The 72,089-nt window shown below is 32.2% G+C and overlaps 1 protein-coding gene and 2 long non-coding RNA genes across 5 annotated transcripts in view; 1 reads left to right on the top strand and 2 right to left on the bottom strand.

The window, feature by feature from the left end:
• Positions 1-19,868: 19,868 nt before the first annotated feature.
• LOC143054210 (uncharacterized) lies at positions 19,869-35,145 on the bottom strand. The gene is made up of 3 exons (XR_012971601.1): positions 35,029-35,145; positions 22,786-22,912; positions 19,869-21,191 (listed from the first exon to the last, which is right to left on the bottom strand). It is a non-coding gene; the product is annotated as an uncharacterized LOC143054210 (long non-coding RNA).
• A 3-nt stretch (positions 35,146-35,148) lies between these two features.
• On the top strand, positions 35,149-52,323 carry LOC143054209 (uncharacterized). 3 transcript variants are annotated; one of them, XR_012971598.1, is made up of 4 exons: positions 35,149-35,235; positions 43,151-43,226; positions 47,553-47,968; positions 50,621-52,323. It is a non-coding gene; the product is annotated as an uncharacterized LOC143054209 (long non-coding RNA). The 3 variants fall into 3 exon arrangements; XR_012971599.1 differs by lacking the exon at positions 35,149-35,235 and adding an exon at positions 35,518-35,664; XR_012971600.1 differs by lacking the exon at positions 35,149-35,235 and adding an exon at positions 37,940-38,090.
• A 19,070-nt stretch (positions 52,324-71,393) lies between these two features.
• Positions 71,394-72,089, bottom strand: part of LOC143054207 (Golgi-associated plant pathogenesis-related protein 1-like) — a 12,005-nt gene continuing 11,309 nt past the window's right edge. The window contains exon 4 of the mRNA XM_076227133.1: positions 71,394-71,849. Coding sequence (XP_076083248.1) covers positions 71,695-71,849 — 155 coding nt within the window. The 3' untranslated portion in view covers positions 71,394-71,694. The remainder of the gene's footprint in view (positions 71,850-72,089) is intronic.

The raw sequence follows: 72,089 nt of genomic DNA, 5'->3' as shown, positions 1-72,089 counted from the left end.
TAAGGCTTGCTGCTAAGAATATTAAGATTTTTTTCTGGGATGCATAGGAAGTCGTCCCAGAAAAAAAGTAGTCTTGTCAGACTTCATAATAATTTGGACTAGCATGTCATTTGCTCTATTTTTTACTTATTTTATTAAATTTTCTCTATTCTTGTTCCTATAGTAATAATTCTCTAATTCTTTATACGTTTTAATAATCATAGTTCCCAGTAACAGATCCAGGGATAGGGTTCCAGGGATTGGAATCTCCCTTTTTGGGGATGATCAATGCATTTGAATGGGGACATATAGTTGGAACCCCCCTTTGTCCTGGGGTAGTTATTTTTTTCATATATTTTTATTTTGTTTGTTTTTTGTCACACTTTTTGGGTTCAAAAATAAAAATATTCACCTTTTTACTATTCGAGACAACCAAACAAATCAGCACATATGCATTACAAAACTGCAAAACTTTAATTAAAATTTAAATGCTAACATTGACCTGCCAAAATTGAAGTTTTATTCAAATTGAAGTCTCACGCTGGAAAAGGGGCGTTTATTTACATGTGGTCTACGGAAATTTACTGGATTTAAGAATCGAAAAGAGGCAAACATGTAGCCATAACCCGATCAGATCAATAAATTATGTTATGGATAGTATTAATATCTTTCTACTAACCATTAAAAGTAATAATACTAGCTATATATAGGATTTCGTGAGCTCAGAAACCTTAATCTGTTGAAAAATGGCGTCGATTTGTGTGCTCTCTTTTCGCAGCCTCAGTTACAATTTGACACGGAGTGATGGGTATTTATGCAAATATTTAGGGACTCCTATCATCATAGATACTATTTTTGGTCATTTTATATTTAAATAGCCAATAGGATGCAAATGTGTCAGTTATTTTCAGAAGGGGAAAACACCCGCCATATTTTTATCTCCCAAATTAACAACGTCACTTGCCACTTTCAGATGTTCGTTTCTTGTAAAATAAAATCTTTTAAGAAGAAAAAATAGCATGGTCACCTGTAAAACTTACCTATATAACTTATTGATGATGAAATGACACAAGTTTAATTGTCTTTAATGATAAATTTCTCGAAAAATCACACGTACACGATGTAAACAAATTGCCGCGATGGCGCGATACTGTCGCCCTCTATGAAAAATCGCGATTGTCGCCCTTGATTTTCTGGCCTTTACGTCATATGGAAGGAGGCGCAGAATCGATCCGTGGCTTTCCCACTGTTTAGTTTACCTGTCTAAGTTTGTAAACAATACACATATTTAGTGTACACGTGTCGAAGTACCTATATATTGACAAAGACAATCTGATTTACCCACATTATCATTCATACATAATAGTAATAATTACTGTACACACAAACTTCTGCGCTTACAGTCATTCTTGTTCATTGCCACATGATAAATTTAACATACAAACAAACCTTTCACACTTACTCACACCTTAGGCATAGCACTTACAAATTACTTGCATAGTACATTTATAATAAAGGAAGAAAAAAAAAAAAAACACACATGCAATCACACATAATCTAGATCTATAACATCTGGTTTTTTTTCTATACATGTACATGTAGCTTAAGTTAACTATAAAATGACTTCATTTTTATACTTCAAAATATTCAACACATTTGTAAATAAACTACTGATCTCTGTATTGGTCATACTATATAATTCTACAGTATTTTCTACCTCATATTCAAAAATTTTAAAGGTGTCTACTGCTTTGGTTTTTTTATTGGAAACATAATGTGATTTATAGACTGAAAAGAACATTAAGCTAAGCAAATGATTTAGCGCATAGTATACATTGTCATGAATTTTGTATCCTATAACCAACGAATGAAGACTTATCACATGTTCGCCTATGAAGACTTTTTTAAGTAAAACTTTCATTGATTTCCAGAATGTTTTATGATATGAACATGTAATGAAAAAATGATTATAATTATCTATTTCATTGCAATATGAACACAAATTGTTTTGTGAAATTTTCCACTGAAAAAGCAACACCTCATTTGGCAAAATAAAGTGCATTAGTTTCCACCTAAACATTTTTATTTTATTATCTTTAAGATATTCAAAATTAAATTTAATAGAGTCTTTAAATTCATTTATTAGTCTCCCTTTGCTTAAGACTCTTTCCCATTTCAAAAATCCTACTGGTATTTCTGTTTTTGACACACTTAATACTAAGTTGTATATGTTTTTAGCATTAATAGTTAGAACATCATTACAATCTCTAAGTTTAGTTTTTGTTCGGTTGAAATGGACTTTTGTTTTGATTGATTCTTCTGATTTTAATTTGTTGGTCCATTGCTTTGGTATGGATCTTTTTAGTTTTGAGAATTCAGAAATCCAATTCCTTTTATTTCTTAATTTTGAAATAATAATTTCTTCTGATATATTTCCTCTTTTATCTATTATGTCATTTATATATAGTATGTTACTATCAATCCAATTATCAAAGAACAGACATTTTCCTTGAAATTTTATGAATTTGTTTCCCCATATAACTTGTTTCCTTATTTCTAAATAATTATTGATTTGATCATGTTGATTGTTTTCACAATTATTTACATTTATCCATGTTTTTATCATCTCTTGATAGAAGGTTGGTGTACTGTTCCATATGTTTTTATCTAGCAATTTTGTGTTATTCACATTCATCTTAAAAATAAGAAGGTTTTTTCCAAATTTATTAAGGTATAGTTTTGATAATACAGACCAATTTGCACTTTCTGATTCTAATATTTTTATAATCCATTTTAAATGTATAGATTTTATATAGGATTCTATATCAATCATTTTTAACCCCCCTTCTGCGAAGTTTTTTGTTATTATTGACCTTTTTATTTTATCTTTTCCTCCGTTCCAAATGAATTTATATAAGATTTTATTTATATTTTGTAGATTTTCTTTAGTAATGATACTGTTAGTCGCAATGTAGGTTATATTTGGTAGAAGAAGAGCTTTTACTACTAATATTTTTCCAAGTATTGTTAACTTTCTTTTTGCCCATCTTTCTACAAGTTTCGTTAATTTGTCCAACACTTTTTCAATATTTAATGTTTGACACTCTTTTTTGTCATACCCAAAATATATTCCAAGGCTTTTGATTGGTTTGTCGGTCCAATTTATATTTTCATATTTATCTTTTGAACTTTTTAGTCGTCCTAACCATACCCCTTCAGTTTTATTTCTATTTAGCTTAAGCCCTGAAAAACTTCCAAATGTTTCAATTATACTGAGAGCTAAACTTATTTCTTTCCTTGACTGAAGAAAAAGTGTTGTATCATCAGCTAATTGACAAATTTTTAAATTACAAGATTTTCCATCTAATGTAATTTTTATACCTTTAAAATCTTTATTACTTCTAAGTCTTATTGCCATTAATTCTACTGTTATAACAAAAAGTAACGCTGAAATCGGACACCCTTGTCGTATCCCTCGAAATATTTTAAATGGACCTGAGACCCACCCATTATTTAAGATACATCCCTTAATGTCGTTATACATAGTTTCCACCCAATGAAATCAATTTAGTGACTGTATATACTTCTGTCTTCTGTTAATAAAAAACAAAAAAACAAACGTGCACTGAGTGTACAAACAGCTTGACGCTAAATCTCTGTCTTCCCTTTATTGTCTACATAAAAGAAAAACATCAGAAAATGAAAGTTTTAAAGATTCTTTACTCATGTTTTTAGTATCTAACTTGTTTTGGAAGTTAACGAACTTACAAAGAGCTGTTAATTTCTAAGTTAAAATGTATTTCAGGAACGAATGGTCATATGTGAACGCTACCTTATCATAGTGCAATGTTCATATGTACAGTTATGTATTACAACTCATTTTGATATACCTGTTTTACATCTGTTAATTGGTCTGCATAATACTTAAAGTAAAAAGTGAATTAGAACTTATTTTCAAAAATATTTATCTGTTTATAAATGACAAACATGACTGTGTATAACAACTGACCCATCAGTGAGATACGGTTATAAATAAGTTGACAGGAAAACAAGTTCAAAGTTGAAAAGCTTTGTATTCCCAAAGGCTTGGTACAAAATGTAAAAGCCTAGTATGTAATCTAACATTTCTAAGCACGAGTTAGAAAAACCTGAGTATTTAGAAACAATTAAGGTTTTGTAGACAGTTCGGAATATAGTTCGGAGTATAATTTGGAGTTAAGTATGCCGTCCATTATCACTGTACTAGTATATATGTTTTTAAGGGGCCAGCTGAATGACGTCTCCGGGTGCGGGTGTTTCTCGCTACATTAAAGACCCATTGGTGACCTTCGGCTGTTGTCTGCTCTATAATCGGGTTGTTGTCGCTTTGCACATTCCCCATTTCTTTTCTCAATTTTAGTTGTGTTACAGTATTGACCATATAATGACAATTCATACCATCACAAAAGTGCTGTCTACTGGGATAGGGATACCCTCGGAACGGGTAACACCAACAGCAGAGGCATCCACCGATTGGTATATAGTTATCTGTATACTGGGATGGGGATACCCTCGGAACGGGTAACACCACCAGCAGAGGCAACCACCGATTGGTATATAGTTATCTGTCTACTGGGATGGGGATACCCTCGGAACGGAAAACACCAACAGCAGAGGCATCCACCGATTGATATATAGTTATCTGTATAATGGGATGGGGATACCCTCAGAACGGAAAACATCAACGGCAGAGGCATCCACCGATTGGTATATAGTTATCTGTCTACTGGGATGGGGATACCCTCGGAACGGAAAACACCAACAGCAGAGGCATCCACCGATTGATATATAGTTATCTGTATGCTGGGATGGGGATACCCTCGGAACGGAAAAAACCAACAGCAGAGGCATCCACCGATTGGTATATAGTTATCTGTCTACTTGGATGGGGATACTCTCGGAACGGGTAACACCAACAGCAGAGGCATCCACCGATTGGTATATAGTTATCTGTCTACTGAAATGGGGATACCCTCGGAACGGAAAACACCAACAGCAGAAGCATCCCCCGATTGATATATAGTTATCTGTATACTGGGATGGGGATACCCTCGGAACGGAAAAAACCAACAGCAGAGGCATCCACCGATTGGTATATAGTTATCTGTCTACTCGGATGGGGATACCCTCGGGACGGAAAATACCAACAGCAGAGACATCCACCGATTGGTATATAGTTATCTGTCTACTGGGATGGGGAGACCCTCGGAACGGAAAGCACCAACGGCAGAGGCATCCACCGATTTGTATATAGTTATCTGGTTTTGTCATAATGTTGATAAGCTGTTTATAGTTGCTTAACCAAATATAAGGCCATGAGTAAAATACACCAAGTCATTTGTCTTTCTTTAGATATATAAACCAACTTCCTATCGTTTAATTTCGCAATGACATAATTTCATAAATGTATTGATATTAGAGGAGATCGAAGGTTTACATGTACTCGACGATTTATACTCGCGATAGTCGCAAAAATGAATTGCGACAAATCGAGAAAATTGGTTTATGTGTAGTATATAAAAACAGTAATTTACTTATCATATACCTTATATCATATACCTTATGGCTGCAATGACAAAATTGATGGTATAGGTATTCTATCTAGTCCTTCGTGTAACTCGGTGAATGTGATGAATATTTTCCACTCGACTCCTCGACGTATACGCAGTCATGGTCATCGTCATTATACATCACCTTCTCTGCATGATGTCTCTATTAATGACTTGCTGCCATTCATACAAAAGCCGTTAGGTATTCATCACATTCGCACGAAACTTTATTCATTACTCCTTTCAAAACTTCATTCTCTGTTCAATTTATGTTTGGAATCCACTGTTACAAACCCTCATTCAAACCAATACAAACTTGAAGCTATAATTTCGGATATTGCAAGTCACAGACTTTTCAAGCCAGTTCGCATTGGAAAAGATGAAAAAGAGAAAAGATCTTTTCTTAATCTTTCCTTTGCCAACAAAGGTCTCGATGGCGTCAACCTAGGCAATATCCTTCATCATAAATTAGTGCAATCGAAAATACCTCCTTATTTCAAAGACCAGTCTGTACCAATAATTTCTTATACCTATACCAAACCTATTGCAACTAAAATTTTCAATTACAAACGCGTTTTGCAGGATCTCGATATTGACGACTTCAAGTTTAAACCTCCTGATTGCACTTGTGCTAGTTCCAAATTCACATATAATCCTGCTGGCCACGTTATTACCGGTGACCTTAACATTGTTAATAACACTTCTCTACGAAATGTGTTATCGAAAGGTCCCAAATATCGTGAGCCTAAATCCATCAATTGGAAATACAACTTTAAAATTTTGATGGATTCAGTCGAGGATTATGCCAGGCAATGGGCTAAGCGCGAGAAGGAAGACGTAGAAACTCTTTCCGAATGGATTAAGGCAGTGAGGTCGTTGATACAAATCAGAATTAAGAAACTGAATGGGTCCATCAATGCCCATGCTACGTCAATCTTTAAAGACCCAAATGTTGCAAAACACCTATCCGACCTTCATGACAAATATGTTGTTGTCCCCGCAGATAAAGCCCCAAAATAACATCGTTTTTGTGTGTAAAAGTCACTACATCAACTGCTTGATAAACGAATTAGGTATTGACAATTCACTTGGAAACTCAACATATACCCTCACGACACTTACCAAAGAGGAAATCCTGGATAATCATAGGTCTGTTCTATGTTCCTTTGGAATTTCAACCAAAGATGAAGAACTGGATCTTCCATCACTGTATTGGATACCAAAACTACATAAGTGTCCTTACAAACAACGGTATATTGCTGGGTCTTCCAAATGCTCCACGAAACCTCTTTCTAAATAAATAACATCTATTTTATCAGCAATCAAAGACGGGCTTCAAAGTTATTGTGAAACTGCCTATTCTAGAGGTGGCGTGAATCAGATGTGGATACTTAAAAATTCAAAAGATCTTTTAGAGTACATACAATCTAACTCTCTTTCATCTTGTAACAGAATTAAATCATTTGACTTTTCTACACTGTACACAAGTATTCCACATTCCAAACTAAAAGACAAATTGAAAGAGTTGATATTACTTTGCTTCATAAAAAAGAATGGCCAACGTAGATACAAGTATCTTGTCTTAGGGAGGGATAAATCCTACTTTGTAAAGAATCACTCTGATTCAAACAAAAAATTCTCTGAAACTGATATTATCAAGATGCTTGATTTCTTGATTGACAACATATTTGTTACGTTCGGAGGACGTGTTTTTCAACAGACTGTCGGCATTCCAATGGGAACAAACTGTGCCCCTCTACTCGCCGACTTGTTTCTTTATTATTATCAGGCTGACTTCATGCAGGAACTTCTTAGGAAGAAAGATAAGAAGTTAGCTATATCCTTTAACTCTACTTTCCGCTATAAAGATGATGTTCTTTCACTAAACAATTCAAAATTTGGTGACTATGTGGAACGCATCTATCCAATCGAACTAGAGATAAAGGATACTACAGATACAGTTAAGTCGGCTTCATATCTTGACTTACATCTAGAAATTGACAATGAGGGCCGGTTGAAAACAAAACTTTACGACAAAAGAGATGATTTCAGCTTTCCAATTGTGAACTTTCCATTTCTAAGTAGCAACATTCCAGCAGCACCTGCATACGAGGTATATATCTCCCAATTGATACGATATTCCCGTGCTTGCATTTCCTATCATGATTTTCTTGATAGAGGTTTGCTGCTCACAAGGAAGCTATTAAACCAAGAGTTCCAAATGGTGAAGTTGAAATCATCCCTTCGTAAATTTTACGGACGCCATCACGAGTTGGTTGACCGTTATGGAATAACCGTTTCACAAATGATATCGGATATGTTCCTTACGTCGTAACTACAATCCCCTTCCCTTTCATGAATATGACCTACCGAATTAGACTATTTACCGGATTTGTAATCACATAAACAACACGACGGGTGCCACATGTGGAGCAGGATCTGCTTACCCTTCCGGAGCACCTGTGATCACCCCTAGTTTTTGATGGGGTTCGTGCTGTTTATTCTTTAGTTTTCTATGTTGTGTCGTGTGTACTATTGTTTTTCTGTTTGTCTTTTTTATTTTTAGCCATGGCGTTGTTAGTTTGTTTTAGATTTATGAGTTTGACTGTCCCTTTGGTATCTTTCGTCCCTCTTTTAAGGAAACTATCCTGACATTCTGTCGATTGTTATTCTGCTTTTCCTTTGTTCTCTTCTGTATACCAAAGATACTCGAAGTTGACCAAATAATCTTTAATGCCTTTAATGATGAATAGATAACATGGATTAAAGTATTTTTTTGTTATTTTCCTTATAAATCTATTTTAATTAGACTTAAATTTACACTGACCGAGATAAAAACGTTCAATGAATATAACCCAAATTCATTGATTTAATACAGAACGCCTACATGATATTTCAGATTGTCTTCATTGAACAAATTTGTTATGGAAATGACATTTAAATAGTCAATACCAAATGAATGCTGACACAATTAAGGTGTTAATGAAATAAAACAAGTTACTTTTTATTTAGAAATTGTCACCTCCGATCTTATATAAGAGCTACATTTGAATTACATAATATATATATGGTTTTTTTTTCTTTCTCTTTCAAGTAAAAATAGATAGAATTAGCTTGTTCTGGTATAAAGAAGGTTACTATCGGTCTTAACTGATATTGTTGTATTTAGGGTACTTCCCCATGAAAGATGTGATATAATTGCTCCTTAGGCGTACGGTTTACTTAATGCATCTTCCGATTTACATGTATCGCGGTCATACATCACCAAACCTAATGCACAAAGCTTTACCATGTACCATGTAAATGTCGAGCAAGGGCATAAGGTAAGGAACGCAGAGAAAAACAAACATCTGCTTTGTTTGGTATAAGAGTTATATTACCATACAATTTATTTTTATAAGCAAGGACCTCAAATTTCAATACTTTAGGTTACTATCACTATTATGCATGTGTTATAATTAGTGTTGTCAAATCGTACACTTTTGCCTAACCGGCTACTCGGATAATCGTTCGACCGATTAACCGGTTTACCGGTATTTAAAGTTGATGGTTAAAGGCTTAATCTTTAGTAACCTACAAATATATATATACAAGAAGATGTGGTATGAGTGTCAATATCATGTGAAAACCTCCCAACAAAGTCATTAAGTTACGTTTTTATAATACAATGAATTTAAGAAAGTCATTCGGTATTATAAGGCTTGCTTTTGTCTTTGAGGTTTCCCGTCGAAGTTTGATTTTTGAAAATCAAATACAATGTATCAACTATGGCGTTTGTACTAACTTCAGATTGAAAATTAAAAAAAAAAACTTCTTAATTTCGTACAATTGAATATGTCTGAAACCGATGATTGTTTTATTTTGTTTTGTAGTCTCCGAAAATAATGTTGACTGTTTCAATTTGAACTGATTAAGAATGTTACTCGTACTATAAAGAATACATTGAGTACATTAACATTTGTTTGAATTTTGCAATTTTTGAGTTAGCATTTCGTTTGAAGTATGACAAAGCCATGCATGAAGGAGATTACACATTCAGATGTAGGTCTCCATAGTATTAGATACAAATTAAATAATGAAGTACATCGTAAAATTTAATCTTATTACTGATTTAAAGTTACTGTTAAAAAAACATGTATACTAATTATGTTTCCTTAAGATCTTGCCCCGAGCTGATAGACAAGTTTTAACCGGAAGGATTATACGAGTTACCGATTAGGCAAAAGTGTACGATTTGACAACACAATTTTTTTCATTAACAATAGCAATCAAATTAATTACCACGACGATATTTTTTAGATAAAACATAACTATTTAATGATTTTAATACAAATTTATATCAAATCTATTTAAAAATTTTTAAAATCCGATTAACCGGTTAACCGTTTAAAGTGGATGGTTAAAGGCCTAATCTTTAGTAACCTACAAATATATATATATAAGAAGATGTGGTATGAGTGTCAATATCATGTGACAACCTCCCAACAAAGTCATAAAGTTACATTTTTATAATACGATGAGGTTTCCCGTCGAAGTTTGATTTTTGATAATCAAATACAACATATCAACTATGGCGTTTGTACTAACTTCAGATTGAAAAATAAAAAAAAACTTCTTAATTTCGTACAATTGAATATGTTTGAAACCCGATGATTGTTTCATTTTTTTTTTGTAGTCTCCGAAAATAATGTTGAGTGTTTCAACTTGAACTGATTAAGAATGTTACTCGTACTATAAAGAATACATTGAGTACATTAACATTTGTTTGAATTTTGCAATTTTTGAGTTAGCATTTTGTTTGAAGTATGACAAAGCCATGCATGACGGAGGTTACACATTCAGATGTAGGTCTACACAGTATTAGCTGCGGAACCGTAGCTCTTAGGTCCTTATGTTATTTTTTGACTATTTGCGGACCATTAAGCTACGGATTTTTCCTATTTCAAACCGTTCGGAATTGCGACCCAGGTTCAGGTCGCACTTATTTCCCCAAAATATATTATTTATAATCCATGCAAAGCTTGGCAATATATATAGTTCGTTTCGTTAGATATTTTTCTAGGATATGACGTACCTATTTATGTTTGAATATTCATTTCCTTAACACTATTATCTAATTATTTCCATTTGTATACATTCTCCGCCTATTTTGTTCGGCCATATTGAATCTCGTCGTGACGTCACGAAAATCAAGAAAAGATAACTCTTATAGGAAAACACGTGTTGGGTTGTTTACGTTGTCTTTTATTTAATTTCATGACTTTTTGAATGAAAGTACGTTTAATTAAAGTGAAATACTAACGGAAATAATAATTCTTTCACGTTAATAAAATATTTCGTATGAATTAATGTTGTAAAGTCTAAAAAACACTCGATTCTCGCTTAGAAATAAGTAAACAAACCAACACGTGTTTTTATAAGAGTTATCTGTTCTTGTTTTTCGTAGTCGTTCCTTTCCTCCAACATAGGAGATCGAGGATATTTGAGTTATCTTTTTTTGATTTTCGTGACGTCACGACGAGATTCAATATGGCCGAACAAAATAGGCGGAGAATGTATACAAATGGAAATAATTAGATAATAGTGTTAAGGAAATGAATATTCAAACATAAATAGGTACGTCATATCCTAGAAAAATATCTAACGAAACGAACTATATATATTGCCAAGCTTTGCATGGATTATAAATAATATATTTTGGGGAAATAAGTGCGACCTGAACCTGGGTCGCAATTCCGAACGTTTTGAAATAGGAAAAATCCGTAGCTCTATGGTCCGCAAATAGTCAAAAAATAACATAAGGACCTAAGAGCTACGGTTCCGCAGCTAACACAGTATTAGATACAAATTAAATAATGAAGTACATCGTAAAATTTAATCTTATTACTGATTAAAAGTTACTGTTAAAAAACATGTATACTAATTATGTTTCCTTAAGATCTTGCCCGGAGCTGATAGACAAGTTCTAACCGGAAGGATTATACGAGTAACCGGTTAGGCAAAAGTGTACGATTTGACAACACTATTTTTTTTTATTAACAATAGCAATCAAATTAATTACCACGACGATATTTTTTAGATAAAACATAACTCTTTAATGATTTTAATACAAATGTATATCACATCTATTAAAATTTTTAAAAAATCCGGTTAACCGGTTAACGTTTTGGTATTCGGTAGTTCGAACGGTTAACCGGTTAACCGTTGACAAAACTAGTTATAATGATATTTTACTTATGTCAAATACAGAAGGAAACACAGGCATTAAGTCTTTGTATCGTGTCGGTCAAAACAGAACCTCCTGTGATCAACACATATTAATTTTGTCTACAAAAAAATATTGTTTCTATTCACATTTGTTTGAATTACGGAAAAATGTACTTTATTATTTATAAGTTGACACTGATTTTAAAAAATATGATTCTAAATACTATAACATCACAGTTTGCAAAACATGGTTGCTTCCGGTTTATTTATGGTCAATGTGGTAGACATTTTCGAGTTCATATTAAGTCCTACTCATTCATAAACAGATTATGGCTTTATCATGTATCGTTATGAAATTATAACAAATATTTGAAATCTAGAACCTTAAACTAAGGTCATAAGGCAATGATCTCAAATCAAAATACAGTATCTCCTTACAACATGTACGGATAGTATATGAGATATATCCCAATGCAGCTAATTTCAAAAATGAGATTGGGAAAATTCATTTTAAAAGGTATCGGACCCTTCAACCAAAATCTTTATGTTACAAATGTTGCACCTATACGTTTTAATTAACATCATTGTCAATATCTTAATAAACGATTTCTGAAGTGTAGCGATAATGAAGAAAAGTAGAAACTAAACACATGATCTTGACCTTTAACCTTGACTATACTTATAATAGATTCTGCGTACTGACGTTGTTTACCATCTTAACAACGTGTTATATTGTTCTTTTATTTGCCTTTATTAATATTACTTTAACTGTGTAGTCTGTGTTTGGTGATATCAATTTGACGTTGCTTGGTACTTATGCATCCCGTCAATATGTTGTTTGTATTATCTTTCATGTTTGCTAGTGTGCTTTGTCCGTGTGACTTTTTTGTGTTTTGTTTTATGCATATGACGTGGCCATGTAATTTTAAACATCCCGCCATTATGTTATTGTTCTATTATAATTTATATATAATTTAACAACAAAAATATGTTATATATCTACCTGTGTGATATTTATATTCTATCGTCTGTTAATGCTGCGTAAAGCAAACAACAATCAATCAATCAATATTATATCGTCAATCACGCGATTCTACACCAGCGTTAATGTTAATCTAGCCGTTCGATTACAGGACTTAAAATATTTCAATCCTTTATGGGTTGATTTCACATAGATAAATATAATACAAAAATAATTACTTAATGAACGTGGTTGCTAAATTTGATATATGCTTTTTTGTGTTTCTTTGTTAAATATTTGTTTGTTTTTGTTCTGATTGAGATTGTGACATGGTGATGACTGCTGTATCTCTATTTTGACAATTTTACCTATTATATCTGTTTTATCCGCTCATCAGTGTCAATATAATGGAACTTGATACTACTGTCATACATGTACACGTGAGAGGTTAATCGCTTTAAAACCAGATTCAATCCACCATTTTCTACATAATAAAATGTCTGTACCAAGTCAGGAATATGACAATTGTTGTCAATTGGTTTGATGTGTTTTATCTATTAATTTTGCCATTTGATTAGAGACTTTCTGTTTTGAATTTACCTCGGAGTTCAGTATGTTTGTTATTTTTTTCCCTTTTGCTGAAACATGGACATAACAAAAAAGTCCCCTTAGTTTACAGTTCAGGAGGTACATCTATATATCACTTATGTCAAAAACATATTATTAAGTGGAAAATAAATCTCATATGGTGTCTCCGTATTTCCGTTTGGTTTCTCCTTTGAAACTCTTAATTAATATACTATGAGGTAATTCAGTATGTTTGCCAGTGAAACAACTAGTCACCAGAGACCAAAATGGCGTAGAAGTTAGCACATACAGGTCATCCCAGTGTCTTCAACAATGCGCAAAACCCTGACTTTGCACAAACATTTGTAAATGAACTAAATTGTAACTTTTTTGGAACCAGACATTCAACTTGTATGACAATAGTTGTCAATAAACTGTAACCAAACAAGGTGTGTTTAAAACATAGTGTTCTTTAAAACACAACTATTACAATCAGATGATTCAAATTACAATTTTAATAAACTAAAAAATCATATCTTAAGTATCTATTTTTATTGAATTTATTAGTAAAAGTAGTTCGACAACAGTCATTATTTGTGTTATTGTCTTTACTTATATATATATAAGTCCTTTACTTATGATACAGGCATCAATCACTTCCACTTTCAATTGTCTATAACATTTTGTCATCTTGTAACATACTACTCTGTTTTCCCTTTATTTCGTTTGTTCTTCTTCATATTCTCAAACATTTTGAATGTTTATTTGAAGGTATCTGTGTTGCTCTCATTTGTTCCCATACAGAAGCTATCATTATCGTTGCATACAATACCATTGCATATATGTTTGCTTCCTTGAATATATGATACCAGTTTAGATCCTGGAAATCTGTCGTGTTCAACCTGTTGATTCATTACTTCTTCTTTTGCTAAACTGTTTCCAAAGGTATGAATGGATGGCAAAACAAGAGACATTATAGCTGAATTGAACAACTTAGCTTGAAAATAATCAAATGGGTTTTTGATTCACTTCAGAAACAACAGCTTTATATAGGAAAATTTCTCAAAAGGTGATAATTGGGTTTTTTTTTGTGGGTTTCCGTTTTCGTGTATGACGTCAATTGTGACATTTGAATAATTTTCCAATCTTATCAACAGATTAAAAAGATTATCCATTTTCTCGAATAAATTTTAAAGGCACATAACCAAGTCACAAACACAGACATTAAAACCAGGTTTACAAGGAGTTAAGTACAGTAATTGATTGAGACTAAGTATTGAATAATGGCGCGTGGTTCTAATTATGATTAAACTATTTTGTGTCAAATTTAGTTAAGAACACATACTGTCCATGTCATACTTTTATGGGTTTGTAGCAGAAGCATTTCCAATTTTTTTGAAAATTATTTTGTCCTTAACAAATTATTTTAATAGTTAGGGGGTTAGATTGTTCTGTCCTCCGCTGTTGAATATGATACATGTATGTTAGTGTATAACTCATGTGCATTGATCTTGATTTATTTTACTCTTCTCAACACTATTTTGACAAGACATTTAAAAACGTAAAGGTTAAAATAAACATTGCAGTATGACTTCTCATATGATTTGAGTACAGTGTAACACAATCTGAAAAAAGTTGATATACATATATATTGCAAATCTATGATGTATGAACAGAATAATGCGGTATGTTTTACTGTCGATGCGAGGATGTATACAACTATAGGACACGGCTTTGCCCTCAAGAACTAAAAAAAATCCATACCGTTAGGTACAAATGTAAGGTAGTAAAGAACTCTGCATGCTAAACTATATCACAATGGAAAAGAGAAATCCAACGACATGTTCCATTTGATCCTAATAGAAATGGAAAACGACGAAAAGACGCAAAATGATTACGTTCTTTGGACTCCAAACTTCGCAATATCAGACATAACAAATAATAATAAATATACACATCGTTAAAAAGAGGCAAAAGAAACACCATCGTCAAAAAAACAGATAATTAACAAACTTGAATAAAAAGAAATTAAATGACTAAAGTTTCCCGTTTAAACTTGTTTACGATACCAACATTACAATAAGGTACGAGTTATACACCTTGCAAATAGTTGCAAATTGAATACGAACATTAAAGTTCTGTGTATTCAACTTTCGTCGATCCAAACAAAAGACATTAATCGGGACACGTAAACTCGTTGTTAACTTTTTCAATTTATTTTTTAATGTTTCAGATACGTATATTCGTAGATATCTGTTTGAATAGTAATAAAATAAAAGATCGAAATTTATTCAAAATATTTTGAACTTTTACAGTTCTGACTTGGTCATTCTAGGTTAAAATGTTCATTTACATCCCATCAACTAGTTTAACCAATTTCATTCTCACTCCTTCTACGGATTTCGTTATTTGTTTAACAATATTAAATCAAAATACTTTTATATTTTATTTCAAGAACATATCTTGAGTTTTAGGGGCCTCGGTAGCCAAGTGGTCTAAGTAGTTGTACTACTGCTATCATTAGTTAGTCAACACTGATGTTATGAGTTCGTGCGGGTCCACTCAACTCAAATCTTAATTGTCAGTTTACTTATCGATGATCGGTGTTTTTTCTCGGGGACTATGGCTTCTTCCGCTACGAAATATCCCAAAAGATGATGTCAAAAGTTGCGTTACAAAAACCAACAGTCAATTAATTAATATATTGTGTTTGCATGTTTATCACAAGTCAACACTGTACTTGAACTGCAAAATATAATGGAAAATTACCGTCCGACTAAATACTCATTTTCGAAACCCACGATAAATCGTATGCCTATTAAATGCGAAGTTGACGAGCATTGGTTGACTTTATAGTGGAATGGAATGGTGGAATAAACGAAAATATAAAAATATATAAATATGCGATTTGATCAAAGTATTATGCTACTGATTGCTGAATATGTCTGCTAAATGGAATTGGAAATGTTCTTGACAAAATTTGACAATAAGTTGTGCTCCATAACAAGTCAGGATCGCCTTTTAAGAGGAAGCAATAGGTGTTCATATGAATGTCCATAAATATTAATATATCTTTTGTCAAAGAAAATATAATAAGCTACATATCGCATTGCAATTTACATACGTGTATCTGCTAAACTTACCTTTTTTCTTAAGAAAATACGTTTTAATATAAAGTGCAATACCAATATCATTGAGAAGCTTAATATTCCCTTAATAACTCGACGTAATTAAAACGTTTAGCTGATTTTACAGAGTTATCTCCCTGTAGTGTTAGGTAACACCTTAAGTCATTATTGCATGGAAAATATGGAAGATAGATTATATATTGAGAAAAAACATGAAAGAGGTTCCAGATAGAACAGTATGAGTCTCTATATACAGGTTGGAGTCGGAAAAAATGATTCAAACACTTTTTGATGAAACTGTTGACCGAAAATGAAATTGTGACCATGTAAGTTCAAATTACCTTTTGCTTTAAAATTGTAAATTTATGTTTATTTTCTTGTCATCATTACTGTTTGATTATTTTTTTATTATTACATTTTGTTGATGGCCCAAGGACCTTTGAATTTCTGTGTGATATTTTGTCATCTCAAGGTATTTCACTTCGCAGATTTCTTTTTTTCAAAGATAGTAATTCATCAGTACAATGGCATACACGTTATCAGAAAAAGAGCGTCTACATGTTTTTAGTTTGACTTTTGACTTTCAGTCATTGGTGACATTTAAACATGTTCACTTGTTTAGGGCCATTTATAATCTGCAATTGCCTCATCAGATTTGCCTGTGAATTGAGCATTTAATTGTCCTTCAAAACCTGTTAGTCAATATAACAGGTTAGAAGATTTGGTATGAGTGTCAATGCAACCACTATCTATGATATACCAAACTACGTTTAAGTTAGCAACTATAGCATGTATAGGTCAATGAACGGTATTAAAACAATGCGTATCACTGTGACTTTGCATAAACATTTAAAAACGAAAATGGTTGGGGTTCAAGCAGGTTGTATGTTAAACTCAAACCTACATCATGCAAACTACTACTGATGTCAACGTCCTTGGTCAAACATAAGACTGATCATCAAAGATTCTGCTTCATAATTTGTACAACCAAATTATACAAAATACAATAATGTTAAAAAAAACCTGAACAAATCTAAGAACAGAAATCACAGGAAGGGAAACACACAATAAAATATTAAGGTATTTCTAAAAATTAATTATGACTATAAAATTACTGTAAATGTTAACACGAATAAAATTGTAACATTATTTATATTATGTTCTATATTTCAATATAGATTAAAAAAAATCTGTAAAGAACACTGTAGTGTATTCAACAACGAGAAAGTCCCACAACTTAGGCTACACTATAGAAGGTAACGGCATGAAAAAATGTAGCTCAATATAAAGGAGACAAACAGCAACTTTTTTTATATTAAAAAGAAGTTAACAAAAAAAACCAAGGGTATCATGTAGCAAGCAATAACACCCACAGTATTATTGCCGATTTAAACAGTTTTGTCAACACAAGAAGGGAAAGCTATAAACAAATCAGTTAGAAAAAGCTCAAACTTTTTTCAGATAGGTATGAAAAAAAACGCCATCGTAATGCTCAGTACCGATTTTAGAAATTCAAAGTAATTGAAAGCTGGTTCAACCCCAAGTTCACCTAATGAATTAACTACACTATTCGACAGTTTAGATAGATCATGATGTTATGCAATGGATTATTTAAGTATCTACATAATGTTAGATCAGACATGTTTATTACTCTTTTGTCAACCATATATCGGTATGTATTAATTTATCAAAAACAAAATCAATATTTATGTTCTTTACGATACTGATTGTACTGCACTGGAAAAGCATTTCGACACATTATACCTCTGCAATGCATAATGACTGAATTTTTTAATATAAACATTAAAGAGCTTATGCAAAAAAGCCAATGACATGAAAATATGATCTGATTGAAATACAAGGAAACAACATTCTACCAGAGACCAAATGTCATAGAGGGTAGCAACTATAAGTCATCGAATGGCCTTAGGTATCAGCAAAATCCATATCGTATGGTAAGCTATAAATCGCATAAAAAATGTGAATAAAGAAACCGTTAATGGGACAGCAAACCACCGAAAAAACAACAAACGATATATAGATGACGCAAAACAAAGTAAGATCACGAAGTACCGAATTGAAGGAATTTCAAAACGGTAAGTACTTTGACTGGGGACACGAACTTTCATTAATGCCTGCTATAGGTAAAAACTAATTTTCGGAACAGTTGATAATCTGGTACTGGCTAGTTTGGTTTTGTATTTTGAAAATATAGTACCGTTTTCTCCATTTTTAATGCAAATGTACTGAAATCTTCAAAATTTTAGCATTTTAGTTAAATTTTAGACGGTTTCCGTCTTAAATGAAAGTGGCCGCATTAGTGTCCATTTATAATATTGAAATACATGTTGAATTTGATTATCATATATAAAGGTTGAGGATGAACATGGATGCAGCCACTTTAATTTTTGACAAAAACCATCTAAAAGGTGACGATTTTTTGCATATTTGATAGATTTTTTTTGGCGGTCAGTTTTTTTTGGTTGAGAAAGCCTACGATAGGAAAACTAAAAATCCTAGTCAATCTTAAAATTTAACTGTCGAGAGTGGATAAATATCGCATTACACGGGATTTGGTGGTAGAATCTGTGTGTCTAAAGATTTTCAAACAATACACAGACAAACTTATTGTTTCTTTGCGACTGATCTGCAAAAAGATGTGTTCTTTCTATGGTCGCATTTGTTCATGCCGTCACAATAGGAAATTCAGAGGAAAACAGAAATATTCGACGTCATTATCGGACTTTAACCAATGAAGAACTGAAAACGAACGACACGTTGATTCCTTTTTAAACAATGGGTTCAGAAAGGGATTAATTGACGAAAAATTAAAGAAATAATATTTATTATATAATGGGTTTTAAAAAACATATAATATTGGATATGCAATTTGATTCAATAGTCTTAAAATTCTTTCTGGAATGGTGCTAGTCTATGATTTAGTATTTATCTAATGATATTTTATTGTTAGTTTAAATGTACGGCATGCTTTATATATCACTGTCGGTAAGCGGATGGTCGTAACAAAAGTAACGACCATCCGGAGATGGGAGACAACTCTAGGGATAAGTATTTCTTTTCTGATTTTCGCGCAGTGAAATGTTAATTTGAGCCTAACCGCTTGTCCGATACATACTATTCGGCAATTTGGTGATATTGAAACCAAATTTAATGCATTAAAAAATTCCAAAACTCGTCAAATAGTCAGTCAAAAATTCAAGTATGATGTTCGTAACGTAAAAAAAACAAAAATGTTGAGTATGGTCGTAACGTAAATTTGTGATGGTCGTAACTCTGTTTTAAATTAGACCGAATAAGGCAAGTCAAGAGTTATAAACAGACTCTATTTTAAAAGAGTAAAATCCATTTTATTCCTTTTTATAATCTTTTTCAATGTTTACTATAAATGAATACAGATTTCATTAAGAAATACACAACTTTTACAATATTCCATGTTTTTATTCTCATAATTGATAAAACTTACAATAAATGTTGGGGAAATTTCCCAAAATATATGATAGTTTTAAAATATTTGTGGTAAAAATGTATATGACAGCTATTTATTTGGGAAATGTCCCGAAATCATTTTCAACATTAAATTTTATGACATATATATGTTGGCAAAGCATTTTAACAAACAGACCTGAAACACATTTTGGGAAATATCCCGACAAAAATAAACTAAGTACAAAATGTATAACACAGATGTCTTCAAATATTTCGGGATTTATCCCGAAAATATGAAATGTATATGCTAGATCTCATGACTAATAATTTCTTTTCACATTTCGGGGAAAATCCCGAAAATATAAAACTAATATCAGACACACACTTGGTGCATAGATTTTATTTACCCACTTCGGGAAAAATCCCGAAAATTAAATCTACAAGCAAAATTTATGCATTTTGATTTCTTTTTACCCATTTCGGGAAAAATCCCGAAATAAAATCTACAAGCAAAAATTGTGCATTTTGATTTCTTTTTACCCATTTCGGGAAAAATCCCGAAATAAAATCTACAGGTAAAAATTATGCATTTTGATTTCTTTTTTAACCCATTTCGGGGAAAAATCCCAAAAAAAAATCTACAAGCAAAAATTATGCATTTTGATTTCTTGAAACATATTGGGAAAAATCCTGAAAAAAAACAAAATCTTTTCACAACACAGAATTTTGATACATAAGAAAATTTGTATGTAAACTTGTTTCTAACATTTGTTGAATTATTATGATTCATAAAAAATATGTCTCACTTAAAAAAAAGTATTTTGATTATAACCTTACTTTTCATTATAGTTCAGAAAAAAGTATTTTTTAAGAAATATAAAGGTTGCTACATGCATATAACAGGTTAAACATAGAAAATAAAATTCAATAAGAATAACTTGTTTTTAAATTTATTTCTAAATTAAAAAGACTAAGATTGCTGAAAGGTATGGTATATGATAATGCATACATATGCAATTACTACACGCTAGTGAACTAATAAACTCAAATAAAGAACTACAATCATGATAATTTTTACTTAATAGTGATTGCATTTAAGGAGCTTAAAAGGCACCAACAAGATTCACAGGATGTATGCCTATACAAATAAGTTGATATTGCATTATTACATTTATGTCAAAAAGAACAGTTCGATAGATATCAGGAAGTCTGCAGTCCTTTAAACCATGTTTGTCATTCTTTTTCTCTTGTTTATCTTCAAATCTGTGCCTTTTAAGACTCGCACCAATTTGTCCTTCAAGATTTCTATGTATCCTACAAAGAAAAGGATGTGACTTATTAGTAGATCTTATGGTGTTGATCATTTTTACTATACAAAGTTTCCCTCTCTGTACAAAATGCTGTACAATAGTTTTCAATAGGGCTAACAACAAAAAAGATGCGTTTTGATTGCCCTTTCAACTCTAATTTATCGGCTTGGACACCCCAAAAAAAATCGATGTTAAACAAAAAATTAAATGGGGAATGTATCAATGGATCACAGTTGATGCCCCCGCTTGCATATATATCATATAAAGTTATAAAAGGACATAACTGAAGAACAGTAAAAGTGACTCTACCAAAAACACTTGATCTGATTTAGTGGTAATAGGTATTGTGTATATAAGTTCCATAAAACTTGGTTTATGCAAAATTAATTTAGAGATTGGAAACAAAAATTCAGCAATTTTTCCATTTTCAAAGGGGCATAACTCTAGAAAATTTAGTGACAACCTCAAAATTCAAACTTGATCTGTATTTTGTGGTAATAAGTATTGTTTAAAATATCATATAGCATTTGGTTGAGGCAAGCTAAAGTTAATGAATGGAAATGAAAATTTCAGCAATCATTCAATTTGTGAAGAGGCATAATTCTAGAAAAGTTAAAGTGACCCCCATAAAATTCAAACTTGATCTGTATTTTGTGGTAACAAGCATTGTGTATAAGTTTCATTGCATTTAGTTGAGGCAAACCAATGTTAGAGAATGGAAACTACAAATATAAGCATCTTTTTTCATTTGTTAAGGGGCATAACCGAACAACAGGTAAGTGACCCTGTCCCTTAATTCATACTTGATCTGTATTTTGTGGAAATAAACATTGCTGTGTATTAGTTTCATAGCATTTGGTTCAGAGGCAAACTAAAGTTAGAAAACGAATAGAAAAATTCAGCAATTTTTTTTGTAAAGAGGCATAACTCTTGAACGGTTAAAGTACATGATGCAACCAAAATTCAAACTTGATCTGTGTTTTGTGGTAATAAGCATTGTGTATCAGTTTCATAACATTTGGTTGAGGCAAACTGAAGTTAGGAAACGATAACAAACTTTGGGAGGTATGGAAGGACGTACATACAGACGGTCAAGGGTAAAACTACTGCAGGGGCATAAAAAAAGGTCTTCCTTAGCATGTCCCTTAATTGCACAAATGAAGTTATTTGTGAACATGGATGCTTATTAACAATTGGCCAGCTATTGTGTGATTGTAATATGTATATATATATATAAAATGCAACATTCAAATGTCAATTAAAAAAGTAGATGTGGTATAATTGCCAATGAGACAACTCTCGGCAAGAGCCCAAATGACAGAAATTAACATTTAAGCCAGCTTTACTTGTCTGAAAATTTGACGCTATTTTCAATTATCAGATAAACTTGATCCATAAATGATCCATGCATGAAAATGAAGGCATGGGTGAGTTTAACCGGTCAGGCAAATACAGCTTACAATCATTTCATACACCAATATAGTGGCCTTATTGCAATTGCTACATAAGTGTCTAAGACACAGAGTATTTTATTTGTGAAACAGCACATTTTGTTAGAAATAACATATTTTTGCACACTTGCAAACTTTCAAACTTACCTTTCACATCTTCCCATATTTAGACTAAGAAAGACCTTGAACTTCACAGAGAACTGAATCAGAGACCTTTCTCTTCCTGTTTGTCTACATGGTCTAGGGTAACTGCATGTCCTATGGATATGTCAATCTGAAATAAGAACAGAATGGCATAAAACATGTAAAACTTCATCATTCATGCTGAAAATATTTACTGTGGATTCATTATTATTCATGGGATACCAGTTTTGGCGTTTTGGTGGAAACAGCTGAACCACGAATTTAAATGTTAAATGAATTAAAAATTTGCCATCGGGTTGTAAAAATACTTTGACAAAACCAAAAAAACAAATATCGGCGAAATATACAAAAATTTCTTTAATCTTTAATTGATACCCATGAAAATAAATGAATCCACAGTAACATCCTAAGCATTTTTTTTTTTACACATGAACTGCTTAAAGCCACATTAATTTTAAATTGTGATTTGCACTAATGGATATTAATTTCTATGAAATTCTGTCTATGAAATCAGGACAGAGTTATGATTTTCACCTTATTTAAATAGGTGGATATTGGATCAATTTCTATGAATTTATGTCTAGAAAAAGAACAAAGTTGAAAATAGATACAATATATCAATCGGTACGAATAATAATTCGAATTCTTCAGCAGAAAACTTCGAACAGTATTCAGGAAATACCGGAATCTTATCAAAACAGATTCTACAATTGGTGACAAAATCAATAAAAACCTATCAATAGGATTCAAAAGAAATAGAAACATTGATGAATTAGTTAAACAGCTATAAAATAATTAGTATGAACTAAAAAGTTCCTTCTAACATTTAACTTTAAAGGGCAATAACTCCTTAAGGAGTCAATTGACTTTTTTGGTCATATCAACTTTTTTGTAGATCATTATTGCTGCTTATACAGTTTACATCTATCTATAATAATATTCAAGATAAAAACAAAAAACTGCAAAATTTTGTTATAACTACCAATTTCAGTGGCAGCAACCCAACAATTGAATGTTTGATTCGTCTGAAAATTTCAGGGCTGATAGACCTTGACCAATTGAACGATTTTACCCAATGTCAGATTTGCTCTAAAAGCTTCAGATTTTGAGATATAAGCCAAAAACTGCATTTGACCCCTATGTTCTATTTTTAGCCATGGTAGCCATGTTTGTTGATGGATCAAAACTTCGGATACAATTTATAAACTTGATACCCTAAGGAACATTTAGTTAAAGTTTGAAGTTTAAAGTAGTTTCAGAGGAGAAGATTTTTTAAATAGTTTACGAAGACAGATTCCAAGTGATGGCATAAGCTCACATGGGGCCCTTGAAGGATCCCTGTGAGCTAATTATTACAAAATATATACTCATTTAGCCTAAGTTTGGTTAAAATGAATTAATTCAGTAGTTTCAGAAGAGAATTAAGATCTATGAAAAAGTGTACACCAGACAATGGATGATTCAACAATTAATGCCAAGGGATGACAAAAGCTCAGATGGCCTCTTTCTTAGGTCAGGTGAGCTAAAAAGAAAAAAAAACTTTTGACAAACAGAAAAAAAAATCATAAGTTGGGTATTACATATATATTGAAGCACTCTGTTAATGTAAGTGCCAGGATTCTATAATGGTTGATTGACAAAATATATGTATGCATACAAGAGTCCCCAAGTCCCAAGTCAGGAGCCTCTGGTCTTTGTTACATGTAGTCTTGTATTATTTTTAATTTTAGTTTCTTGTGTACAATTTGGAGTTTAATATGGTGTTCATTAATTGTCACTAAACTAGTATATATATTGTTTAGGGGCCAGCTGAAGAACACCTCTGAGTGTGGGAATTTCTCACTGCATTGAAGACCTGTTGGTGACCTTCTGCTGTTGTTTGTTCTATGGTCCGGTTGTTGTGTCTTTGATACATTTCCCATTTCAATTCTTAATTTTATGTATATTATTGTCCTCTTTCTATAATGATAAAATTGTAAAAGGAAATGGGGAATGTGTCAAAGCGACAACAACCCGACCATAGAGCAGACAAAAGCCAAAGGCCACCATGCAATGGGTCTGTATTAATTCTTTGAAAATAAATGAAATAAAATTCATCTCTAAAACAGTGTTTATATAATGTACTTAGACTTGCTACAATTCCCTATCTTTTTTTTTTTTTTACTAATTCATATGTTTGCTGATAACTGCCTGTCTACAGATTGCCCCTGCAGATGTCAGTATAATGGTAATCTCCTAGTTATAGCAGTGAAATGTTAAAGGGGCAAAATTGAAAAAAAAATAATTAGGAAGGAACATGTAGCAAGTCTAATAATGTACTGTACACACAATCTAACTTTTTTGCTCTATTATAACATTAACCAGTTTCATTTATCAGTCAGGGGCATTACTTAAACAAGTAACAATTAAAATTACCTATACAAGTTATGTTGAAAACGAGGCTATTTTAAATATTACTTATATATGTAACTTTTCTAAATATTATTTTTATAGATGTCCAATAATGCAGATTTTACTAGCTTTAACACATTTTTACAGTCATCTGGTTATTTTTCCCCATGAAATATAATCCTTCTGAAACACTAATTAACATACTGACACACAATTATCACTTATCTTTCATACCCATGGATGCTTCTGGGTCAAAGTTGGTCTCTTGGGACTATTAAATTATCATTTTCCTCCAAAATCTTGAAGATAGACTGACACAATGACTGATATAAATAGATACATACTTGTGAATTAATTAAGATTTCAAGTTCTTTTTAACTGCTAACCCAAATCAACTACATGATGTGTTCCTTAAATAAGTGTTATTACTATATTTTTTTCAAAAATGTATAAAACAACTTACCGTATTCAAGTAATTTGTCATTATTTTTAATTTAAACCTTTATCTCCATACTCCTTCTAAAATCTTATAAATTTTTTTTTTGGATAGAAAATGATACAATAACTTATTCAAACTACATTTAATCTATGCTTCTATTAGAATTTAAAATCACTCTATTACGTAATTTTATTATTTTCAAAAACAAAAATTACTTAAATATATAAGTAACTTAAAAATATTACTTGTTTAAGTAATGCCCCTGACTGTTTCCAATTTTTTAATTTGAGGTTCTAAGTTTTGTATTTTATGTATGAATCATGTCTTTCTCAGTCTTTCTCAGTTTTTCTCTTGATTATCAAAGACAAAGTTTTTAATTTTGTAAATTATTTGGCCTTTAATTTTTTTTTTTATTGGAGATCAATCGAGTTACTTATGAGTCTTTTGCAGACAAATTCCTGTCTGACCTAAACACAATTATCAGAGTATTTGTCATTTATGTGTTAATATGGCTTGATTTATTAAGGTCTAGATAAGGGTTATGCATACCCGTAGCCAGGGGGGTTCAGATGAACCCCCCTTGAAACCAAATAAGCACTGTTAAAGTCAAAGTTCTGTTCAAATTGTGACTGTTAAAGTTGAGTTCATGAGTCCAAATAACCCCCCATTGGAAATTCCTGGCTACGGGCCTGTTATTGTATACAATTTTTACATGTATCTTTATTCTTTAATATATACGTATATTAGATTGTTTTTCTTTAATCTCTATTCTTTACATAAATTTCATTTCAGCACTTATTCTCTAATATTTATTTAGTTTTAGTTTTCCTTCTTTTCCCTATTTATTTTTTTTTTCCTTCATTCTGTACATTTTGCCTGTTATTCTCTATTTTGTAAACCTCATCTAAACTCTCATCCAGGTCAAATACAATATACTTTCAAGTGGCATACTTGTATGCAAAATTCTTGAATTTTAAATTGTAGGCAATTATCAACTCGTGAAATTCAGAAACTTAATTCTTATAATACTTTGAATTTAAGATCATTTAAGGTGGTACCCAACACTTTTACTAAAAATTATTTAGCTCGTTTAATTTTCATAAAATTTGGTCTTTTCATAAAATTTGGTCAAAGTATTTAACAAAAATATAAAAAATTCAAAAATTTTGAACCAACCGTTTTGCCAGAAAAATTACACTGGTTATATAGCAGTTTGACATTTAACACTAATTTTGATCATTAAGAAGCTTAGTATTCTTTTGACAACACAACGTAATTATAACACTTTTTTTAAAGGGACTTATCATTATTTATCTGGGAGGGTAGGGTGGTCAAAATACAGGGGGGATCAAGTTTTTTTCTGTGTGTGGAAAAGGGGGGTTCAAATTTTTTTATAAATTCAAGGTGGGGGGATCAATATTTTTTACACATGGAAATAAGTATTTCACATACTTCAAGAAACAACATCATGAACATGTCAAGAAGAACATTGCAACAGTCAAATAGAAATATATTTTTAACACCATTCATATACAGTTAATTAAGACACCACAAGAATTTGGTGATGTAGGTGCTTCATAATCCAAATAATTCAGTCGTTATACATGTATTTCACTCACTTTGATCACTAAATTAACAAGCATAACTGCCAAATTTTGTTTTAATCAGCTTAATAGTTTGAGAGAAATTAAGTATAAACAAGAAGTAATTGTAACAGGATGCTGTTACGAAGTCTCCCAAACAAAGCTCCCATATTAATTTGACTTGTTTAATTGTCCCATACAAGAATATATATGGTTTAGGGGTGGGGATCTTGACCGTTTACAAGTTTTCAAACAAGAGGGGGTGGGGTGACCCCCTAGGGACTTCCCTTTTATTTCATTTCTTTTATTGTCCTCTAAAAGAATATATATGGTTTAGGGGTGGGGATCTGGACCGTTTACAAGATAATAGAACATTCTCAAATTGAGCGGGGTAGGGGTAACCCCCATGGACTCTCCCTATATTTCAGTTGATGTGTTTTATTGTTCCATACAAGAATATACATGGTTTAGGGGTGGGGATATGGACCGTTTACAAGTTTTCAAACACAAGGCCGGGGTGGGGTGACCCCTAGAAACTTCATTTTGATTTCTTTTCATTAGTTTTATTGTCCCCTACAAGAATATATATGGTTTAGGGGTGGGGATCTGGACCGTTTACAAGATAATAGCACATTCTCAAATTGAATGTGGTGGGGTTGACCCCCAGGGACATCCCTTCAATTTCATTCGATTTGTTTTATTGTCCCCTACAAAAATATATATGGTTTAGGGGTGGGGATCTGGACCGTTTACAAAATAATAGCACATTCTCAAATTGAACGGGGTGGGGGCGACCCCCAGGGACTTCTCTTTTACATCATTAAATTTGTTTTATCGTCTCATTCAAGAATATATATGGTTTAGGGGTGGGGATTTGGACCGTTTACAAGATAATAGCATATTCTCAAATTTAAGGGGGTGGGGATGACCCCCAAGAGATTCCCCATTTATTTCAGGTGATTTGTTTTATTGTCACTTGATCATTTCCGAAGACCGTGTGTGTTTATCACTTAAAGTTTTCAAATTATATTCATTTGAAAATTTTCGAAAATAAAATCCCATAGGGTTCTATAGTAAACCCCTCCCTTCTTTCAGCCCCCAAAAAAAACCCTTATTAGACCCCAATGCAGAAAGGAACGATTGATGGCTCACCTAGACATGTTAGTCTAACATTTTATGAAATCCTAAGTAAATATGACAAGTGTGTTTGGAGAAACGCTGCGGACAAGTTCATTTTTTAAAGTGGCGGAAAAAGAAAAAGAAAAAGAAGAATAATAGAAATAATAAGAACTGAGCAAAAACAATAAGTCTCCAAACTTTGTTTGGGAGACTTAATTAAGGAGAAATCTACAGCGATTTGTGCAAAATTTTGTCCCAAAACACAAAGTATGCCACATCATGAAAGAATAATGTGTAGAGTAATTTAAATTCTCCAATAAATGATTAAATATTCATCTTAGAATCTGCATACAAACAGTTGTATGAATACAAAATGATTTTAAGATGATGAACACCACTAATGTAACTTTTTGATTTCATTACAAGATCTCTTTGGGTCCATTAATTTATTTATACCTCTTACTCCCGCAAAATTTGTACTTCTAGGCTAATAAATCAAAATGTTACATGTACTATCACACATATATGAATGAAATGTGACAATAAATGAGTAACTTATAATCTCCATATAAAAGTTTAGCAACTCAATAAGGCCTTACATAAAACTTAAGTTTAAGCAGTGTTCAAGAGAAGGCAATATAATAGATTCCATTTAGTAAATAATGTGTTGTTACTGTTTCAAAAAGTTATCTTTTAGAGTTACTTAGGATCAAGTTTTCTTTAATAGCACAATACAGGAAATTAGAAAAAAAAGTCAGAAAAAAATTACTCAAAGCACTGGCTTGCGCTACCTATCATGCTTATATATTCATGGAAGAGGCCTCATGGAAGTGCCCTATTTCAAGACAATTTTCCCTCAAATATGTTTTTGATTCAATCCAATGAGAATATATCATTTTCAATATTTTCATGAAATAATATGATAAGTGTTTTGCATGTTAAAATTTTGGCATGTTTGATAGGGGGGGGGGTCATTTTTTTAAAAATGTTTTTACTGGGGGGATCAAATAAAAAAAAGTGAAATATAATAGGGGGGATCAAGAAATTTTGTATGTTTGATTTCAAAATGACCAGCTCCCCCCCCCCCCCCTCCCAGGTAAAAAATGATAAGTCCAATAGCTGACTTTACAGAGTTATCTCCCTGTAGTGTTAGGTACCACCTTAAATCAATAACAATAATGTTTCCATAGTAAACAGATGACCCACTATAGCTAGCACTATCATTTTTATAATTATGTTCAGTGGACCATGAAATTGGGGGCAAAACTCTAATTAGATACTGAAAGCCTTAGATGCCCAACAGTGAGACATAAAACATCTATAGGCAAATATCCTTAGGTGACAGATTATTAAATTTAGATTAATGCATGCATGCATATATCAATATAAATATTTTTTTAATTGATAGATATATTAGAATTTTTTAAAATTATAAAACATCCTTAATTTCTGTATATGTCTGTGGTATGCAGTGGCAGATCCAGAATTTTTTAAAAGGGACCCGCTTAAATCATGCTTCAGTGATTTGATCCCGAAATAAATTAATCTAACAATTTTTTTTTTAAAAGGGGGGGCCCATTACCCATTAGCCCGACCCCCTTAATCCTCCTCATAATAAAACTTTAAGGAGACCATACACAAAACATAGAAATAAACAATTATTGGCATTAAGTATGAAATTATTACTTACAATAAATTTTTCTCAAAATTCTATCCCTGTATGTCATTGGAACATATACTGCATGTGTATTCTAATCCTTCTAATTATTTCACTTTTATTTACACTAATAGACCTATTCCCATTATACTTAATTAAGTCCATTGAATCGATGACATTGAATGTGGTGAGAGTATATATATATGTATAACATTTACTTGTGTTTTTATATTTAAGTACAGCATACACACAATATGTACAAGTAAATGTGACCTGTTTTTATCCAAAGATTTTAGGAAGACATTAAATAAATTTCTCTTTTATCTCATTGGTTACTATATGGATTTATATTGATGTCATGACCTCATTACTTGGACATCATAAAATGTGTAGAGCAAAATAAATTTATGTTGAAAATCACACACAGTTGTGCTACTATTATAACTCTTCAATTTATTACAATATTGTTTTTGTGGTGATTTTGTGAAGAACCTGATTATGCAGTGGAGGAAAACAGTTCAAAGAAGAAAATGGCAAGTTAATTAATTTCACTTTGAAGTTTAGTTACAGTAATATAATATAAAAAGATAATGTCAACAATTCTCTATCGAATATTTCTTTAAAAGTTCAACAACAGTGGGTTTGAAGTTTAACAGTAATTCATCATTCCCTAATTAATGCATATTATGACTATATATTATATAGAAATGTAATGCTGTCTTGTAATAACTGCATGGTTCAGGATAGTTTGAAGTGAATATTTTGACATATATATATATACATGGACATGTATATACAAATATATACATGGACCTGTATATATACAAATCTAAATTGAAAACTACGTTCAAACCTATGATTGCGTTGGATAAAAACTGCAATTTTTATATGTGTGCATGTAAAACAAATTTCGTTGTAGAAGCACAAACAACATTTTCCAAAAGACCCAAAAAGTGAATAAACAGCTGCGCCATGAGCGCATGATACGCCCGACGTCTTATGTGGAAGTCTTATGCAATAATCATAAATAGTTTCTGAGAAAGTTTTAAGCAATAACCATATATCGTTTTAGAGACACGACGGGACATGTGAAACCCCCCACCCTGTTTTTTTTTTTTACAAAAAACTAAATATTACCAAAATAAAATTTTGAATCAAAACCAAAAAGTATACAGATCTTTAGATTAATATAACAAAGAAGTGTGTAAAGTTTTAAGCAATAACCATAAATTATTTTTGAGATATGGCGTGACATGTAAAAAACCCTCCCCGTTTTACAAAATACTCAATAACTCAAAAATAAAATTTTGAATAATCACCAAAAAGTATACAGATCTATAGATTAATATAACAAAGAAGTGTGTAAAGTTTTAAGCAATAATCAAAAATCGTTTTTGAGATACGGCACATGTAAAAAAAAACTCCCCCTTTTTTAAAAAATACTCAATAACTCAAAAATGAAATTTTGAATCATCACCAAAAAGTATACAGATCTTTAGATTAATATAACAAAGACATGTGTAAAGTTTTAAGCAATAATCTTAAATAGTTTTGAGATATGGCGCGACATGTAAAAAAAACCCTCCCCCTTTTTTACAAAATACTCAATAACTCAAAAATGAAATTTTGAATCAACTCCAAAAAGTATACAGATATTGAGATTAATATAACTAAGAAGTGTTTAAAGTTTTAAGTCATAATCAAGAATCGCTTTTGAGATACAGTGCGACATGTGAAAAAAACACACCCTTGTTTTAGTTATAAAGTGCCGTAACTCAAAAAGTTTAAATCTTATTTTCACCAAAAAGTATACAGATCATTTGACCATCATAAGAAACAACTATATTAAGTTTCATGAAATTTGGATAAGTCGTTCTCAAGTTACAGTGCGACATGTTTACGCCGGACTGACGGACGGACAGACGGACGGACACCAAACATTTGTATACCATAATACGTCCCGTCAAAATTTTGACGGGCGTATAAAAAGTATATTTTAACAAAACCCATTTGACTAACAGATCATACAAATATATATCCCATGTTCATGCCTTATATATATCATGTACTGACTGTATTACAACGTTAAATAAAAACTGAGGAGGAAAGGAAACACAGGGACCCGGCCATCGGAAAGCTTTATTTTTGTGAAGCCCAGGTGGTCAAGTGGTCTAACGCGTCCGATAAACATGATAAAGTGCAGGGGCCAGTTTCACGAAGCTGTCTTAGGACTAAGACATGTCTTAGGATGGTCTTACGACATATCTTCGTCCTATGTGGGTTTCACAAAGCAGTCCTAAATTGGGACATCTCTTTATATTGGTCATAAAGTTAGGACTACACAAGAGGTGTCTTATGATGGTCTTAGGATAGTTGTACGTTTATTTATACAACTTTCACTCATTTTAATATCAATTTTGCAAATTTTCTAATATTATTTTATTTCTCTTTTCCTTTTCCTGCTTAGTATACCTAAATATTTATAGGTTGACAGATCAAATATAACGATTTGGCAACATTGAACATTCGATTTATTAATATCAAGAATGCACGATTTTATCCTTTAACTTTTTTATAACCAATACAGTGTTGAGTTAAATTTAGAGGAGTTGTATATATACATGTGCATACCTTCTCCAGATGATTTAATTGATCTTACATGTGTATGTTTCTTAATAGATCTTTAATAAAAAAAAATTGTATCATAAATATATTGCTGATCAATGAAATCTGTTTAGTTTCTCTCTATCTTCATAATCTTATTTAGCTCTTGATCCAAACACAAAAGAGTATTTTTTCTGATCATTTTTGCATTTTTTAAAGTTTCTCTCTATCTATTTTAGTTTTCAAGATAATAGGCAAAATTTGATCGAAAAAAAAATGACCTTCATTGCCCCTACTTCTTTGATTCCATATTGTATATTGTATTGTATTGTATTTCATGTATTTGGACCAGTAGTTTCAGATTACAAAAATTTACCAAAAAAATATTTAAATAGACTATAACTCTGGTCATGTTGACCTAATTGTAGATCTTACTTTGCTGAACCTTATTGCTGTTAAAAATTATCTCTATCCATAATAATATTCAAGGTAATCAATGTTGTTTTAGTAAATCAGCTGATTATGTGCTTACCAGCTGCACATGGTCAATCAATTAAAGCCAATAAATTTCTTCAGTTTAAGTGACCACAAATAATTGCTCCCAATCAAGCATTAAATTTGTCTGACCCTAAAATGTTGTAGATCAGTATCATTATAAATCACAGCTTTATTCTGTTAAGCTCCTGTGCATTTAGCATGTCAGTTTATACAGGAGATTTAATTATGCTGGCTGAAATTGTAGTTACATGTATCAGAATAAACATAAAGTTGGAAGAAAATATTTTAGAAGATGTAGGAACTTTTCAAAAACGTCACAGATACTGGTCAAAAACTATACAAAATCCCTTGAAAACACATAGAGAAAATATAATAAAATGCATCAAAAACTAGTGCAAGAATAAATAAAGGTAGCTTTGTTACTCAAATATTAAATAGTTGTTTCCAGATTATTTAAGGGTTGGTGATATGATGATATATTTCACTTTATTCATCTAATTGTCATAATATTAATTTGTGTGTTTTTATAATATATTCAATAACAGATTTTGATAAAAAAAAAAATTGAAAACAATTAACACCTTAAATAATTTATTGCGTCCGAAGCACTTTTCTGGATTTACCTTCATCAGGAACGCTCAAAGCCAAACATTTGAACTCCGAAGATGTATAAGTACCAAAACCATTGAAGAGCTATATGTCAAAAATACCTAAAATCTATAGCCAAATTCATCTAACATGTCTAAAGCCAACTTTGCCTGAGGGAGTTAAAACCTAAGTTTCTTAATAATTTCAAAATTTGTAGACCGACAATTTTAGTAAAGTTTGTTAAATCATGTCAGTTCCGAAATACTGACTTCTGAGCTGATGATACCCTCGGGGACTGATAGTCCACCAGCAGAGGTATTGACCCATGCAGTGATGTAAAAAATTGAAAACAACACGTTTAATAATTTATTGCGTCCAAAGCGCTTTTCTGGATGAATGTTTGTCTAAAATTAATACCTATGGTCCAAATACATAAAGGGGCCAGTTAGTCCTAACTAGACTGTACGAGTACACTCATAAATATTGGTGTGACCATACACATATGGTCCGACCACACGAATATAGGTGTACCATCCAAATACTCATGCATATGGTCTGGAGCATATATATACAATATGAAGTTTTGTTCGTTTTTCGTTATGTTGAAGACCCATTAGTTGCCTTTTGATGGTTTCTGCTCTCCTGGTAGCCGGGTTGCTGTCTTTTTTACACATTCCCCATTTCCATTCTCAATTTTCATACAAAAAAGGCAGGACCGGATAGAGTGAAAAATACACTAATAGAATGCAGGACAAAATTTTTCATCCTAGACCCCCATAAAACCAATTGGTAGCTAGGTCACTTATCTATACCTTTCTGAGACAGAGGATGGTAAATGGTTATTTTTGTGCTAAGTGATTGTCGTGTTTTTATTTTAGTTTCTATGTGTTTTAACTTTTTTATTTGACGTTCTGTCTTACAAGATTTTCAAATGCTTATAAATTTTGTATAATTAAATCTCCTGTAAAATTCAAACGCTTAAATTGGCAGGGATTGTCAAGAAATACTTTTTAAAAACTGTAAACAAATTATATCATAAATGTGTATACTAAATCGGGAATATCAAGTCAAACGTAAAGTTAATATATACAAGAAGCAGCGACTCAGTCAGAAAAAGGTTCACACCAAAGTATTTTTTTTCGTGCACCGTTCATGACATGATGACAGAAAACTTTTAACGTGAAATTATGTCTTATTTCATGCTTATTCAGTGCAAGCACCACCACCTTTACCACCCACTTCACACTTAATGACCACCCCCCCCCCCCCCCCCCCCCCCAAAAAAAAAAACCAAAACAAAAACCAAAAAACTAGTCCCTCTTTAAACGTAAATTATACTCTCACACTTGTTTTAACTAAATGTTTACCATATAGGACCATATATATTGAAATCATTTCAACAACAGGCTACCGCCGTACTGTCAAGTTTTCGTTCAGAATTTTAAGCTCTGCATCTTCAAGTTCAAGGTCACAACCAGTTTGTCTTACCTGAACTGGTTCCCTGATTGCATTTGGATAACAGACGTTCATCTATCGCACTGCATACATGTGTTGATGATCGTTGATCACTGACTGTAAGTGAGGGGGAGGACAGGGGGGACCCTTCTCCCTTCTCCCACCCCTCTTCTCCTTTCTCCTACCCCCGTTCTCCTTTCTCCCATTAGAATAAAACATCTCCTTTTGGAATATTTTTTCTTGAAATATTAGAAAAAATTTTAAAAGGAGAGATATTTAATTTTTTCTCCTTTCTCCAACTTTTTCTCCTTTCTCCCAGCCTTCCTCTCCTTTCTCCTTTCTCCTACCCCCTTTCTCCCTGTCTCCCTTACCCCTGTCCTCCCCCTCGTAAGTAGTAGAAGTTGAACTAAAAAAACAGTTTGAAGGTGAGGATGTTTGTTTCATCCACAGACCTGGTACCCGTCACCTATTCTGTAAACTCCACCTTTCTCAGACGAACCACTTCGGTTTGGAAATCCTCAGCTTACCTGACATGCAGCTAGTGACAGGTTAGCTGCGGAACCGTAGCTCCTTTAGGTCCTTATGTTATTTTTTGACTATTTACGGACCATAGATCGTCCGCAAATAGTCAAAAAATAACATAAGGACCTAAGAGCTACGGTTCCGCAGCTAGTGACAGGTATGAGGAAAATCTGGATTCAGAATATTTTTTGTCATTTGCTTGACCACAATAATGTCAACTGTTCAATGCTTATTAAATAGAGCAATAATTTCTCTTACACAGTTTAAAAAAAAAAACAATTTAAAATTCAGAAATAAAGTTATTCATTAAAACAATACATGTACTACAAAAATATAGACCTATTCAAGTACACCTTTGGCTTAATTAAGAAGTTACGCGTCAAGTCAGATACGATACCAATAGTATATTCACCTGTTACCTATTACCTTATCTGTACTTTTCGCATCTGACAGGCGCACCACCAAACGGTGTATTCAGGATTAATACATATGCTATATACACAGGTCATAATCACAATTCACAGGGTTGACACTACTAAATTGTCAAATTGTTACCTATTGTAGTATTTTAATCAGTAAGACTTTCTAAGATAACAATATACGAATACTAAAAATCTGGACTAAAAATAAGGCTTATAGGTACAGTTTTCAATTTGTTAGCGGGCATGACGTAAAACAGCGAATCAAAGAATTCAACTTTATTTATAACTAATACAGGACAATGCTGTTGATTAAAAAATACTCCATTCCAGGACCTTTTGTTTTCCAAATAATTAATATTACCAATAATTGATAAGTTCCAATTCGACGGGTTCAAACAGAGAGATTTGAAAGCAGAGAAAACTGTGTATCTTATAATCGGCATGACTTTATCAGATGACAATACTAATACTAAAATAAGGCTTGTGCATAGTTATATATACTTTAATTCAGTCATGGACCTGGGTTCTAGTTTAATTTAAAGTTCTGTAGGACTCTTTGTAAACAATAAATGCTGGCATAATTAACATAATACTTATTTTAGTGACTTAATCACAATGAAAATCTGTAATAGATCAACCTAATTAAAAGTCTCTGGTTTTTTTTTTACAAAAATCTAAGCTTTGCTTGCATACAACCCCTATTTTCTATTCGTTTTTTCTTTTTTTTCTACTCAATTCTACCATATAGTAACCGCCTTCAACAAAAGTAAGATGTTGTAATTGAGTTAATATTGATGCTTTGAAATTGAAGATTTGAAAGAGTCTACTGAAGTGCAATTTACAATGTTATCCGGTAGTTTAGATCACGCCATGCAAAAATGATTGTTTGTTTCCCCAATCCCTGCTGGGAATGAAGATGAAAAAAAAGAAAGAGTTGTTTTGGTTTTAAAATTGTCTGATATTTTTTATAAAGTGTTTAGTTTAAACAATATTTATTCAGATAAATCAACATTTAACAATATTATACAACATGCACAAAAGAAATAATTTGTATTATTGAATAGCAATATAATATTTCAAACAAAAAGTAACCAAAGGTTATATATATAGCGTGCAATAAATTCCAATATTGCACTAGTGCAATAAATCTTCAAAATTCATGACGTCATGCAATGTCTTTATCTACTGTGGATTCATTAATATTCTTTGGATATCAATTTCCGTGGTTTTCATGGGTACAGGCCTAGGTGAACCACAAATTTAAAAGTTCACAAAGAATATCAAATTTTCTCTATTAGATTGTATGCAGTTAAACTTTGCCAAAACCATGTTCTAAACAAAACAACACAGTGATAATTTAAACTTTTCAATAAAACATTACTCTGGACTTACTAACTATTATTATTGCATAGCAATATAATATTTCCCACAGATAGTAACCAAAAGTAATTTAAGTGTGCAATAAATCTTCAAAATTCATGAATTTTCGTTTAAACCAATTTTAACTTTCAAATATTATATTGCTATACAATAATAAGGTTATTGCATGAATATTGGGGAATATTGTCCCTTGTAGAACATATTTGATTGCACTCGCAATCTCATGCAATAACGTAATTCTACTCTAGACAATATTCCCCAATATTCATGCAATAACCCTATAATATTATTTTAATTTATCGGATGCTGTGAAAAAGTGTTCTTCAATTGGACATTATTTCATGAAAAAGTACTATTAAATTCTGTCCTACAAGGTTGACTTTCAATAAGTGGACTTTTTCACAGTGAAAGGTGTCCTTTAAAGGGAGATAATAAAAAATTCACTGATCATTAATTCTGCTAAGGTTTTTTTACCTATTCTGAATCAATTAAAGAAATTGAAAGATCTACTTCAATGGATCACAGCTTATTGGGAACCACAAGCACCAAATCTGAAGAAACTTCTTACATGAACAAAATTCAGTACACAGAAGGTGGCAGAAATACAAAAATGCAGGGATCCCAGATGTGGAATGTGCTAAATGCTAGAAGTGAGACAAAGTAAAACTCTGAAATCAGGCACAGCAATTAAACCAAAATTAAAGCATGAACGGGGCCTTTTATAGCTAACTATGCGGTATGGGCTTTGCTCATTGTTGAAGGCCATACGGTGACATATAGTTGTTATTGTCTCTGTCATTTTGGTCTCGTGTGGACAGTTGTCTCATTGGCAATCATACCACATCTTCTCTTTTATATGAACTGTAAATCATAAAAAAATATTTATTGTGCAACCTGTCCCACTTGTAATCATAAGTACATAGGTCAAACCAATAGGCCAATTGATAAAGTGAGAGTTCACAAAGTGACAGCAGATAAAGGACCCGTCAATTAGAAACTCTCCATGTTCAGGAACATTTTGACCAATGTTGAAAGGGAAAATATAAAGTATATCCCTTTTTAGCTCACCTGACCTGAAAGGTCAAGTGAGCTTTTCTCATCGTCTGTGCCGTCGTCGAGCTGCCCCTGAATTGGCAATTTTAAGGAAATTTTGCAGTTTTTGGTTATTATCTTGAACATTATTATGGATAGTGATAAACTGTAAACAGCAATAATGTTCAGCAAAGTAAGATCTACAAAAAAGTCTGCATGACCAAATTGGTCAGTTGACCCCTTAACGAGTGACTGCCCATTATAGTCAACTTTTGTCATTTTTTTCATAAATTTTTAATTGTAATTTTTACAAAAATCTCTTCTGAAACTTTTAAGACAAATTTAACCAAACTTGTCCACAATTATCATTTGGGTATCTAGTTTAAAAAATGTGTCCGATGACCTGCCCGGCGAACCAAGATGGCTGAAAATAGTACATAGGGTGAAATGCAGTTTTTAGCTAAAATCTCAAAAACCAAAGCATTTAAAGCAAATCTGACGAGTTCAATTTGTTCATTAGGGTCAAGGTCTATCTGCCTTGAAATTGCCAGACTAATCAGGCAACCTGTTGTTGGGTTGCTGCCACTGAATTGGTAATTTTAAGAAAATTTTGCAGCTTTTGGTTATTATCTTTAAAATTAATATTATTATAGATAGAGATAAACTGTAAACAGCAATAATGTAAAGCTAAGTAAGACTTACAAATTTAAGTCAACATCATGATGAAAATGGTCATTTGACCCCTTAAGGAGTTACATGTATTGTCCTTTATAGTCAATTTTTAACAATTTTCCTAAATTTTGTAAATCTTGTAAAATTTTACAAACTATTTTAACTACTGGGATAGATTCATGGGTTCATTATAGATAGAGACAATTGTAAGCTGCAAGAATGTTCAGTAGAGTAAGATCTGCAAATAATTACCATCATCAAAACAAAATTTTGTCATGAATCCATCTGTGTCCTTTGTTATACCCCCGCTTTAAAAAAAGGGGGGGTATACTGTTTTACCTCTGTCTGTCAGTCCGTCCGTCAGTCCGTCCGTCAGTCCGTCAGTCAGTCCGTCCCATTTTTCTCAGGAACTACACATCCACCCTTTCTGTAATTTGGTATCAACATTTATATATAAGTCAGCCATACCGTGTGATGCGTTTTCAGATTCATCACTTGACAACTTCCTGTTTACCGAACACTTGTCTGATTTTACACATGATAGCCAAGTTGAAAATTTTCGTCACATTTTTCTCAGGAACTACAATACAAGGATTTCTGAAATTTGGTTTCAGGATTTATATAAGTCAGCTATACCGTGTGATGCGTTTTCAGATTCATCACTCAACAACTTCCTGTTTACCGAACACTTGCATATTTTTACACTATTAATATTATCCACTTGCGGCGGGGGTATCATCAGTGAGCAGTAGCTCGCAGTTTCACTTGTTTATAATGATATGCACATAGACCAAGGTGGGCAACACAGGCTCTTTAGAGCCTCTAGTTTAAGATGTGGACCGAAGATAAAATTCCATGTGAAGCCAAGGAACCCTATTTTCTTGAACTGTATAAGCTGACTTTAAATAGGAAGTGAAATTTGGTCCGTAAATAAGATTCCGTAATCAGTCAGGGGACTTACTTAAACAAGTGATTTTCTAAATCACTGATTCAAGTAACATTATTTCCATAAAGGTTGGAAGTTAGAGTTGTCTTTCTTTAATAATCACCTATTTAAGTAGTACAAATTAATCACTAGAAGAAGTGATTTAATTTTATTGTAGCTTTAAATATAGAATACTAATGATCCAGGGACTAATTCATGTAATTATGTTTCAGAACCAACATCTGTGTTGTCTAGGATGACCAGGTCATTTCAGGTGATGACCTTGTACTGAATCTAGGATAATGACATAAAAATCACTTGTTTAAGTATCACACCTCAATTTCCTTCCCAAAAATCACTTCTTTAAGTATCATTTTTTTAATAACTCCCACTAATTTCAACACCCCACAAACAGTGAAATTTTTATTGAGAACAGTAGAATTTTATTACATAATCTGAAAGATGAAACCTTGAACTTCACAGGAAAAATACTCCCACTGCTGTGAAAAATCTTTTAAGAAAGTATCAGTGCATTATGAAAAGCCATTATTATAGCATTTTTTCAACTAAAATAGAATTTTCAGCTAAATCATAGCATCAAAGGCATAAACCTTGCTACTTAAAAGAAGCAAAAAGTTCATATTTTTTAATTTTACTAATTAAAAGATATTATTTAAACCTATTTGTTTAAAATTTTGAAAAAACTACAAAATCCCAATTTGTGACAAAACCTCAAATTTGCTACTCAAATAAGTGATTTAAAAATCACTTATTTCAGTAAGTCCCCTGACTGGTAATATATACAAACTACCGCATGTTACTATTAGGTAATGTCACAAGTTGTTACTAGTAACGATAACAGTTCTGTCTGATGAACTCTAGGAGATGCGGTGAAAGTGCTAACAGAAACAATGTTTGATTTATAACGGGATTTTTGTCAAGCCTGCAACTTTTGTTGCAGAAAGCTCGACATAGGGATAGTGATCCGGCGGCGGCTATGGCGGCCGCGGCATTAGCTTACTTCTTAAAAGCTCTATATAAGACCTGGATGCTTCATACTTTGTATATAGATGCCTCATGTTACGAAGTTTCCGTCAGTCACATGTCCAATGTCCTTGACCTCATTTTCATGGTTCAGTGACTACTTGAAAAAAAAGTTAAGATTTTTTGTAATGTTAAATTCTCTCTTATTATAAGTAATTGGATAACTATTTTTGGTATGTGCGTACCTTGCAAGGTCCTCATGCCCGTCAGACAGTTTTCACTTGACCTCAACCTCATTTCATGGATCAGTGAAAAAGGTTAAGTTTTGGCGGTCAAGTCCATATCTCAGATACAATAAGCAATAGGTCTAGTATATTCAGTGTATGGCAGGACTGTAAGGTGTACAAGTCCAACTGGCAGGTGTCATCTGACCTTGACCTCATTTTCATGGTTCAGTGTTTATAGTTAAGTTTTTGTGTTTTGGTCTGTTTTTCTTATATACTATATGCAATAGGTCTACTATATTTGGTGTATGGAATGATTGTAAGGTGTACATGTCTAGCTGACAGGTGTCATCTGACCTTGACCTCATTTTTATGGTTCAGTGGTCAAAGTTGAGTTTTGAGTTTTGGTCTATTTTTCTAATACTTTATGCATTAGGTCAACTATATTTGGTGTATGGAAATATTTTATGATCTATATGTTTGTTACACAGGTTTTATTTGACCTTGACCTCATTTTCACGGTCCATTGCTAAGTGTTAAGTGTTTGCGTTTTGGTCTGTTTTTCTTAATTTATAAGCAATAAGTCAACTATATTTGTTGTATTGAAGAATTGTTAGCTGAACATGTCTGCCTGGCATGGTTCATCTGACCTTGACTTCATTTTCATGGTTCATTCATGATTGATCAATGTTTCGTTTTCTTGGTTAGTGTTGAGTTTAAGTGACAGTTGTAATAAAGCTTTATATTTAGGTCTATCAACATAATATCAATGATTAGTAAAGAAGGCGAGACATTTCAGCGTTTGCACTCTTGTTTGTGCTTTTTATTTTTAAGCTATATATATATGTATGTTCTTTGAAAATTTCTTAATACATTATAGGTCATCAAAAATGTGTGTCATTAATATTTACATGTACTTGGGACCTTTTAAATGTTCACAACTGTTCTATTTGCTTAAAAGTAATCTGAAGCAATTTCTAGACATGCTTCTATCATCAAAGTAAAAAGCCTTGTGACCTAAATATTGATTAATATATAAGCTAAAAAAAAAAAATTTCATTAATAAAAAAATTTACAGATGATTAAGTATAAAACAATTATATATCTATTTCAAGGAAACTATAAGAATGTTTAAAATTTTAAAAAGTCACAGAATCTAAATAGAAAAATTGTAACTTTGCATTATTTGTTAAAGGGACACTCAGTGACAGTATGGACTCAGTTCATCATTATGATAGGAGCACATGTCCTGTGCATGCTGTGTATATAGTATAATAGATTTATTATGTCTAGTCTATCTTAAGTTTGGTTAAACTGCCTACTGGGAAAACATTATTACATGTTTACATTCCCAATTACTACTATTAGTCAATTATGTGTGAAAAATGTCAATTTCATGGGTTTTACTTACTTAAAGACAATAAAAATATAAAATTAGGGTAATATAATATTCCCCCAAAAAAATGAACATTGAGAAGTTCTCACTCTGATACACATTTCAAAGATCAATAAAATCATATATCTTTTATAAATTAGATGTGAGGACATGATGGGTAATTTATAAACTCTTTCCTTACTTAGAAAAAGCACCTGGTTTCCTTAAGAGCAGAACATTTCAGGGGGAGGATGCAGAGCCTCTATATATTTACCATTCTCCTGGATACTGATTTGTGAACATGTAAAAATAAGGCAGATAAATCACTCATGTAACCTCAACAACGATAGCGACAAATGTATAATTTTATTTACTTTTTTCAATTTCTCATTGATGTGATGTAAATTTTCTGTTAGAAACTCACATGACTGTCTATCTAAATTAGTGTGACAGTTGCACAAGACTGTTTTATCTTAATTTTGCAGATTTTTTTTCTAGGTGTACAACTGTGCAAGTATTGAACATCAGCTTGAAATGCAATGTGACCTAAAAGACAGCATAATAATGGACAGATGTAAGTAATGATAAAATAGTCAATGATATGGGAAATGTATGAAATTGTAAGAAAAAAGTAGACAGACATATTATTTTACACCTGTCCCTCCGTCGGTCAGTTAGCTATAGGTCAAAGTACAGCCTTCAACAATGAGCAAAGCTCATACTGTGTAGTCATATATATAAGCCCTGAAATTACAATTGTAAAACAATTCAGAACTAATGACCATAATATTAATATACAAACAAGAGTGCACACGCTGAAATGTCTCGCCTTCTATACTAACCATTAATATTATGTTGATAGTCCTAAGTATAAAGCTAAGCTTTAATACAACTGTCACATAAACTTAACATTAACCAAGATAACTAAACAAAGACCAATAAACCTTGAAAATGAGGTCAAGGTCAGATGAACCATGCCAGGCAGACATGTACAGCTAACAATGCTTCTATACAACATATATAGTTGACCTATTACTTATAGTTTAAGAAAAATAGACCAAAACACAAAAACTTAACACTGTGCAATGAACCGTGAAAATGAGGTCACGGTCAAATAAAACCTGCGCGACTGACATAAAGATCATAAAATATTTCCATACACCAAATATAGATGACCTATGGCATATAGTTTTAGATAAAAAGACCAAAACTCAAAAACTTAACTTTGACCACTGAACCATGAAAATGAGGTCAAGGTCACATGACATCTGCCCGCTAGATAGGTACACCTTACAATCATTCCATACAACAAATATAGTAGACCTATTGCATATAGTATGAGAAAAACAGACCAAAACACAAAAATTTAACTATAACCATTGAACCATGAAAATGAGGTCAAGGTCAGATGACACCTGCCAGTTGGAGATGTACACCTTACAGTCCTTCCATACACCGAATATACTAGCCCTATTGCTTGTAGTATCTGAGATATGGACTTGACCACCAAAACTTAACCTTGTTCACTGATCCATGAAATGAGGTCGAGGTCAAGTGAAAACTGTCTGACAGACATGAGGACCTTTCAAGGTACGCACATATCAAATATAGTTATCCTATTACTTATAATAAGAGAGAATTCAACATTACAAAAAATCTGAACTTTTTTTTCAAGTGGTCACTGAACCATGAAAATGAGGTCAAGGACATTGGACATGTGACTGACGGAAACTTCGTAACATGAGGCATCTATATACAAAGTATGAAGCATCCAGGTCTTCCACCTTCTAAAATATAAAGCTTTTAAGAAGTTAGCTAACACCGCCGCCGTAGCCGCCGCCGCCGCCGGATCACTATCCCTATGTCGAGCTTTCTGCAACAAAAGTTGCAGGCTCGACAATAAAATAACTAAAAACAAATATATAAATGCAACACAGCAACATACAACAACCACTGATTGTCCAGGTTCCTGACTTGGGACAAGCACAGAAGATGGCAGGATTAAACATGTCAACGGGATCCAAGCCCTCATAAAATCATGTATTTTAGATATTCTCCTCAAGAAAATCTGATACATGTATATCAGAAATGTAATTAACATCAACCATTGTCAACACTTTTAAAAGTTGTATTTAACTTTATTTGATTTATGCTTATACAAAGAAGATGTGGTATGATTGCCAATCAGACAACTCTCGACAAGAGACCAAATGACACAGAAATTAACAACTTAAGGTCACTGTACTGCCTTCAACAATGAGGAGCCCATACCACATAGTCAGCTATAAAAGGCCTCCAAATGACAAATGTAAAACAAGAAAACAAAAAACTAACTGCCTAATTTATGTACAAAAAATGAACAAAAACAAATATATCGTCGCTGTTATGCAAAAACCTTGTATCTCAATTTTTTGCGGAAATATTTTTATCGATGATTTAGAATTAAATATGTATGTTCCACTGTATGCGAGAATATCTGATCTTCTAACCAATCATTAACCCGAATTCTGACATGTGACGAAAAAGTGTAGTCGGATTGGTGAGACATTTTGTTGTGCGAAAATATCGTATCTCAAAAGAAAAACACTTTGCACGGCAGCTGACATTATTACAGGTACAGTTTTATCAATTTTAGGTTCTCAAAGCTAATATATTAGCTTAAAAATAATGAAAATACAATATAGGTGCAGAAATTTTTGATCGTCTTGGTAATTGATTGGTTAGAAGATCAGATATTTTCGCATACAGCAGAACATACACATTAAATTCTAAATAATCGATAAAAAGATTTCAGTTTTTACTGCCTGGTGTAAAATTATCAAAACCTTAGATACAAGGTTTTTGCATAACAGCGACGATATGTAACACATCAACAAATGACAACCACTGCATTAAAGGCTCCTGACTTGGAACAGGCACATACATTACATTGTACCTTAATATTTTAATTCACATATTGGTATAAAATCTATTATGTTTTTGTACGACCCAAATTTTTTTTTTGGATTGTATAATGGTATGATGTCGTGGTCGTCATCGTCCGAAGACACATTGTTTTCCGGATAATAACTTTAGTTTAAGTGATTAGATCTTTATGAAATTTTCTCAGAAGGTTCAAAGTACCACAAAAGGAAGGTTGGGATCAATTTTGTGGATGATGGTCCCAACTGTTTAGGGATTAGGGGCCCAAAACAAGCATTTTTCTAGTTTCAGGATAATAACTTAGTGTACAAGTATTTAAATTGCTCTAAAATTATAACTCAATGTTGAGACCACACGTAGAAGGTTATGATTCATTTGAGGGGTTATTGGGCCAAAGTTTAGGAATTCAGGGCCAAAAAGGGGCCAAAACAAGCATTTTTATAGAAGCTTCTCTTCTGTTAAGGGGTATGTTAAGGGGCATAAAAAGGGGAGGGGTTAACATTAGAACACTATGGGATTTTGTTTAAAAAAAAAATCAAATGACTTGAAAACTGTAAGTGATAAACCCATGCAGTCTTCAGAAATGATCACAGGACAATAAAACAAATCAAATGAAATATAGGGTCATGGGTGAGTCCCTGGGGGAAACCCCCACCCCCTTCAATTTGAGAATGTGCTATTATCTTGTAAACTGTCCAGACCCCCACCCCTAAACCATATATATTCCTGTATGGGACAATAAAACAAATCATATAAAATAAAAGGGAAGTCCCTGGGGGTCACCCCAACTCCTCTTGTTTGAGAACTTGTAAATGATCAAAATCCCCACCCCTAAACCATATATATTCTTGAATGGGACAATAAAACAAATCAAATGAAAGAAATGGGAATTCCCTAGGGGTCATCCCCACCCCCTCTTGTTTGAAAACTTACTTGTAAATGGTCCAGATCCCCACCCCTAAACCATATATATTCTTGCAAGGGACAATTAAACAAATGAAATGAAATAAAAGGAATTTCTCTGGGGTTAACCCCCACCACTCTTGTTTGAAAACTTGTTAACCATCCAGAACCCCACCCCTAAACCATATATATTCTCGTATGGGACAATTAAACAAATCAAATGAAATAAAAGGGAAGTCCTTCAGGTTTACCCTCACCCCCTCTTGTTTGAGAACTTGTAAACAGTTCAGATCCCTACCCCTAAACCATATATATTCTTGAATGGAACAATTTAACAAATCAAACCAAATATAGGGGGAGTCTATGGGGTTACCCCACACCCTTTTGTTAGAATACTTGTAAACAGTAGAGATCCCCACCTCTAAACCTTATATATTCTTGTATGGGATAATAAAACAAATTTATTACATTTGTTACAATGAATTACATTGATTTCCCAGTTAGATAAAAACCGATAGTTTCACATGTGAAATGAACGTGGTTATTTCACTCTCTGACGTCATACAACAATAAGCGTTGTCAAGACGTTGATAACGTCGGATCAAAACAAATTGTCAATGCGTAGGAAAAAGATATAGTTCCTTACATTTTCTTCGTTAATTTCATAAAAAAAAACCATTGCCAATGTAATAAAAAGAATAACTAATCGCCGTATTTGAATATCAAAAATAAGACAACTTGTGACCGAACGCCGCTATGGATTAAACTCGTGCTCCGCACTCGTTTAATCCATGCGTCGTTCGGTCACGCGTTGTCTTATTTTTGATATTCAAATACGGCGATTAGTTATACTATAACTAATAAATTATGGGACCATGGAAATGGCTAATTATGGGAGCTTTGTTTGGGAGATTTCATAACAGCATCCTGTTACAATTACTTCTTGTTTATTACATATTTTAGTGTATTAAAGTAATTATACTGCTTTGACCTTTCAAAATTCTTTGAAAGCTATATCTCTTTAATGGATAAATAAATGAAACTAGTCAAGAACTCAACAGATAATTTTTTTCAGGTTCTCTGATTGTAAGTACCTGTTGGCCACACACATGAATACTCTCACAGATCCTGCATTCAGCTAAATATCAGAAAAATTAAGAACAAAGGAAAATATGCTGAAACTGTACAGTCACTGGTCAGGATTATTTCAGAAGTGCAATTATAATACAATATATATATGTTACTGGTTAATTTCTATGATTTGTAAATTTAAACAACACACAGAGGCTTTGCATTATTGTTTTACAAGAAAGACACCAAAAGATGCAGTCAACATTTATCATTTTTATCAAAATACGCCCAGGAAAAACCATGGGTACACTTAGCTTGAAAGATGGTGCTTTCATACCAAAATTGCCTGGAAGTAAAAGAAATAAAGAACCAAAATTCATGTCAGCAATCAGGGGATAAGATGAAAGAATACAGAATAAGGTACTGTCATGTTCAGTCTTTATAAGAGTCCTGATGCTCTATATATACAAATGTATATGCATTTTGTTATGCCCCGTCATAGCGGTGGGGGCATTTAGTTTTATCCTTGTATGTTTGTACATAATATTAGATTTAAGAAGATGTGGTATGACTCCCAGTGAGACAACTCTCCATCCAAGTCACAATTTGTAAAAGAAAAACCATTATAAATAGGTCAAAGTACAGTCTTCAACACATGTACAGAGCCTTGGATCACACCCAACAGTAAGCTATTATTATTTTAAAAAAAATTACTAGTGTGCAACCAGCTTTGAAACATTAAACCAAAGGTTTATTCTATATAAAAAAAGAAAAAAGAGAAACACTTATAGTGCATGATTTTCTCACTTTGTTGAAGACCCATTGGTGGACTTTGGTTGTTGTCTGCACTTTGGTCGGGTTGTTGACATATTCCCCGCATTTCCATTCTCAATTTTATTAAGAAGTTATTGAACTTTATTCTTTGAAAATGTGAAGGAGGTATCATGTGCACATGGCGAATCTGTTTATTTGTTTTAGTTCACTATAAACTTAAGTTTGCTTAACCAAATGTACTGAAACTTATACACAATGCTTATAACCACAAAACTCAGATCAAGTACTCATTTGGGTACTGTGTGTCACTTTTACCATTCTTAATTTATGACCCCTTAAAATGTTATATGCAAGCAGGGGCATAATCTGTGTCCCATGGACCCATTCACCATTTATTTATTCACAGAATTTTGAAAGGAATAAATTATCCATGATGTTCATATAGATAAAACATATATTGTTTCAAGAATTTTTATCTGTTTATTACAGATGAAACGAAACTCTAACAACATGAACAACACAAAAAATAACTAAATAGCATAGATGCAGTTTTGACCTATATCATGTATATTTATATAAAAATAATGATGATTGCCAATGAGACAACTATCCACCAAAGTTTGAATAAAGTGGATATAAGCAGTTTTAGGTAACTGTACACCCTTATGAATGATAAAAACCTGTACTGTACATATAGTCCGCTGTAAAAGGTCCCGACAAGAAAAAATATGAACAAAAACATTTGAGAAAACTAAAGGCCTAATTTATATAATTTACAACAAAACAAGTAGCGAAAATCAAATGTATAACATAAGTAAACCAACGACTTATGGAATTACTGGCTCCTGACTTGGGACAGGCACACAAAGAATGTGGCAGGTTAAACAAATTTTTGGTTGCTCAAACCTCCCCTAACCTGGGACAGTGGTGTTACAGCACAACATAAGAACAAACTATAAAAATCAGTTGAAAAGGTTTCATCATATTTGTATAGGTCAACTGTCTTGAAATGATCAACAAGTGATTGTAGAATTGAATAACCAAAAACACACAAACATCTACTGTCAACACCAAATTCCCCTAAACAAAAGCTTTAAGGGGGATCGCAGGCATAAAACAATTTTTGTTTTTAAACATAGAATTTTGCTATTTTTTTTCTAGAAAAAACTTTATATCCTATACTTAAATAGGAAATAAAAGTATAGGGTCACTGTTCATTAAAGCTCACAATCTGCCTTCGAAAGAAGCATGTATTTTTTGCTAAGTACCTTTTACTGTAGAACTAAAACATGTAATAGGACAAAATGTAAGAGGAAAAAAATGTAATTTCAAAATATAAAGAACTAAATTACAGAAATTGCTTAAATTTTACAATAGTACAGCTTATTTTGAGAAAAAATAATGAAAAATATAAGTCACCCATCAGTTGAAAAAGATGTTTCAGTTTTAATGCCAAAAAATTGCATTTTTTCATCTAAGGGAGATAATTTAGAGCTTTTTCAGTGGTATAAACATTTCAAAAATCATCTGGGGCCAAAACAAATAGATTTTTTGGTTGATGTTTGTACCATATATTAACCTCTAATAGTATATATTTAAGAAATAAAATTTGTAATGAAAAAAAAAATGTTTAAATTTTTGCTGAATTTTTATACCCTCATGCATCCTTAAGATACAACTTTATGTGACAGGAATGGTCTTGACTTGGGAAAGCCACATGCAAACTCAATGTTGCTCCCCTTGTAAATCTCGATCAGTCTTTTTAAAAAGAAAAAAAGTAAACATAAAAGAATGCAGGTTGTCAGGAACATTCAATTGAAGAAAGGGAAAAGAACACAACTTTACACTAAATAATTTTGAAAACTTATTGCCTATACTATCTTTACTGATAACAGACTGAGCCAAAAATGTTTTCATCTACTAGTACGGACACTAAATATCAAAACTTGTGCCTTTATAACTATATGAAGTTTTGAAAATATTCAATAGTCCGAATCAATATTTACTAGTCTGGGGCATTGGACTAGTGGCTAACAGTGCAGACTGTGATAAAAAATTTCAGAAACATTATGTACATTATGATCATTGTGATTGTGTTAAACATCAGACAATTAAGGCAATCAAAATGGTCAGAGGGGGCAAAGAAGTTTTGTTAAAAATGTCAAATGGTTATAGTCTCAACCTATCAACATGATCAAAATTGTTGATTTCACAGTTAATATTTACTTTTAGCATGTTCAGCGGAATAGAATGTTTTTGTTATATTTTATTAAATGTTAATTTACTTTGTTCTTATAGGCAGGAGTGAAAGGAAGAAAAAACAAGGCATCAGTAAAGAAGCAGATCAATTTATATTGATATGTAATAATTCCAACTGAATATGTTACAAACATTGCACATGCTATGAAGATTTATTCCTATGTATACTATGATTTGTAGTTATCTTTTATTGTATGCTTTTGTAATATTATAAAGTACTGCTACATGTATTTTTATATTTTGCTGTGGAGAATATCAAAGAAATTTAGAAAAATATAATTAAAGATAGTTTCTTCCATGTTTTCTGTGACAAAAAAAAATGTGCAATTAGGAAAATGAAATGAGGCTACATTATTGAATATTTTTGAGTTTGAGTTTGAGGGTTTTTTTTTCATTCCTATTTTAAAATTTCATTAGCATTTGAATGAGTTGAAACTAGTTTTTATCAATTATTTTGTTTTCAAGATGTACAACAGTACAGTAGGTAAAGGTTTTTTGTACAATAGTTTACTATTATGTTATGGTCACTCAAATAAACTTGAAACTTTGTACTTTCAAGTGTTCATTATGAAGTCAGTATTTTTTAAACAATTACAAATAAGTTACTGAACATGGAAATCTGATTGTGGAAGAAGGGTACAATGTGTTATGGACGCATATCTCAATTGCCCTCCTCACCAGCCTCTCAGTAATGGAATTTTGACTTTGAAAATTTCCTTAGTTTACACTGAAATATTTGTGATAACTGGGTTAGTTCAGTTTTAGGAGAACCAGGGGTATTTTATATGCAGTTAAATAAGCTTTTGGACAATACATGTGCTTGGGTATTTTAATAATCCTGAACCTTAAATCATAGTTTTATAACTTGCAATCTTTTGCAGTTTACATGTTAAAGTTTATGCTTAGGCCAGTTTAAAATCAACCTCTTATAAATTGGATTTAGAGGAGGCCTAAGAACCCCTTTTTGTGGGACAAATTGGCCTGATATTATATTTAGAAAATTACTGAAGCATGACAAAAGGGATGCAATAGAGAGCAACCTTAATATTTCTAAGAAAAGTAATGAAAAATGTGGTCATAAAAAAATACATATTTTTTTCAGTTAGAAACATATTTTTTATGAATCAAAATTTTTATGAATCAAAATTTTTATGAATCAAAATTTAAAAAAATAAATTTATGTAAAAACTTTTTTTAGATGTATCAACATTTTGTGTTGTAAAATCTTAAACATTTTGTTTTTTTGGGATTTTTCCCAAATATGTTTCAGAAATCAAAATGCATTATTTCTGCTTGTAGATTTTATTTCGGGATTTTTCCCGAAATGGGTAACAAAAATCTATGTAACAAGTGAGTGCCTGATATTAGATTTATATTTTTCGGGATTTTTCCCGAAATGTGAAAAGAAATTATTAGTCGTTATGTCTAGCATATACACTTGAATTTTCGGGACAAATCCCGAAATATTTGAAGACTCTGTGTGCATATTTTGTAGTAGGTTCATTTTTGTCGGGATATTTCCCGAAATGTGTTTCAGATATTTTTGTTGAAACGCTCTGCCAACATATATGTTATAAATAATAATGTTGAAAATGATTTCGGGATATTTCCCGAAAAAATAGTTGTCACATACAGCTTAACTACAAATATTTTGAAACTTTCATATATTTTCGGAAATTTCCTGAACATTAAATGTAAATTTTATCAGTTTTAAGAATAAAAACATGGAATATTGTAAAAAAGGTGTGTTTCTTTATGAAATTTGCATTCAATTATGGTTAACATTGAAAAAGATTAGAAAAAGGAATAAAATGGATTTTACTCTTTTAAAATAGAGTCTGTTTATAAACATTGTCTTTTATTATATGCATATATATTATGATAAAATTGAGAATGGAAATGGGGAATATGCCAAAGAGACAACAACCCGACAATAGAAAAAAACGTATTTCTGAAGATTTTGTTTTATCTTTGCATACAACGTATAATAAAGCAATTATAATCAATGTAACACTTATCAATTCAAAATTTTTAAAAGTTTTTAAATGTTAGTTTTGGAGGAATTTTGATTAAAGTTTGATTTAAAATTCTAAATCTTCTAAATTTTTTGGACCGAACATTGCAAGTCAAGAGTTTAAACGTGTCTTTTGTTATATGACTATATTATATTATATATTTGTGAAGTTGTTTTCATCAAATAAAAAAAAATAAAAGGGGGGAAGAGAAGGGTACCTATAAAGTACGAAACGGATGAAAATTGGAAAGAATCAAACGAAACAATACAAAATGAAATGAACAGTCATATATAATGAAAATATAAGGTATAAAATTAACCAAGAGGCAAATAGTTGAATTAACGTAAACGGTTAAATTCATAATCAAAGTCAATTTCTCAAAAGTGGAGAACGTATTTCAAAGCAAGAAACACAGCTCTGGTTCTGATAATTCTAAATTAGAAATAAAAAGCATTTTTCAATTACAAAATAAATGATTTTAAGAAAAGACATTTTTTAATAAATTGGACATTACACGAAATAACAGTATCCTGTTTTTTTTCTATTTTAGATTTTGCATCTATTGAAAAGATAAACTTCTTAAAATGTTTTTACGGATATACCTAAAAGGTGGAATTTTTTTTAAATCAACTATTTAAGATTGATACATTAAGTTGAAAGAGCATTAGTAAGGAGTCAAAATAAGCTAAAAATATTGATAGGTTATGACGGTTGTTATCGAGACTAGATCACACCCGTGAATTCGCAGGTCCGTACCTGAGTTAAAGATCATATGCTCTATTTTTAGCCTCGATTTTTAGAAGTCATATTGTTGTTTGGTGAAATCAAACACCAAGCTGATTATAAGGTGCACAGTTATGTCCAATAACAAAGTACATGAGTAGCTTGTGGCCATTCATACGATTAAACATATAACATACAGTACATTTAGTTCTACCTAAGTCCTTGTAATATTATCCTGGCTACAAGCTTAAACCTGGCTACAAAAACATAGTTTATTTTACTTTTAAATTCACCGCGTGTAGCAGTGTAAGATACTGTAACATATCAACAACATTCCTACTTTCGAGGTTAATACAAAAGAGGGATGAAAGATACCGAAGGGACAGTCAAACTCATAAATCGAAAATGAACTGACAACGCCATGGCTAAAAATGAAAAGGACAAACAAACAAACAATAGTATACATGACAGAACATACAAAACTAAAGAATAAACAACACGAACCCCACCAAAAACTAGGGGTGTTCTCAGGTTCTCCGGGAGGGTAAGCAGATCCTGCTACACATGTGGCACCCATCGTGTTGCTTATGTGATAAAAAATCCGATAAATACTCTAATTCGGTAGGCCACATTCATGACAGGGAATGGGATTGTAGTTACGACATAAGGAACATATCCGATATCATTTGTGAAACGGTTATTCCATAACGGTTAACCAACTCGTGATGGCGTCCGTAAAATTTACGTAGGGATGATTTCAACTTCACCATTTGGAACTCTTGGTTTAATAGCTTCCTTGTGAGCAGCAACCCTCTATCAAGAAAATCATGATAGGAAATGCAAGCACGGGAATATCGTATCAATTGGGAGATATATACCACGTATGCAGGTTCTTCTGGAATTTTGCTACTTAGAAATGGAAAGTTCACAATTGGAAAGCTGAAATCATCTCTTTTGTCGTAAAGTTTTGTTTTCAACCGACTCTCATTGTCAATTTCTATATGTAAGTCAAGATATGAGACCGACTTAACGGTATCTTTAGTATCCTTTATATCTAGTTCGATGGGATAGATGCGTTCCATAAAGTCACCAAATTATTTAGTGAAAGAACAATGTTCATTGCGACAACATGGATCAGTTTTCATTCCGAACCAATACTTGGAACTACTATCAATGATATACCGCTATATATGATCGTTAAGTAATCGATGAAAAATGAAGATAACACGTTAAAAAATCCAGGACTCCGAAGTGCATTTGTGGATTTAATTTCCTCATGAATGACCAAAAGCCGAGTATTTGAAGGCCAATAGTTCATAAGAACAGCAATAGCTGATTAAAAGTTAAAGATGATTGTTCAGAATTGTACGTTCAATAATTTCATCTGCCGACATGATTGCAGATAATAAAAAAAACCTACAAACAAATATGAGGGAATACACGTGCATTTAATAATTTTATGCCTTAACGTACAGTAAAAGATTTATTGATTCTCAACCCTAACATACTTTTTGGCTTAATGCGAGTTGATAAGTTTTAACTGTTGCTCCTTAATGATGAGCGTTTGGAAAACATCAGAACTGTGTATGTTTAATAATTCTTTAGCTTTATTTTTCCATACCATTATCAGAGTAACAAATTATATTGTTTGTAGCAAATCATATATGACATCTGAGGTGATTACTTTTACTTCTAAAATACCTAAATAAAGTGTGTCTAAATACTAGAGTTATGGTCATCTTTCAAAGTTGCGACCATCTTTTGTCGGTTACGACTATCGTCCAAAATAGTATTTACGACCATCGCACATTTAAAGTTACGAACATCATGCTCGAATTTTTGCATGACTATTTTACGAACTCTGGAATGATTTCATCTATCAAATTTGATTTCGATATCAACGCACTCACGATAAGTGTAAATGAGACAAGCGGTTTAGCTCAAATGAACCTTTAACTGCACGAAAACCGGAAAAGAAAAACTTATCCCCATAGTTGTCTCCCAACTCCGGATGGCCGTAACTTTTAGTTACGACTATCCGCTTACCACCAGTGTATGTGCATTCAAGATTTATGTTATACCAGTGGTGACACTTTAATTAAATTCTTAATGTTTCTTTCTATGTCTATCCCAATATTATGATGCATTAGCCTCAAATAGGAAAAGATGCAAACAGGTTTATATTTGTTCCTAAATTGAATGCAAATAATAATTTACTCAAACCGATTAAAGCAGCAGTTAATATTTCTTCGGTTTTGAAAAATATTTGAATAGTATTCGCCAAACAAACTATATTGTAAAAAGGAGGAATAATAATAAATTATGATTAACCATAATTTTTATCAACTTGATATTAATTAATAGCTCTTTAGGTTTCGGTTTCTATCGTGATAGAACTAGTGTCCGATTTAGTTTGGTTCTGTCTTTATTTTAGGAAACCTTTTGCTTACCTGCGAGTAATATGCAAATATATTGCACAATTAAGTGCACTCATAAATATGCTTTCTTAAAACTGTTGTTTCGAGATTTGTCTCAAAGATTCAAACTAAACATGAACTGAAGTTGCTGTCTATAGATTGAATTTATATTAATGTGAAATAGAAATTAAGCCTGCTTTGTAAAATCACCGAGACAGCAACCAAACGACAAACAGAATAAAGATCAACATGCAGTCTTCGACAATATATAAATAAAGGCAACAGAAGAATGCCGCTGTTCGAAATTCATAAATAGATTGAAAAAAATAACAAATCCGGGATTGTTGTTTTTTCAGCTTTGATAGCTCAATATCGTCCCTAGTTTGAAAAATTTGTAAATGTAAGAAGGAGAAGAAGCAGAAGTATTTAAAATATGCATTAACCGCAAATTAAAATAAAAAAACAAATTTTAAAGATTAAAAGAAAAAAAAACCGAAAAAAAAAAAAAAAAAAAAAAAAAAAAATCTCAAGGGTTTCCTAACTTTAAACAGGCACATGTACATGTCGTGGAGTCAATGTTTGTCAGTTAACTCTTATACCATATATACCTCTGCCATTTATTATCTCAATAACTGGACAGACAAGAAATGCTCACAAGAACATACCATCCTGCTTTACGAAACATATACAGCTTTCCAAATGGACCTATATAGGTCGCATATGTTAATGACATTGACTCTTTTTGGGAAATATGATACCAATTGATATTTTGTTATGTTAATTATGCTGACTCCTTTGGGGAGATATAACATCAATTGATATTTTGTTTTGTTAATGATGCTGACTCTTTTGGGAAAATATGATACCAATTGATATTTTGTTTTTTTTAATGACGCTGACTCTTTTGGGGAGATATGATATCAATTAGTATTTTCTTTTTTTGATGACGCTGACTCTTTTGGGGAGATATGATATCAATTAATATTTTGTTTTGTTATAGACGCTGACTTTTTTGGGGAGATATGATATCAATTGATACTTTGTTTGGTTAATGACACTGACTCCTTTGGGGAGATATGATAGCAATATATATTTTAATTTTGTTAATTACGCTGACTCCTTTGGGGAGATATGATATAAATTGATATTTTGTTTTGTTGATGACGCTGACTTTTTGGGGAGATATGATATCAATTGATATTTTGTTTTGTTAATGACGCTGACTTTTTTGGGGAAATATGATATCAATTGATATTTTGTTTTGTTAATGACGCTGACTTTTCGAGGAGATATGATATCAATTGATATTGTGTTTAGTTATTGACGTTAACTCTTTTGGAGATATATGATATCAATTGATATTTAATTTTTATTTTTGACGCTGACTTTTTTTGGGAGATATGATATCAATTGATATTTTGTTTTGTTAATGACGCTGACTTTTTGGGGAGATATGATATCAATTGATATTTTGTTTTGTTAATGACGCTGACTTTTCGGGGAGATATGATATCAATTGATATTGTGTTTTGTTAATGACGATTACTCTTTTGGGGGAGATAAGATATCAATTGATATTTTGTTTTGTTGATGACGTTGACTCTTTTGGGGAGATATGATATCAATTTATATTTTGTCTTGTTAACCTAAAAGTTCCGTGACAAGATCCATGTTACTTATTATAGAGACACAGCTTTAACAGTAGTACATAATTCAAGTATAATTTAAACGCATAGAACTTTATGGCATATACACGTTGAAATTATGACACAAAACCCTATGATTGGACCTTTGCAATAATTAATTGTGCATATGAAATGTCAAATCTAGGATATGATTGGTAACGAAGCTTTATAGTACAAGTGGCACCGTTTTGTCTGTAAAAGGGGGTCCTATTGGACATTGGATCTTCAATATTTACAGAAATACAACATATAACATCAATGTTTAACAAGTCAAAATTTAACTAGTCAGCAGTTAATCAAATATTGTTTAATATATTATTCACCCATTGACCAGTGTGTAAAGACTACATTGACCTTTAGTTATACCTTGAACTTTATTTGATATATTATGATTAATCAGTGAACAAACGATCGAGAAATTGGCTAGCAACAATTACCAAAGCTTCACAAACAGTTTGATTCTTATCATCCTCTGATAATTATCAATTAGAGTCATTGTATGAGAAAACATAAAAATAGAATGAAATTTCTAAAAACGTAAGGATAAAAAAAAATTGAAAACAACACCTTAAGTAATTCTATGCGTTCGAAGCGCTTTTCTGGATTTACATTCACCAGGAACGCTCAAAGCCAAACATTTGAAATCCGAAGATGTACAAGAACCGCAACCGTTGAAGAGTTAAATGACAAAAACGGGATTGTTGTTTTCTCAGCTTAAATAGCTCAAAATCGTCCCTAGTTTGAAAAAGTTGTAAATTTAAGAATCAGAAGAAGCAGAAAAAGCAGAAGAATTCAAAATTGACATTAACTTCAAATTAAAATAAAATAAAAAACAAATCTTTAAGATTTAAAGAACAAAAAACGAAAAAAAAAAAAGGCGCAAGGGTTTTCTGACTTTGAACAGGCACATATACATGTCGTGCAGATTTGCAGTTAACTCTTATCCCATGTATACCACTGCTATTTATAATCTCAATAACTGGACGGACAAGAAATGCTTACAAAACTTACAATCCTGCTTTACAAAACATATCAATATCAATATCGACCTTTATCTTACCTCCTATTCAATTCTAGGAATATGATAGGTTAAAAGTGTCAGCGAGGAGACCGTGTATATTTTATATTTGGTTAGTAGGGAGGCGGGGCTTATTGCATACACGGTTATATATTAGGTTAGCAGGAGGGCGGGGCTTATTTCATACACGGTTAGTGGTGGTGTTACGTCCCTTTATAAAAACAAAAAGGTATTGAGAAAAAAAATCTTAACAGTTTCACAAACAAACAAAATTATGATTAAGATTGAAATAAATTTGTAAAAAAACATTTAAACCTAACAAGTTGTTATTGTTGGCATCTGTTTTTGTAGGATCAATGGAATAAGTTTCTTACTGCTAACAGTAATAAAGACTTGCTCATTTTGATAGCCGGGTGACAAGTCTAAACACAAGGTAAGATAGTCGGTAAGATAAATTTGTTACCTAGTGTGCTAGTGACGCTCTCACCCCATATGAAATTTACTGTCCTCATATTTACCGTATTAGGTCACTAGCACACTATGTAACTAATAATATTGGTCGCATTTGTTAATGACGATGAATCTTTTGGGGAGATATGATATCAATTAATATTTTTGTTTTGTAAACCTACTAGTCCCCTTACATGATCCATGTTACTTATCATAGAGACACAACTTTGAAACTTTAGCAGTGGTTATAATTTTAGTATAATTTAAACTCATAGAAATTCATGGCATATACACGTTGAATTGTAAAATGACACATAACCCTATGATTTGACCTTTGCAATTATTACGTGTGCATATGAATTGTCAAATCCAGGATATGATTGGTAACGAAGCTTTATAGTACAGGTGACACCGTTCCGTCTGTAAAAGGAGTTCCTATTGGACATTACATCTTTAATATTTACAGAAATCAATGTTAAACAAGTCAAAATTTAACTAGTCAGCAGTTTGTCAAATATTGTTTAATATATTATTCCCACATGAATCAGTGTGTAAAGACAATACTGACCTTTAGTTATACCTTGAACTTTATTTGGTATATACTATAATTAATGAAGTGCGAACATACGATTGATAAATTGGTTAGCAATAATTACCAAGTTTTTACACACAGTTTAATTCTTATCATCATCTGATAATTTTTAATTGAGACATTGCATCAGAAAACACAAAAGTATAAATAATATAATTTTTACAGTGTAACAAATTTAAAGGGAAAAGGGTAAACATTATATCCTTTACCCCCATGGTAAAAAGAAACAATCGTTAAATCGATTTCAACATAAAAGCCTCTTAAGTTATATACAAATGGTGTTTTGGGATGCACTTATGAAGTTATCATACACAATGTCTTGATGCATTTCTTTTTTCCTCCACAGGAGAGGTTACAGTAATACTATATGTGTTCTAAAATTCAATTTAAACTTTTAACATACCATATGCATGTCCCACAACTACCCAACCAACCGATAACAACACTTAATACCTAATGTTTTTGTCTACAAGCACAATTTTAAATATAACTCGTCAACAATATTCTTTTTATTTGTCAACAATGTAATATAATGCACATACTGTCTTAAATTTTGAAAACAAAGCAATACAAATTATACTGACCTTAAAAATTACCTTGAACTATAATTGTGTAAATACTATAATTAATGAAGTATGAACATATGATCAATACATTGGTTAGTAAATAGCAAAAACTATCAAGGCTTCATAAACAGTTTGGTCTCACATGTATCACCTTCTCATTAATTATGTTGGTTAGTCCTGACAAGAACAAACCAGTTTGAAATTTCCAAAACAAAAAGATACAGAACTGAATGTAACAAATTTGAAGAGAAAAGAGTAAACAGGAACTTATTAAGACCAAAGGAGCATTATCTACGAGACATGAAAACAAATGATTTTGTTTTATTCAATCATTAAAGATTTTGAATTACTAGTAGTAAACTATCCATTCGCTTTAAGGTGGTACCTAACACTACAGGGAGATAACTCTGTAAAGTCAGCTTAACGTTTTAATTACGTTGTGTTGTAAAGGAAATATTAAGCTTCTCAATGATCAAAATTAGTGTTTGTCAAACTGCTATATAGCCAGTGTAATTTTTCTGACAAAACGGTTGGTTCAAAATTTTTGAAATTTTTATAGTTTTGTTAAAGGGTTAAAGTAAATAATTTGACAAAATTTTATGAAAATTAAACGAGCCAAATTAATTTTAGTTAAAGTGTTGGGTACCACCTTAAGCAGCAAATTTGTTTCAATTCTGTTTATAAAAGCTAAAACACATCTCTAATGAATTTGACAGCTAATGCTATTTTGTTGTACCATCGAGCCACCTAAAGCCGTTTTCAATCGATTTTTAATTTTTTTTCTTATGTTGTACTGTTACACCAGTGTCACAGGTTAGTGGGATGGTTTGAGCCAATTTATTCTTTCATCATTATATAATATGTGCCTGTTCCAAGTTAGGGGCCTGTTGTTCAATAGTTGTCGTTCGTTCATGTTCATGTCTGTCAAAATTTGTTTTTCGTAAATTGGCAATAAAATCACATATCCTTATTTTTTTCTACTGATTCTGTTAATGATTTTTTGAAAACGAAGAAGGGGTATTCAGTCCCTTTGACAAGAAAAACAGTTATGAACAAAATAAAGTCATGCAGTATCTTCATTCATTTATTGTTGTTTTTTTTGTCATTTTAAGCTTTAAATTTGTTTATACTTTTGTTATTAAATTAATGTTTACTTACCTATTGTAATACTTCATCTCTATTTTTAATATATACCAGCTTTGACAAGTTTTTGGTATGACTATAAAACAAACAAAAGTATTTATTTAAAAAACAATATTTCCGTTCTCCTTAACTGGCTACCTTACAACACACTTATTTTCATTAACCTGTGTACATTATTCCATTCGGTGGTATTTCGTTCCGGGTTATGGTTGTTTTTTCTTAAATTTTTTAACATCTCACCACTTATTTTATTTTAGTTTATTGATTTTGTATTTACATTGTGTCATGTTATTCGTTCAGTGTGTTTTATATCTGTTCATTTGGTTGTGTTAATTGAGTTAAGCCATTTCAATTGATATTTTAAAGTTTGTCTTTCTATGTTGTGATGTTACACTGTTGTTTCATGTTAGAATGACAATTGAAACATATTAAAACGTTTAAACTCTCTGCATTTGTTTGCACCTGTCCTAAGTCAGGAACCTGGTTCTAGTGGTTGTTGATGTTGTTGATAATTGCTCGTTTCTCGTTTTTATAAGATTTGACAGTTTGGTTTTTCTGTTTGAATGATTTTAAATTGGTTATTTTTGGGCCCTTTATAGCTTACTGTTTGGTGTGAGCCAAAGTGAATGCTCCGTGTTGAAGACCGTAATTTGATTTATAATGACTTACTTTTACAAAATGGGACATGGATGGAGAGTTGTCTCACTGGCACTCATACCACATATTCTTGTATCTATCCAGCTCCTTTTTTCTAAAGGGATCCGTTTTGATCTGCCGATCAGGTAGATATACAGTCATATGTTTCTCATGATGGGTATATACTAATCAATAAAAGGGAAATATGGACCTGGTAACACCTTACTCTTTGCCAAGCTACGAACAGAATCAAGTATCAAGAAAATATCTGCCTTGCGAAAATCACCAAAGAGGAATTTTACTGGGACAAAACACAGGTTGTTTTTAAAACTTCCTGTCCCCTTTTTGAAATTACAATACCAGGTAATTGAACTGTCAAATATTTTGTAAAGGAACAATTAAACCTGGTTCATTCAATTGATTTCAATTGCATTTTTTTTTTAAACTCCAATCTTTGTGAGTCTTATATTTCGGAAACAATGGTTAAAGTCAATTATTCTTGAATTTATAAAATTGTTCGTATTTGATTTTCTGATTGTTTTAATCTTTAAATATATTAATAATCATTTGTAAAACAACCGGACAAAAATAGAGGCTAGACGAGATTTCTCCAGTTTCGGAACGAGAACAAACAGGTTTTATGTTTTTCGACAATATTACATGTAAATATGGAATTGAGAATAATTGATACGGCGAATGTATTTAAGAGACAACAACCCGATCAAAGGGCAGACAACAGTCGAAGGCCATCATGCATATATAACGCGTTATCATGTTTATGATGCAAATGAAATTTGACATCATTGAAGTGTACAATGTAATTTTAAAAACAGATTCGAAATGAACTTTTCAACCGAATCTATGCATTACAAAAAGTCAAAATAACAAAATGTCAATGCGTAAATATCAAACCTTTGAATCCTAAGGAGTTAAGGAAGAATGCTTGCAAATGTTTCTACTGGAAAAAACTTTACAATTTCTATTTGATATACCAAGCTTGGAATAGTGTAGATGATTGATCCAACGGTATACACAATTTGTATTATTCTCTCTATCGTATGTCTTTCTTACTTGTTTTCTGTGTAAAGAATATGACTTGTTTCCTGTACAATTGTATTTGTAGAGTACACATGATCATACACACACACTTTATTTACAAGTGAACCATATACTGTAGGTTTCATAGGAATGATATAATCATTTTCATGGAGTTTACATCTGATGCTATTTATCTTCATTCATTCATTCACTTTTATTAACCTATGAAATTACTTAAAGAATCATTCAATACTAATAATTACATTTTTTTTTTGCTATGATCTTGAAAACATGATCACTATCAAGTTTTTCTGTATTTACCTGTGCACTTTATTGTGGAAACGTGTGTCATCATTTTTTTTTCGTTTCCTTTCTGAAACAATTGTGTTTGGCCACTGCCTGGAATATCAAATACAGTGCGTACAGAGGGCCGTGAAAATGCTTATTTATGTGTGTACGTCGAAGTAAAAAAAAGTGCTGTATAATTATACTGCTTCAGTCCGAATATAATGTAAATTTGCTCACTGTTTAATACTTAAAAACAATCAGTTTTAAGAAAACTATGTTTTTTATTTAGTGTATTAATAGCAAAAGTTACATGTAGTCGATCCGTGTAAATGTAATCGCATAATAAAAGTGAGAATGGAAATGGGGAATGTGCCAAAGAGACAACAACCCGACCATAGAGCAGACAACAGCAGAAGGCATCTTACTGATTTTTTTCTTCTTTCTATTGCGTTCAACCTTAAATTTCATTACACATGTTAAGTAACATCATGCCGTCATAATTTTGAACGTCCTTTTACTGTATGTATTGTATATAGATAAAGGAAGATGTGGTATGAGTGCCAATGAAACAACTCTCCATCCAAGTACCAATTTTAAAAGTAAACCATTATAATAGGTCAGGGTACGGCCTTCAAATCAGCATTTATATATAGTATGTTTTTTCTGTAAACTTGTATTTAGTTTTTTAGAGAATAAAGTATCTATCTATCTAATATCTTGAGTTTGTCAGTACAAAAAGTTGAGAATGGAAATGGGGAATGTGTCAAAGAGACAATAACCCGACCATGGAAAAACCAACAGCAGAAGGTCACCAACAGGTCTTCAATTTAGCGAGAAATTCTCGCACCCGGATGCGTCCTTCAGCTGGACCCTAAAAAAAATATACTAGTTCAGGGATAATGAACACCATACTAAACTCCAAATTGTACACAAGAAACTAAAATTCAAATAAGACAAGACTAACAAAGGCCAGATGCTCCTGACTTGGGACAGGCGCAAAAATGCGGCGGGGTTAAACATGTTTATGAGATCTCAACTCTCCCCCTATACCTCTAGCCAATGTAGAAAAGTAAACACATAATACTACGCACATTAAAATTCAGTTCAAGAGAAGTCCGAGTCTGATGTCAGAAGATGTAACCAAAGAGACAATAATACATAAATAACAACAGACTACTAGCAGTTAACTGACATGCTATTTACTGTCACGCTCTGGCTGAATAAAGTCGTCAACTATATGAGTATGCAATTTTGTCTGCGGACGTATTTACAGCAAATTATATAATGTTTTTGATTCAAGAGTTTGATCTGATGAACTTGTTTCTCCATCACTTGAATTTCTGAACATAAATTACCTTTCAACAAACTTCGATCGCCATTGCCAGGAGCGGATCCAGAGGGGGGGGGGGTTCCAGAACACCCCCTTTTTTTTGGACGATCAATGCATTTGAAAACACCAACGACCAGCACAAGAAACTTTTTAAAAATAGAAATTCAGTAAACAAAAAACCAGCGATAACCCAGTGGTCCTTTCTTTCTGCATACATACGGTTATCTGGCCGATGTTAAAACGAAACAATCATTTTCGGCAACGTTATATATTATTTTAATAAATAAACAAGTGTGGACACAGATGAGTGTGGATAGTATGTATGGATGTTTGACAGTGTCTTATGACAAAATGAGTTCTATGTTTTTTCTATATGGTGTTATTAACTATGTTGCACGATGACAACCAATCTGAGCATTATGAGTGTTATTTATTAAATTTTTTATGCCCCCACCTACAATAGTAGATAGGCATTATGTTTTCTGGTCTGTGGGTCCGTTCGTTCGTTTGTCCCGCTTTAGGTTAAAGTTTTTGGTCAAGGTAGTTTTTGATGAAGCTGAAGTCCAATCAACTCGAAACTTAGTACACATGTTCATTATGATATGATCTTTCTAATTTTAAAGCCAAATTAGACTTTTGACCCCAATTTCACGGTCCATTGAACATAGAAAATGGAAGTGGGAGTTTCAGGTTAAAGTTTTAGGTCAAAGTAGTTTTTGATGAAGCTGAATTCCAATCAACTTGAAACTTACTACACTTGTTGCATATGATATGATCTTTCTAATTTCAAAACTCATAACTGCTCCAAAAGTAATCTGATAGAATTTCAAGCATTTTAAGCCAATATTATCAACATCTACTAATGAGTCTTAATATGTCTACATATCTAAAAAGTCATAGTATTCAAAAGGTAATGCAAAATTATTCCTTTTCATTTTTTTTTGTTATATGGATACACATTTGAGTGATACATGTACCAATACAATATATGTTGTGGTATGAAAGTGCAGTAATTAGCATTTACTGTAACTATGTTAATTCACACAAATTGAAAAATAAACAAATGAATGGACCAGATGCTCCGCAGAGCCCAGCTTTATACGACTGCAGAGGTCGAAGCCTGAACAGTTGGGGCTAGTATTGACACAACATTCAAGCTGGAAACAGCTCTGAGTTTGAATTGTGATTAAATAGATGACACAGCTTAGGTTTCTGACACAGAATGAATGTGGTCTAATGAACTTAAATATTTGTTTTGCTTTTGTGTTAGGAGCAATTCACTATGCTGCTGAATATTAATCCTTTCAAACAAAAATATCTAAAGAAATTTTCTTTTTAATTTCTGAAATGAGAAACATTTAGAGGAGACAAACTTCAGTTAAGAGATCAGAAACTAAAAAAATGTATAATTTTTCCATTTGTAAAAGGGCATACCCTAGAAAGTGCTTGCAATCACTGAATGGTTATTAATGACTGCTTTAATTTATCAGTTGGTAATAAAGTGAATATTGCATTGTATATTGTATAATTGATTTAAGTTGACTGAACAAAGAAAGATAACTCCAATTTTCAAAGAAGATTTCATAAAGCATTGGTATTAGGTAATTCAAGAACCATTCTGGACAAACTCCAATTAAGGGTCTTGAATTTACAAAAATGTTTGTTTTTGGTCCGTAATTATTAGACTGTTTGTCCCATAACCCACACAATATATCCGAACCTTCTACTTATGGTATTAAACATTGTGGTACAATTTCAGAACAATTGAAATACTTATACACAACTTTTTAAACCGACACTAGATTAAAGCTTGTTTTGGGCACCTTTGTACCCCTTATTCCTAAACCTTAGGGACCATAACCCCCAAAATCAATCCCAAGCTTCCTTTTGTGGTTATAAACGTTGTGTTATAATTTTGTTGATTTCTGTTGACTTATAATAAAGTTATTATCCAGAAACCATCTTTCGGACAGGATACCAATTTACGACCCCAAATTTTTTGTGGTTGTATAAAAATGTTGAACATGTGCAATGAAGTATAGTTTTAGAAATCGATTAGGGAGCTACCATTTGATTTTTATGGGGGGGGGGGGGGGCTAAGATGAAAAATTTTGTCCTGCCTTTTTATTTTTCAGTCTATTCGGTCCTGCCTCTTTTTTTCTTAGCTTATCCTGACTTTTTTACAACAATTGTCATCCTGCCTTTTTTTTTTTGCCAAGTTACTCATCCTGCCTTTTTTTTTTACTCAAAATCCTGTCCTGCCTTTTTTTTCAAATTTCATCCTAGCTCCCCCCATAAAAATCAAATGGTAGCTCCCTTAGACTGGATAGGCCTTATAATTTTTTTCCCTCCTAATTGAAGGACCGTTTACACTCAGGGCCGAGTCATCAGCAGGCAATACAGATGTATTAAAACAACCTAGCATCATATTGCTAGTAGTGGGAGTAGCATTGTCCGGTAAATTTGTTCCCACTTTTTTTTATAAAATGTATGGTTCAAATCAAAATAGAATGCTTTTATCTCCTGAATACTTACATTGTACATAGAGATGATACTACTTTGACAAATCCTTGTCCATTAGAGTTGTCTGTCAAATCTTAATTTCACAAAGAATGAATTGCATAACAATGAACTGAGCTCAAAGCAAAGTACTTTAATAATACACTTAGACAAAGAGCTAAATCCAGTGATATACTTTGTACTACAGGTCCTTCATGACCATCCATCCACCCAAACCATATCTCAATAACATTCCATACTACATGATTGGATTCAGAAGTCCTGAAAAAGACATGACTTTTTTTATCTTGTTTTAAGTATATATGCACAGGTTAAACCTTTATTGTGGATATAATCATTCAGTATCTAGCAACTATCAATTTGCTTCATGCACATATTGATATAGGTTGATTGCTCCTCTGTTGGAAATTAGAACACACCTCCATCTAATTTTAGTCAACTGACGAAGAAAAATTCAAAACTATATAAAATGTTATCTAAGACTTGTCAGTGTCTATTTCCTTTGCCACTGAATAAGATTCCATATTTACAACCAATGAAAATCAAATATCCCTCTAATAGACTTAGCATTGAAATCGTTTTCTAAAATGGTAGTTATGTGGAACCTAGAACTAAAAAAATTGAAACAATATATCTTAAATATTTCAAATGCATGTACATTTAATAATTCTCCAAAATTCACTTTATTTTTCCTTTTTTGGTTTTCTGTTGGAGACTGTATATTGACCTCTATGTAGCCTTTTCAACTTATAAAAGGGGGGATACATTTCCATAGAATTAAACTTTTCTGAAAGAATTGATTCCATTTATTTTCAATAAACAATAAATATTGAAGTCTATAACAGGCATCTAGGAACAGGCTCAACATTATTTCTAAACATGTATTAATATATACCAAAATGTGGACAAACCTACATTAAATATTCTACTTCAACGACTTTAATTAGTGGAGTAGATCAAATTAAAAAGTCACAATGGTTAAAAACTCCAATGGCAGTCTTTCCTGCTAAAATCTTGATGTGTAGAATGTGATATACCATTTTTGGGTCTATATACTGTCCTTTAAATTTAGGTCATTTTGACACGGCAAAATATGAAAAAAAATGTAAACTATGGTCTGGAAAGCACACAGTTTGTGATATTTTAAGGTATCTTTACTAAGAAAACCTGCAAATCTCAGTGGCAGATCCAGAACTTTTCAAAAAGGTGTGGGGGCTCTGATGGACCAGAGGGTTGCCCACTCCCATCAAGCTTCAATGATTTCTTACATATATGTCATAAGCTAAATTCCCCCCCCCCCCCTTGGTCTGTCTATGCATCTGTTTATCGTTCTGCGAAATAGTACTAATACTAATTTTTCCCCTCCCTTACCTGGCCCTAGATAGTTGCTTACCTTTGTAAACATTTTATAATTATAGTCAGGTATATATTGATTGAGAGTAACTTACATAGTAGTTAATGGGACTCTTTTTCACACGGTTCTGTGAAATATAATACGGCAAATATATACCCGTACATACTATCCGCATAACACAGAAATCTGATAGATTTTCACTCCTCTGGGAAAAATCAACCTGTGAAATGAAATACCATGCCTGGAAAAAAATTACCGGGACAAATTATCCTCAGGATAAAATATCACAGAAGACGAAATAAACCGTTACATTACATGAGAAGCCGGTTTGGTTACAAATAATTATGTCACGTGAAGGCGCACTGACGTCACAATTTGCATTAATTTTGCAATACACTACAGTTCACTCATACAGAACCCATTATCATGCAAACATGCAACGTGAATGTGATTGGTTATCAAATAATACAGAATTTATGCACGTACAGTTAATATAGAAGAAATTAGTTCATCAAATGTGAGTTCGTGATCTTGTGGTTAAGACCGATGGCTACAGTGCTGAAAGTCCTGAGTTAGATTCTCACTTGGGGTGCTAAAAATATCAGTACATCAGAAGGGTAATTTTCACCCTCTCACACACATCTTTGTTAATGTTCCGGGATTGTTGAAAACTTGCATATTCATCAATATTTGATTTTGTGGTTTTAACAATCCAGACAGACAAATAGCAATAAGGTGTTTAGGAAAACATGACCTAAAACCTCCTTCATATATGACAAAAATACATGGGAACTCATATTGAATGGTCAAATGTGTTCAATATGAAAATTGAAATTAAGATGGTAAAATCAAATATTAGCCGTTACTGTAAATGGACTTAAAGTATGACTTTTCAGCAAATTCAAAGGGAAATGACACGGAAGGGGCCAAATAGTGTTCAAGGGGAGCAAATGCTATTTAAATTAGTATGCAGGTTTTAAATATAGAGGGAAGTTGAGTCATCTTTTTGGGTGAAGTTAAATACTGACTAGTGTGTGGTTCTCATTGGGTCTAAGCGTGACCAATATTGACAATTTTTCGCAAGCGTGAAACGTGAAAGTCAAATTATTGTGTCATGAAAACGGGAAATGAGGTCTGTCGTGAAAACGGGAAATGGGGTTCTGCAGGACCCCGGAAATGACAAAAAAATGAAAATTGCTCATGTACATAGTGTAAGCGGGATATGGGAATCTGACAAAACAGTAAGTGGGATCTGGGATCAGAACACCACCCCCCCCCCCCCCCCCAATGAGACCCCCTTATGTAGATTTACCTTCTAATTCTATATAAAAAAAAACACAACTAAGAACTACGTTTAATTCACTTTGACTACTGATATGCAAACCTAGAAATATTTCATAAAATAGTGATTGAAAGATTCATAACACTTTGAAAGGATAATTCAGACACGTGTTACGCGGGGAGCATGTTTTAAATTTGTTTACAAATAATAATGTCACGTGATCGCGCACTGACCTCAAGTTGCATCGCCCTTACAATTCACTAAATACATGACCATTTTCATGCAAACATGCAACGTGAATGTGATTGGTTATCATATAATACAGAAATAATGCATGCACAGTTTAAGAAGAAATTAGTTCAATAAATCGATGCGATTTTCACTTTTGACACGAATAGGTCGGGTTGACATTACTGTCATCGGAGATAATATTGAGATAAATGGGATAAAACGGACCGTCAAAAAGGTCTAGAGGAGCACATCAGTAGAACCTTAACATTAATAAGTAATACTTACCAAAATTTCTCTAATTAAAGAACTATATAACTGAAATTTCACAAAGATAACGGTAAACATTTTGTTGATGGTGATGATGCTATTATCGATCCGTTGAATTCAGGGTCAACGGAATTTTTTGCGTTGCGTTTAAATCATTGAGGCCATCTATTTTTATTGCGGGTTCCACATATATATATCGGAATTAAAGAAAAAATGGAATGTTGTTAGCAGAATCAAAACAGAAATGATGAACATTGCAACATTTTCAGCAAAATATAAATAGGATGGAGGATCTGTGTATTCACATTATTTGTAAAACTCTCCTTATTCATGTGAAGCGTGTGCTTTACATCGAGGCTTGCTATGCTTATCATTGACGCCACAGTACTTCAACCAATCAGACAATGTTTATTTTGGGCATTTGACTTTTTTTAACTCAGATTTTGGAATATTTTAATCGAAATTATAGAAAAATGGAATGTTGTTAGTACATATAAAATAGAAAATGATGAATACTTTTAGCTAAAGATAATTTGGATGGGGGTTCTGTGTATTCACATTATTTGCACAACTCTCCTTACTGATGCCATATTTTGGAATTTCCGTGACCTAAATGGTTCGCGAAAATTAATATTTTTATATATAGTATAGTAATCAACAAAATAATATAACTTAGAATGTAACAATTGTATAGAAAACATTTGAAATCACAGAAATGAGTCAACTTAGAAAGAAAAAAGATATTAAATGCAATCTTCTGAATGTCTTAAGGTGAGCTTACACATTTTGCCTGACAGATTTTCAAACTAATTAATAATCAAAGCATATTATGCAAAATTGTAGCCCTAACACTGTATAACTCGCACTTCAACGAGTCGAGCATTGCATTTGCATGTTGACTAAAAAACTAAAGGGAGCTATCATTGGATTTTTTTTTGGGGGGTGGGGGGAGGCTAGGATGAATATTGAAAAAAAATTAGGCAGGACAGGAGTTATGAGTAAAACAAAAAGGCAGGATGAGACACTTGCAAAAAAAAAGTCAGGACGACAATTTAGGTAAAAAAAAGTCAGGATAAACTAAAATAGGACCGTAATTAGTAAAAAATAAAAAGGCAGGACAGAGATTACAGCTAAAAAAAATGCAGAACAAAATTTTTCATCCTAGCCCCCCCCCCCCATATAAATCAAATGGTAGCTCCCTGAAGACTGAAGACTGATAGAATAATAAAGATGATTAAACAGACTTCTAAATAATAATAAAAATAATATATATATTTGTATCACAAGAGTGAGATAAACAAAAAGTATCACAGAAATTAGGTAAAATCTTTAAAAATTGTAATATAAATATGTTAAATAAACATGATCTTGATTAATCAACGAGCTCTGTAAAAATGTATCATACGAACGAATAATGTATTCACACATTCATACTTCTAAATCGTCTGATGGACATGTGTATGAATGTTCTAAATGTCAACATTCTGATGTTACAATGATCGAGAGTTCAATAAAGTGTACTGCCATTTTTGAAAGAATATATTTGAATATTGGGTCTTTACAACGCTTTGGGAACATTGTCGGCAAAATCTCCCATCATGTTTCCGGCTGGACGATAATTACACACAACTACACATTGGCCTTTCGCTATTGCCATGCCAACTCCTATTTGTTTTGCTTCTTTCCATACTAATTGTGTAAAATGTCCAAATTCTGAAATATGTTAAAAATCACATTTTATAATAAAGAAATATTGTACAGATTACAAGTTATAAATAAGCTTTTATGGGGTATCCCAGGAATTTTTCTAAACACTGTTTTTAAAATATATAATGTTACTATACCAAAGTACATGTATATACGAGCGCTGTTTGTCTTGTCTTGTCTTATGGTTTTTTGTATATGTGCTTGAATTTGCCTGACTTAAATTAAACTAGTATAATTAAAAAGTAG

Source organism: Mytilus galloprovincialis, chromosome 12 (genome assembly GCF_965363235.1).
Source record: "Mytilus galloprovincialis chromosome 12, xbMytGall1.hap1.1, whole genome shotgun sequence".
Classification (NCBI taxonomy): domain Eukaryota; kingdom Metazoa; phylum Mollusca; class Bivalvia; order Mytilida; family Mytilidae; genus Mytilus; species Mytilus galloprovincialis.
The sequence above is the reverse complement of the archived record's forward strand: the minus strand, read 5'-3'. Positions and strand labels throughout refer to the sequence as shown.